This window comes from Typopeltis vanoorti, chromosome 3 (genome assembly GCF_054136105.1).
Source record: "Typopeltis vanoorti isolate ZY-2024b chromosome 3, IOZ_Tvanoo_1.0, whole genome shotgun sequence".
In the NCBI taxonomy this organism is placed as follows: Eukaryota; Metazoa; Arthropoda; class Arachnida; order Uropygi; family Thelyphonidae; genus Typopeltis; species Typopeltis vanoorti.
Window position 1 is genome coordinate 82983742 of NC_143551.1, and position 72089 is coordinate 83055830.

At 36.7% G+C, this 72089-nt stretch overlaps 1 protein-coding gene across 1 annotated transcript; it reads right to left on the reverse strand.

Annotated features, from left to right (window-relative positions):
* Positions 1 to 33568: 33568 nt before the first annotated feature.
* On the reverse strand, positions 33569 to 43650 carry LOC150108333 (uncharacterized). The gene is made up of 2 exons (XM_090390702.1): positions 37764 to 43650; positions 33569 to 33798 (listed from the first exon to the last, which is right to left on the reverse strand). Exon 1 carries the CDS (start codon positions 42978 to 42980, stop codon positions 39468 to 39470), a length of 3513 nt encoding a protein of 1170 aa, XP_090246828.1. The 5' UTR covers positions 42981 to 43650; the 3' UTR covers positions 33569 to 33798; positions 37764 to 39467.
* Between the last annotated feature and the right edge of the window lie 28439 nt (positions 43651 to 72089).

The following is a 72089-nucleotide window of genomic DNA, read 5'->3' on the forward strand; positions in this document are numbered from 1 at the left end:
TCCTGCATATTTGATAAGTTCCAAGTTTATATTGTCTTCTCCTGGGGCCTTTCCTGTTTTGCTTTAGGTTAATGCTTCTGTTAACTCTTCTAGAGTGATGATTTCCAAGTTGTCTGAGATGTTTACAAATGGTGGTATTCTGTTTTGAATGCTTTCATGGTACCACAAATCTTTTTAGTAATTTAGCCATGTTTCTATTTGAATGGTATTAATATCTGCTTTTTCTCTAGTTTCATTACTTAGATCTTTAAGGATTTTGTATGTTTTAGGTCTTTTAAGTGTAAAGTCTTTCTAATTTTGTTACAAAATTGTTCCATCTGTTTCTGTTTATTCTCCTGCATGCTGCTTTTGCTATTACTTTTTTTTTTCTATTGTATTCGATTTTTGATTCTATGTTTTCAGGTTGAGCCAGTTTTCATATGCTCTTTTCTTTTCTTCAATAATGCATTTAATTTCGTCATCCCTAAGGTCTCGTTTCTTTTCCACTGTTTCTTTGTTCCTAAACTTTCTTTTGCAGCTTTTGCCATTATGATTTTTATGTTTGACTATTCTTCTTCTATGTTCTGATTTTCTTTTATATTTATCATCCTGTTCTTTATTCTTTTGGTACAAATGAATCATATGCTACAATTCTCTAATACTATTGTCATATAGAAGTCTAATCTTGAAATGTTCAAAATTCCTATTTTCCTTATACTTTTTTCTTGTTTTTCATCTTGGTTCCGATTTTATTTTTCCAATTAAGAGGTAATGATTTGATTCTATTTCAAATCCTCTGTATACTCTTGTATCTATTATCATTTCTAACATTTTGATATTGCTGATTATGTAATCAATACTAAATTAACAATATTTAATACAAAACTATTAACTTAAAAATAATTAACTGCACACTACTGTCGAATTCTAGTGTGCACAAATATAGCATTAAAAAATAGAGTTATCAATATTTCAATTGATAACGCTATTTTTAAAAAACCCATACAACTTAGCTTTCGGAGCTCTCCAAACACAGTCATACCACAATACCTAGTACTACAATAATACATAGAACAACAACAACAAAAAAAAAATATATATATATATATATATACACACACAAACACACACACACATAAAATACTACAGTTTGACTTTAACCTGTAGTATTTATCTGTTCTTACTAGCTAATATCTGATACGCGTCATCGCCTCCAAGAGACGCTTAGAGCTTGACCCACCTTTCTCTCGCCCTGAGGTTGCACTACCTATAGGGTTACTTCATGATCTCGGGAAGAAATGAAAAACATCAAACATGAATTTTTTTTTTTTTTTTGAAGTATGTAAATAAATACATCTAGAAAAAAATAATCAAAATAAGCCATAAAAAAAAACGTAAATTATGAAATATATTATTCAATATGACCAATGTGCTTTCTATAAAAAAAGCGTGATGGTTACAAAATCTGAGATATACTCATATATTCTATTGCATTTCATTAAAGAACATATTGGTCGCGATCCTGCATGATAATAAGCAACTTTTATCATTTTAGTTTTATATCTTTAGAATTTTTTTATTTCTATAATGTTTAAATACCATTATGGTGTTACATATAAATAGGAGTTATATAAAATAATATACTTCTGAAAAAACATAGCAATTAATAAATAGGTTATAATTATTTTTTAAATATAGTTTAATTTTTGAAATTTCCTGAAAATATAAAAGAAGAGTTCAAACACCTTTTCTTGATATTTATATGTCATTATATCTATCGTATCGCTAGACTCGGGTGTCTGTCTAATAATCGCTTTAACTTCGCGATTTTGGAAGTTAAATGTCTGGAACGGGATTTTTCCAAGTCCTGTAAAATAACTTATTAAAAAAAAACAGAATAGCGTATAGCGTATGCCTTAAAAGTAAAAGTAATATTTCATTGAACAAGGATTCTTTTCTCTGTTCTGGATTCGCTGGTTGTTGTTCGCATCTCTTTTGGTAACTGAAATGTGAATATTCTTAAAAAGTAAAAAAATAAAAGTGAAACATTATGTTTAACACCAAATTGTAAATAATATATATTATTTACAATTTTTTTTCATTTTTTCAAATTTTCATTTAAATATATATTTAAATGAAATAATAAAATGGAATAAAAAAACATCAAGGTATTAAACTATCCTATAAGCCAGTATTTCAAACTTTTCTGCCCGTGATCCATAATAATAAGTGCATTTCACATCGCGACTATGTACATACACACGTTACGCCTAGATCTTCAGCCAAGAGACCAAACCCGGAAACTAGTGAGGTAGTACAATAACAGGCAACCTGTAATAACGATGGAGCGTGCTCCAAACACTTCGCACCCTTTAAAATACAGGTAACCCTCGTATAACGGGATGTTCTAGTTCCACAGAAATACAGCGTTATATAAATCGCGTTATGCGAGACTCAGGTAATTCATGTAGGTTAAGAAAATATAAACTATGAAACAAAATACATAGCACAAACTTATAAAAATACAAATTGTACGTAAACTTCACTGCCCATAATCCATAACTGTTTTAGTCAAAATAAAATAAAGTGCATAATTTAATCGTCACCACTGTCTTCAAAACTAAAAGAACGTAGATGTTCTTTGTTTACGAGTGGAAGGACGTCGTCATCACGTGAAATCTCTTGGACACCATACTGTATAATTCTCATTGCATACTCCGACTCGTTTAGTTATCAAGAAATCAGTCATAAGCAGTAAGACTTTGCTTACCGCTATACTGCATTTTTTTTTTTATTAAGTTCATAATATGGAGCTAAACAAATATCCAATTGTTTTATGAATTTTCCGGAGCGCTCCATTGAGGGATTATTTTCGGTAAAATAACTTTCTTGCCAAGTCCAATCCTTCTGCTAATTTCTTTAAACAGAATTCTTTAACGAATAATGGTCCGATCATCACAATCAGAATCTTCGGTAGAACTTTCCCAGCCATTTGGTTCGACGGCATCTATTAATCGTGTCAGCTCCTCCTAATTTAAATCTATTTCTCCATCAATTAATTCGCTCATTTCGTTTTCAACGATATCGCAAAAGCCCTCTACGTGGCCATTACTATAAAAATAAAATTTTTACATAAAAAAAAAAGCATTAAGTATTGTATGTAACTCACCAGACAATAAAGGGCTCAGCTTGAGATTAACACACTTATGATTTTTAATGCGCTTCCCTGGCGGAAAACGAAGACAACTTTCAACAATAAACACTTTATACGGTAACCAATTGACATACATATATGAAAAACATATATATATATATATATGTTTTTGAGGGGGGGGGGGAGGCTGTATCAGATCTGGTACTGAGAAGAAAATTTCGATCTTAGAAGAGCAAAATATAAAATCTAATAATATCGGTGTCCTAACAAATAATAAATTCATTTGGATTAAAATTGTTGAGCGGGAGTAAATGTAAGCTTAACATGTATCACTAGCATAGTATCCTATACAGCCCCACGTATATCAATCTATCAGGAATTTAACGATAGTGATTAATTTATTAAATATTAAATTCTCTAGAAAAAAATGCATTCGCTTAATTTTGACTTTTTTTTTTTTTTTTTTCAAGAAATTATATTTCGGTTTTGTTTTAATATCGTATTTAATTTCTTAAATGCTGTTTTATTTATTTATTTTCTTTATTTGAGTTAATTGAATATGTTTAAAAGTGAAATCCCTTCATGTTCTTCAAAATCTTGGCTGTAAAAGAGCAAATCCCTTTTACAGCCAAGTGTTTCTTATTCCTTCTTACCAGTAACAGTAAACGTTTTTACACACTTTTTCTTCCTTCACTCCATTTCGGTTTCTGTGATTTGTTTCATCATTTTGTAGCATTGTAGTTTGTCATGCAGCTCATATTCTTCATCCCGAGCATTCTCAGAAGCAAATTCAATATTTGTTTGTTTCGAGGAGGGTCAGAGAAGAGGAGCAAAGAGATGAAAGTTAATGTACTTTTAAGTTTTGAGTTTTATATTCTCACATAAAACTCGACGTATTATATAATGAATTTAACTTTTTTTTTCGCCTTCTTCCCCTTGGTTAAATGGAATAAATCGGTAACAAGATCATTTATAAAGCTTATAGTTTCGGTTATATATGGTGACTAAGTAAGATTGGATTATTAAACATCTATTTTATGAAATGGTTGCGGATTATTCTAACTTTACTTTTAGTAAGATACATTTCTTATTTTATTGACACTACAAGAAACACTTGCTCTCGAAATAATATTTTGCTACAGCAGCTGTTCTTTTTCGAAAGTTGTGTTTATTTCTTTACAATCCTGCTCTTTATATATACACAGTGTGCCCGTTAAATAATGAGACAACAATTATTATATCAAAACAAAGAAATCTATTTGGAATTGTCAAATACACAGATTCAAAATAATCTCCCTCCAACTCCATACAACGATTACTGTTCCTCTTCCAAGGCATCATCTTTGGGAAGAAGAAAAAGTCTTTTTCTTCTTCTTCAAAAAGAAAAAGATCGTTTTAACATCAGACTGCAGTCTGGAAAAGGGATGATAATGATCAATTATTTTCTGTATTGTGGTTTCGTTATATCCATTAAATGACAGAGTAAGTTTAATTTTATTTAATTCTTCTTCTAGAAGAAGCTCAGAAGGAAAAATTGTTGTGCTCGCTGCACTAGGCTTCTTGTTGACAATACCTGTTTTTTTTTTTTTTTTTTTTTTTGCGACGGATAGTGATGCGAATCTGAGTTGGTATATCTGCCTGCAAAGATGGCGATATGTAAACGAAATAGTCAATATTACCAGCAGAGGTGCGATGTATTAGAGTTACCAGAAAGGGAAGACACGTAAGGACTCATTTGTTTCATGTTTACATTAGTAATTCCATTTAATAACTTATCGTCTTCATGCTTCACAGTACATATGGCTGAGATCGATTTCTTCCCGATATCTCTGTCTTGTGCCACTAATTCTTCTCTCCATTTCTTCTAACCAGCCATATTCCTTTATTTTTTTTCTATCAATCGCTTTGTAGTTAATCCAGACTTTTCCCTTTTCCGTTCTTCTTCTGATATCCATGTCAAAGCAATTCTTGGATTCTCTCTGCTGTTCCATTCTCAGTGCATTCCCGATCCATATTCATCTGATTTTTTTTTTTTAAATTTCACTGGTGATGTTTCTTTTGCTCAGTCAGTTTATATAATTAATAATAATAATTTGTGAGTTCAACAAATCTTCATCATCGGCCTGTAGAGTAAGATAGGCTGAGAGTCAGCAGATAGTAGGAGAGGAAATAAAGATAGAGTGCATAGTGGTAGAGTAGGTGAAAGAGGCCTCAGTTGACCTGTTTTAGCTGTTTGCCCCCCAGGGGCGTTTCTAAAACGGTCGTTGATTTTTCACTTTACAAAAAAAGGAAAAATCCTAAAAAGGAAACATGTAACAAAACAAAAACGTACACAGAAAAGCAAAAATTGAAAGCTAAACTTAGAGGTGGAGGAAGGATCTGGCCCGAGTGATGCAGCTCACAAGGAACTGCACCGCCTCGCTGTAAGCCTTCGCCGCTCGGGTTCTCAGGTCCTCCCCCACCTGTGGGAGCTAAAAACCAGTGAAGCTGAGTACAGTAAACCCACAAAGTGGTTACTGTGTCTTTCTTTTGTTGTGGGCTGTTAATATTCTCTTGGCTACTTCACTTCCCTTGACCATGTCCAGTTTGCAGAGAGCTATAAAAAACGCCGAAACTGCCTCCTCATCTAAATCCATAGCTACCTCTACTTGATCAGGGCTGATTTTGCTGATGTCATCCACGAAAAGGTCACCCCATTTTGCACTGACAACATCAGGTCCATGCTTCCCTGTAAGGAGGAGTTCAGGTTCTCCTAATTTTGCCATCGCTTCTTTGAATTTATCCGCCACCCCAGGGATACCTCTAATAAGATGGCTTAGAGTCTCCCCTGCTTTTGCATGAGGAACTTCTGGGTGAGCGGTCTCAGCTACTTTTGCTGTTTTGGGCGTTACCAACTCTTCTTCCTGTGGGCTTAATGGCCGTTTGGAGGTGTTGATGTTCACCTCCATCTTTCCTTCTTCTGTATCTATTTCATCTGTATTAATATCTATATTGGTATTGATGGTTTCAATAGCCACTGTTTCTTCTTGTTGGATTTTACTGCTTGTGGAAGTTTTTTTCCCCTTTCGGTTTTTCTTAGAAGTGGAGGTATGGATTTCTGTTATATCAGGATCAGGAGCAGCCTCGAAAGGAGGAGAAGCTTCCTGTGGCGTGTCATTTCCATTGCTTGGTGGAGTTGCTGGCGTGATTGCACCACCCATCCTCTCAGCAAGGGTTCTGGATGGGCATGTGTCCACTTTGTGGTCAATTACCCCACATTTCAGGCAAGCTGACTCACAGTTGTCTTGGTTGTGGCCTGCTTTGAGGCAGTTTTTACATTTCACTCTAGGACAGTCTGCCCCAAGGTGAGTGAAAGCACCACATCTAAAACATTGTTTTTTAACACCAGGGTAATTTATCATTACTCTGGCGGATCCAATAAAAATGAAGTTGGGAACAGGCGTTTTCATCTCGAGGGAGATGTGGACTTCACCCGACTTCCATTTGGGGTTTTCTGCGTCATTTAGGACTTCCACCTTGTGTATAACGCCGAATTTCCCGAATATTTCGTGGATGATCTTTACATCCGTTTCAATATATTCTAAAGGGAATCTGGGGATTCTAAGTAATTTGGTAATACTCCCTACCAAAAATGGAACTATTATTTTTCCATTACATTCGAATCCTGCAAGTAGTTTGTCTCTTGTTTGCTCACTCCTTACTACTACTTGGAAGCGGCCACCACCAAAGGGAGTAAACCCAAAAATCTGCTCAGCACCGACGCTTTCGATGAGGGCTTTGGCCAAACATCGAGGTCGTACATCAGCTTTCACTTCGATTCCAAGGGTCCGCGTACGCGGCAAAGCCATGCTGGTGAGGCCTAAGCTATTCCCACCACCTAGTGTGTTATTGTTGCCCCAGTCTGGGGTTTATTCTGTATTTGCTGCTGTAGTTTATTATCAAGTGTCTCTATGAGACGCTTTGCCGATAATAACTGAGCTAACATATACTATAATTTGCGCTTAGCTAAACAATTTGCTAATCACTTATGGGGAAGTTCACAAAAATGAGCTAACCATACTACAGAAATGATCCTGTGAAGTATGATCTTCGTTCTTATTATAGAAGAGAACTCCCTCAGCGATCCATCGCTAATTCATCACTTGTTATACGTTGGGATGAAAATATTTTTAATATTCTATGCAAAGTTTTTTTGTTTAAAACCTATTTAATTTGGTTTCTGTTTTCTGTTCAATTTCCATGTCTCTGATCCATATAATTATACCGCCATAATATCGCTAGTCAAGATATTTCTTTCGTTTTACTGTGATATTCGGATGATTTTTATATATATTATTCAATTTTCTGAAAGCAGCATCTGCTTTTCTAAATGACTGCATTATTTCCATGTCAGTTCCACCTTCTGTATATTAATGTTAGCCCCCACGCGTGTGTAAACTTCTTAACTTCTTCTACTGCATGATAATCAAATTTAATTTCTTTGTGGCATTTTCTGTTCAGTTTAAGAGCATAATCAAATTCGATGATTATGTTAAACAATAAACCAAACATTACACATCCTGCCTTACACCCCATCTCATCTCAAACCATTGTGATGCGTTGGATGTATAATATTACAACGTTTACTTCTTTTATACATTTCTCGTAAATTATATGAATAAAGAAAGTAAAAAATCTATAAAATTTATGTGTAATGAGGTTATATGCTTTGTTCGGTGATGTTCGTGAAAGTTAAAATGTGATGTGTTGTATTCTATCCTTGCTAAAATCAACTCATTCATGCCTTAATATACATATATATTTTTATATTTAACTTTAAACTCTATTTATCAATATTTTACAGAAAAATTTTTCATTCACTTGGCAGTGGTTGATTTCTTTGGAATTATAATTATCATTTCTTCTTTCCACTGTTTAGGTATCTTTTCGTTCTCTACACATTGTTAAAGATCACCTGCAACTTATCTCCAACAATTTCTTTAGTTGTCTTAAGCATATCTATTGCTACGTTATCATTGCCATATGCTTGTCTGCTTATTTCATTATTTATTTAATAAGTTTTAGATATTGGTTCTAAAGTAATATTTAAATCTATGCTCATAGGCGATTCTTTTCCGTTAGTGACTTTCTTAACATGTCAATTATACTATTTTTTACACTTAATATCCCGTCTTCTAACAATCTTATCCTCTTCAGTAGGCAGTAAACCATTTTTATCCCTTATAGCATTTACTTGCTCCTTTTCTTCAGAGCATATTTTCCTTCTCTCTTCATACTTTTGGTGAAGAAGCCTTTGGTGCTTCTTCTGCCATACTGCCCACATAATTCCTTTTATCATATCATGCTGATCTTAAACTTACTTGTCTTCTTCTCTATAATTTTTCAAATGAATTTCTGTAATTCTCTGACATTTAGCATTTACAAACATAATTTTAATGTTTGTGCCTCTCTTCTATGAGTTTCTAAGTACTTGTCTGATAGCCAATGTTTTTTTCTTTTTTTTTTTTTAACTCGAATGCAAAATAAAATAAAAATAATAAAGTAAAAATTGTTTGAATCTTTATTTTTAAAACAAAAATATATTACTTTATGTTTTTTTTATTATTTTGCATTCTTTTATAATGACCAATATTATTAATGGACACTAGGTACAACATTAATGATATTCTTAGACAATGGACATTGCTTCGAAGCTCATCATTGTAAATTAAATATCTACTCCCGAATTAAATGCATTTTACTCTTCTTTTCTTTGCAACCTTTTGAAAATTGATCATAATCCCATCTTACAATAGATATTGATATTGAAATATGGCTTCTGATCCCTATTTCAATATCTTCAAACTCATCAAATAAAAAAAAAAAATCGTTAAACGCTTTAATTTGAAGAAAAATAATAAACTTCATAGATAAATAAACTTCACAGTCCTTAATACAGCAGTCCCTTTCTCCCTTATCCGCGGGGGATACATTTCAAGACATCCCGCAGATAGTACCGAACCCTATATACACTATGTTTTTTTCCTATACGCATACCTATGATAGAGTTTAATTTATAAATTAGACACAGTAAGAGATTAACGACAATAACTAATAATAAAAAATAAAACAATAAGAACATACTGAAATAAAAGTTATCTGAATGTGAATGGAATCTTAGCAACCTCAGCTCAAGTTATATATAATAGTTATCTGAAGCTTGATTTGCTTCCTCAGTCTTAAGAAAAAGCTGGTTATATTCCACTAATTCGAGCCCTACCCAAGAGCCTATGAGTTGTGGAAATACTTCCTGAAAATGAAAGCTGTGCCGAACAAAGCGGCCTTTTGCAGCTGCCCAATTTTTAATCCATCTAACTCGAGTCCTTCTAGATGTTTTTTCAATGTTTTAGGGATGGCGCCTAAAGCACCTATTATTATGGGAACAACTTTCGTTTTCTTTTGCCAGATTCGTTCAATTTCGATTTGCAAATAGCAATATTTTGTAATTTTTTCATTTTCTTTGTCGTCAATCCGACTATCTCCTGGTACTGATATTTCGATAAACTTAACACCCTTGTTTTCAATTTTTTCAACCACTCTGATATATATACACCACGGCAGTCGATCTGATAACCGAGAACTACTCAGAACAGAGCGCAATTCCAGATATCCCTGGTTTTTGAAAGAAAACATAGAGCGTGTTGCTTTCCCCACCGTTGCAACGAGTTGCCCTGATGTTGCACTACCTCTGGGATTAGCGGAACTAGCTATTACTAAAAGAAAGAGCCATACGGCTTCATTTCGGCGATGTAAAATTAAACAGTTAGAGTGGATATTAGATCCAACATTATTTCAAAGTCGAAGGTTTTCATAAACTATGAAAGTTTCGTAAATTGACCTGATACTTACCTGGCGCTGAATAATGAGATTTTCCTGGCGTTGAATAATTCCAGTCCAGCCCTGTATTTCCTGATTCCTAATATCAACAGACAGAAGATCCTGTTCGAGCCCTGCTGCATGATACCTGCAAGTCAACTTGGTAAGACCCTTATCTTGTTATTTTCCTGGTTTTTCTCTGGTAATTTTGATCTTGCCTGGTGCCTGTCTGTCAGTCTTCCGCCTGTTAGCAGGAGGTTTCTGCGAACGGGGAACGCTCGGCGTTTCTCTTTTTTTCCCCCCTAGAAGGCCCATTGGTTCCTTCCTTTTTTTTCTCGGGAAATTATAACAAGGATATTCTGAACCTCCGATATGACTTCCTTCTTACCTAGAGTGAAAACCCTCGGTTTCGAGGTAAAATCTAACATCGAAAAGCGGACATTCGCGAAAGCTTTAATAGATACGGTAGGGATTAATAATATATTCGGATTTACCCCGTACGGGGGAGGGAGGTTCCAGGTCGTTGTAAAGGACGAAGCAACGAGAGAAAAACTCTCTTTAGGAGTTCAATGCCAAGGACAAAAATACCTCCCTACTATAATAGGAAGTATGTTAAAAACGATCAGAATAGACAGGTTCCTAGTCGAATATTTAGAAAGCGGGGATGCTCCAATTAAGAACCTTTTTTCCAAATGGGGAACAGTAAAAGAAGTCAGAATAATGCAGGACAGTGACTTCCCAGAATGGAAGTTGGGGGTGGTATACGTTTCCATGGAGATGAAAACACCTGTTCCCAACTTCGTCTTTATCGGTTCAGCCAGGGTAATGATCAGTTACCCTTGTGTTAAGAAGCAGTGCTTCAGATGTGGATCCTTCGAACATATGGGGGAAGACTGCCCCAAAGGCAAATGCCAAAACTGTTTGACAGCAGGTCATGGCCTGGATAAATGCGATCAAGCATGTTTAAAATGCGGGGACACAAAACACAAAGTAAATGAATACCCGCGTAGAACAGCGGCGGAAATAACAGGAGGTAATATAACCCCTGACTCCGCAATACCTGCAGAAAACCCTGCGATGGCAGAACAAGAAGCGGCTCCATCCGCACAGCCACCACCTGACACGATGTTGACAGCAGATCCCAAAGTGTTTAAACAAACCACACCAAGAAAAACAGAAAAGAAGAAGCGCTCCGCAAGGGTAGAAACCCCTACCAGTAAAATAGAAACAAGAGAAGAAAAAATGGAAGCAAACAGTGCCGCAAAACGCACGAGAGACTCAGACACGGAAGAAAATAAAAGGACAAAAGCCAGCAGTCCAAATCCAGTAGAAAATAATAGTGAAACCACAAAACCAACAGGAAATAATAGTGAAACCCCAACACCAGTAGAGGAAAATTTAACAACAATGGAGGAACCAGGGGAACTGGAATCCCAGATCTCTAAGGAAGACGATTCTGATAATGATATGAAATTCTAGGATGGCAACATGGAGGATAGAAATACAACCCCCCCCCGCCCCAGAATTCAGAAAGTTCGTAAAAGAAGTAACACCTCTCCCCCAAAACTCTAAAATGAACCAAAGTCTAAAAATTGCAACATTAAACGTAAGCGGTCTGCGCAATCCTCAGGCGCAAAGCGCTGTCTGGAGACTGATGCTAATACATAATATCAACATTTTATCTTTACAAGAAACCCACTTTTACAAACACTGGGACGTGGAGAACTTTTCGAGAAGCTACCCGGTCACCAGCTACTGGTGTTTCGGGGAAGCTCACTCGCGAGCAGTGGGGATACTAATTCGCCCCACAATCGCGGGGGGGGGGGGTTCTTCAATGTCCAGAAAGACGCTAAGGGACGTCTATCCGTGGACTGGAAGTACGGTGGCCGTAACACCCGGTTTATGGCTGTCTACGCCCCGAATAGCCCCCACCGACGAAACGGTTTCTTTGCCGCACTGGAAAACTATTTTCTAGGTGCGCAACACCTAATCGTTGCGGGCGACTGGAACTGTATAGAAGATACACGATATGACAAAATAGGCGGAAACGCTAACACCGGAACTGGCGGGTTTGCAACACTGAAACGCTGCTGCGAAAACTTCGACCTTGTAGATATCTGGAGACGGCAGAATCCACTAAAAGTCGGAACAACGTGGTGCCGTGGCCAGATATCAACAAGGCTCGACAGATTCTATGCTATCCCAGTTTTTAGTACCACATGTTCTTGGGGTACGTCATATCGCTGTGAGAGGTCTGCTAACAGACCACCAAATGGTACTATTAAAAATAAGGATACCAGAAATAATAGAAACAGCCAGAGGTCCTTGGAGGCTCCCTCCCAATTTCCCCAGTCTTTTTAGCGATAAGCTACAGAACCTCTGTAACGAATGGAGAGACACTAACTGGGACTGGGAAACCTGGCTACAGTTCAAGTCGCAGGCAAGGGAATTCTTTCAGCGGTGTGGGCGTGAAAGGGCACACCAACAGAGACAACGTCTGAGAGATCTCTATAGGGAGCTCGGCTGGTACCGCACCAACGAGCGGAGAGGAATTCCATGTAACTATCTTATCAGACAGGTAGAAACCGAGCTACAGCAAGAACGGCAGCATAGAGTCGAGGACCTCGATTTTCGAGCGAGACTCTATCTCAGGTATTTGGAAACGCCTTCTGCCGCTTTTTATAATCAACAACGGGTGGCGGCAAATGACGAGCGAACGGTTTACCAGATCCAAGAGAATGGCCAACTGCTAAAATCAACCCCTAAAATACTTCGCTGTTTCCATCAACAGTACCTCGGAGCTTTTTCTGATCAGCAGAGCGCAGATGTTTTCAGTGAGTGGGACATCACACGTCTTCCCGTGCACCTTAGCGCTCTGCTTGACAGGCCGATAACTGCTGAGGAAATTAAAAAAGCCTGCAAAACAGTGAAGGCAAGGAAAACTCCAGGGTTAGATGGGTTAGGGATCGAATTCTACCGATCTATCTGGGACTACGTACTACCAGTTTTAGTAAAAATATTCAACGAATTCCTCACTTCGGGAAATATCCCCGAGGAATTCGTTAAAAGCCACACAATTTTTATCCCAAAGAAAGATCGGGATCGCACCTTGGCAGATAGCTGGCGACCGATCTCCCTAACTAATTCGGATTACAAAATATTTGCAAAAATTATCTGCAGCCGCATCAAATGCGGTATAGAAAAAATCATAACAAGCTCCCAGGTTTACGGAATACCGGGTAGATCGATGGAATTAAATCTCTTTTTCTTAAGAGATCTAATCCGTCTGGCCAAAAACAAAAATTATCCTTTGGCACTTCTCTCTACGGATCTGGAAAAGGCGTTCGACAGCGTCAGACACACGTACTTGCAGGACATCCTTCAGAAAATAGGTGTGGGGTGGAGGCTTCGGCAAGCAATCAAAAACATCTACGCAGAGGCCTCCACCCAAATAGCTATTAATGGGTTCCTCTCGGAACCCGTTCCTATTAAAAAGGGGGTGAGACAGGGCTGCCCACTAAGCCCTCTCCTCTTCTCACTCGCGCTAGAATCACTCATAAGAAAAATAGATAACGCCCCTGCAGTTTGAGGAATACCGTTACCCCTAGTCTCCAGACAGAGCAAAATTATAGCATATGCCGATGATGTAGTGGCGACACTCAGAGACTCTGAGTCCATCTACATTTATTTTGGCATTTTGCAAAAATTCAGCATGGCCAGTGGTCTTCGCGTTAATACTTCAAAGACAAAAATTAAAATTTTTCGAAATTTCCATAGAAATAACCTTCCCTATTATTATATATGGAAGTTTGCGAGACTATGGCTTAGTCTCGCAAACTCAGCCCTAACAGTACTAGGCGTCCGATTCACGGCGAACTCGGTACTGCCTGTTAAGAAACTGCGGGAAGAGTGCGAAAAGAAACTAAAACCATTCAAACCCAATTATTTCTCCTTCTACGGAAGAACGGTAATAAATAAAACAGTAATAATCCCCATGCTAATGCATACAATAAATATAACTAATTTAAAAAGAAACCCAAGAAGATCAACTTTACAAAATACTAATAGATTTTTTTTGGAACGGAAGAAAGCATGAAGTTAAAAAAGAATATCTAAATCTCAAAACCAATGAAGGGGGTTTCTCACTTCCGAAACTAAACTGCCTATTCTATGTAAACACTCTCAAAACCATAGGGAAGGCCTTAAAATCTAACCATATTTCAGGATCCCTAATTAAATACTTTCTAGGGCATTTTCTCCCCTACTTCGGGACCACGGGACATGTCGATCCCAGCGCAGAGGTTGTGCTAGAATGGTATAATCTATTATGCCAACAGCTTAAAAAATTTAAAACCGAAGGGAGGGAAATCCTAAAATTAAAGCCACAAGCAAGATATTGGGAGTTCTTTCAACGTTCCAGATGTGATAGGCCAAATATAGAAACTAACATAGAAATGCTTTTTCAAAATATCAGAAATAGCTGGGGACAGCCATTTCACCGCGACCTGGCATGGCGAATAGCCTATGGTCGGCTACCGGTGAAACTGGTCATGTCCCGATACAATTCAAGAACGTGCGACCCCTTCTGCGACGTCTGCCAGAGCGTTGAAACGGCGGGACATTTCTTTTACTGGTGTCCCCCCGCCCGACATGTCTGGCAGAGATTAAGCGCAGTACTGGGAATCCAGCCGCTTACACTAGAGGAGGTCTTGTACCTGCAATTTTCCCCACCAGTCAAGAAAATTCAGAAATTTACAATTTTCCTCATCAATGTAATCAAGTATCACATCTGGAAAGTGCGGAAAAAGTCCCAAATCAGCGATGAAAACATAATACAAGCCAGAATACTCAGTGGTATCTATTTCTATCTCCCTAGGTTTTTCGCACAAGAAAGGCATATACTACGGGACGGGAGATTTGTAAATAAATGGTGCAAACCTCCTGTCCTCTTTGTCCTGAGACAGGGCCTAATCATACCGTGTCTGTTCCTTAAAAAAAAAAAGTGTTTTTCCTTTTCTTTTCTTCACGGGTTCTTACAGTTCATATAGGAGGGGGCAGATCTGAGAACCCTGGCTGCGAAGGCTTACTGCGAGGCGGTGCTGCTCCTTTGGAGCGGCATCTCTCGGGCCAGATTCTTCCCCCAAATCTTGTTTTCCTTGTGGTGTAAGGTTGGCCAGTTTCTTTTTTACTGCTTTTTTTTTATATATATAATTAAAAAAAAAAAAACGTTCATAACTCTTTTATGCTTTCATTCCCGCAGTACTTTTATCTTTTGACTCTTTTATGCTTTCATTCCCGCAGTACTTTTATCTTTTGACTCCCGTAGTTAAGTGTTCTTTTTCTTTTATTTTTTTTTCGGGAAAAAAAAAATCAAAAATAAATAAATAAAATAAAAATTCCGGCTTAAGTTTTATACTAAAACAAGTGTTAGGAGAGGACCTCCATAGACACCTGGTTAGTTAAATTGTTAATGTTTTTTTTTTTACAGAATAGGTGCAAGGAGAAGATGTTCACAGACCTTTTAGCCACAACCTCTGGGTTATACAGCTAAACAGGTTGACTGAGGCCTCTATACTACCTCCTACTATCATACTCTACCTTTCGCTCTCATCCCCTATTACTACCAGCTGACTCTCAGCAATCATTATACTCCAAAGGCCGATGATGAAAGACATGAACTCCCATTCTTGAAAGAAAACACGGTTCGTGTAGCTTTCTCCACCGTTGCAACGAGTTGCCCTGGTGTTGCTCTACCTCTGGGATTAGCGGAACTAGCTATTACTAAAAGAAAGAGCCATACGGCTTCATTTCGGCGATGTAAAATTAAACAGTTAGAGTGGATATTAGATCCAACATTATTTCAAAGCCGAATGTTTTTATAAACTATGAAAGTTTCGTAAATTGACCTGATACTTACCTGGCGCTGAATAATGAGATTTTCCTGGCGTTGAATAATTCCAGTCCAGCCCTGTATTTCCTGATTCCTGATATCAACAGACAGAAGATCCTGTTCGAGCCCTGCTGCATGATACCTGCAAGTCAACTTGGTAAGACCCTTATCTTGTTATTTTCCTGGTTTTTCTCTGGTAATTTTGATCTTGCCTGGTGCCTGTCTGTCAGTCTTCCGCCTGTTAGCAGGAGGTTTCTGCGGACGGGGAACGCTCGGCGTTTCTCTTTTTTTTCCCCCCCCTAGAAGGCCCATTGGTTCCTTCCTTTTTTTTCTCGGGAAATTATAACAAGGATATTCTGAACCTCCGATATGACTTCCTTCTTACCTAGAGTGAAAACCCTCGGTTTCGAGGTAAAATCTAACATCGAAAAGCGGACATTCGCGAAAGCTTTAATAGATACGGTAGGGATTAATAATATATTCGGATTTACCCCGTACGGGGGAGGGAGATTCCAGGTCGTTGTAAAGGACGAAGCAACGAGAGAAAAACTCTCTTTAGGAGTTCAATGCCAAGGACAAAAATACCTCCCTACTATAATAGGAAGTATGTTAAAAACGATCAGAATAGACAGGTTCCCAGTCGAATATTTAGAAAGCGGGGATGCTCCAATTAAGAACCTTTTTTCCAAATGGGGAACAGTAAAAGAAGTCAGAATAATGCAGGACAGTGACTTCCCAGAATGGAAGTCGGGGGTGGTATACGTTTCCATGGAGATGAAAACACCTGTTCCCAACTTCGTCTTTATCGGTTCAGCCAGGGTAATGATCAGTTACCCTTGTGTTAAGAAGCAGTGCTTCAGATGTGGATCCTTCGAACATATGGGGGAAGACTGCCCCAAAGGCAAATGCCAAAACTGTTTGACAGCAGGTCATGGCCTGGATAAATGCGATCAAGCATGTTTAAAATGCGGGGACACAAAACACAAAGTAAATGAATACCCGCGTAGAACAGCGGCGGAAATAACAGGAGGTAATATAACCCCTGACTCCGCAATACCTGCAGAAAACCCTGCGATGGCAGAACAAGAAGCGGCTCCATCCGCACAGCCACCACCTGACACGATGTTGACAGCAGATCCCAAAGTGTTTAAACAAACCACACCAAGAAAAACAGAAAAGAAGAAGCGCTCCGCAAGGGTAGAAACCCCTACCAGTAAAATAGAAACAAGAGAAGAAAAAATGGAAGCAAACAGTGCCGCAAAACGCACGAGAGACTCAGACACGGAAGAAAATAAAAGGACAAAAGCCAGCAGTCCAAATCCAGTAGAAAATAATAGTGAAACCACAAAACCAACAGGAAATAATAGTGAAACCCCAACACCAGTAGAGGAAAATTTAACAACAATGGAGGAACCAGGGGAACTGGAATCCCAGATCTCTAAGGAAGACGATTCTGATAATGATATGAAATTCTAGGATGGCAACATGGAGGATAGAAATACAACCCCCCCCCCCCCGCCCCAGAATTCAGAAAGTTCGTAAAAGAAGTAACACCTCTCCCCCAAAACTCTAAAATGAACCAAAGTCTAAAAATTGCAACATTAAACGTAAGCGGTCTGCGCAATCCTCAGGCGCAAAGCGCTGTCTGGAGACTGATGCTAATACATAATATCAACATTTTATCTTTACAAGAAACCCACTTTTACAAACACTGGGACGTGGAGAACTTTTCGAGAAGCTACCCGGTCACCAGCTACTGGTGTTTCGGGGAAGCTCACTCGCGAGCAGTGGGGATACTAATTCGCCCCACAATCGCGGGGGGGGGGGGGTTCTTCAATGTCCAGAAAGACGCTAAGGGACGTCTATCCGTGGACTGGAAGTACGGTGGCCGTAACACCCGGTTTATGGCTGTCTACGCCCCGAATAGCCCCCACCGACGAAACGGTTTCTTTGCCGCACTGGAAAACTATTTTCTAGGTGCGCAACACCTAATCGTTGCGGGCGACTGGAACTGTATAGAAGATACACGATATGACAAAATAGGCGGAAACGCTAACACCGGAACTGGCGGGTTTGCAACACTGAAACGCTGCTGCGAAAACTTCGACCTTGTAGATATCTGGAGACGGCAGAATCCACTAAAAGTCGGAACAACGTGGTGCCGTGGCCAGATATCAACAAGGCTCGACAGATTCTATGCTATCCCAGTTTTTAGTACCACATGTTCTTGGGGTACGTCATATCGCTGTGAGAGGTCTGCTAACAGACCACCAAATGGTACTATTAAAAATAAGGATACCAGAAATAATAGAAACAGCCAGAGGTCCTTGGAGGCTCCCTCCCAATTTCCCCAGTCTTTTTAGCGATAAGCTACAGAACCTCTGTAACGAATGGAGAGACACTAACTGGGACTGGGAAACCTGGCTACAGTTCAAGTCGCAGGCAAGGGAATTCTTTCAGCGGTGTGGGCGTGAAAGGGCACACCAACAGAGACAACGTCTGAGAGATCTCTATAGGGAGCTCGGCTGGTACCGCACCAACGAGCGGAGAGGAATTCCATGTAACTATCTTATCAGACAGGTAGAAACCGAGCTACAGCAAGAACGGCAGCATAGAGTCGAGGACCTCGATTTTCGAGCGAGACTCTATCTCAGGTATTTGGAAACGCCTTCTGCCGCTTTTTATAATCAACAACGGGTGGCGGCAAATGACGAGCGAACGGTTTACCAGATCCAAGAGAATGGCCAACTGCTAAAATCAACCCCTAAAATACTTCGCTGTTTCCATCAACAGTACCTCGGAGCTTTTTCTGATCAGCAGAGCGCAGATGTTTTCAGTGAGTGGGACATCACACGTCTTCCCGTGCACCTTAGCGCTCTGCTTGACAGGCCGATAACTGCTGAGGAAATTAAAAAAGCCTGCAAAACAGTGAAGGCAAGGAAAACTCCAGGGTTAGATGGGTTAGGGATCGAATTCTACCGATCTATCTGGGACTACGTACTACCAGTTTTAGTAAAAATATTCAACGAATTCCTCACTTCGGGAAATATCCCCGAGGAATTCGTTAAAAGCCACACAATTTTTATCCCAAAGAAAGATCGGGATCGCACCTTGGCAGATAGCTGGCGACCGATCTCCCTAACTAATTCGGATTACAAAATATTTGCAAAAATTATCTGCAGCCGCATCAAATGCGGTATAGAAAAAATCATAACAAGCTCCCAGGTTTACGGAATACCGGGTAGATCGATGGAATTAAATCTCTTTTTCTTAAGAGATCTAATCCGTCTGGCCAAAAACAAAAATTATCCTTTGGCACTTCTCTCTACGGATCTGGAAAAGGCGTTCGACAGCGTCAGACACACGTACTTGCAGGACATCCTTCAGAAAATAGGTGTGGGGTGGAGGCTTCGGCAAGCAATCAAAAACATCTACGCAGAGGCCTCCACCCAAATAGCTATTAATGGGTTCCTCTCGGAACCCGTTCCTATTAAAAAGGGGGTGAGACAGGGCTGCCCACTAAGCCCTCTCCTCTTCTCACTCGCGCTAGAATCACTCATAAGAAAAATAGATAACGCCCCTGCAGTTTGAGGAATACCGTTACCCCTAGTCTCCAGACAGAGCAAAATTATAGCATATGCCGATGATGTAGTGGCGACACTCAGAGACTCTGATTCCATCTACATTTATTTTGGCATTTTGCAAAAATTCAGCATGACCAGTGGTCTTCGCGTTACTACTTCAAAGACAAAAATTAAAATTTTTCGAAATTTCCATAGAAATAACCTTCCCTATGGCTTAGTCCCGCAAACTCAGCCCCTAACAGTACTAGGCGTCCCATTCACGGCGAACCCGGTACTGCCTGTTAAGAAACTGCGAGAAGAGTGCGAAAAGAAAATAAAACCATTCAAACCCAATTATTTCTCCTTCTACGGAAGAACGGTAATAAATAAAACAGTAATAATCCCCATGCTAATGCCTACAATAAATATAACTAATATTAAAAAAACCCAAGAAGATCAACTTTACAAAATACTAATAGATTTTTTTTGGAACGGAAGAAAGCATGAGGTTAAAAAAGAATATCTAAATCTCAAAACCAATGAAGGGGGTTTCTCACTTCCGAAACTAAACTGCCTATTCTATGTAAACACTCTCAAAACCATAGGGAAGGCCTTAAAATCTAACCATATTTCAGGATCCCTAATTAAATACTTTCTAGGGCATTTTCTCCCCTACTTCGGGACCACGGGACATGCTGATCCCAGCGCAGAGGTTGTGCCAGAATGGTATAATCCATTATGCCAACAGCTTCAAAAATTTAAAACCGAAGGGAGGGAAATCCTAAAATTAAAGCCACAAGCAAGATATTGGGAGTTCTTTCAACTTTCCAGATGTGATAGGCCAAATATAGAAACTAACATAGAAATGCTTTTTCAAATTATCAGAAATAGCTGGGGACAGCCATTTCACCGCGACCTGGCATGGCGAATAGCCTATGGTCGGCTACCGGTGAAACTGGTCATGTCCCGATACAATTCAAGAACGTGCGACCCCTTCTGCGACGTCTGCCAGAGCGTTGAAACGGCGGGACATTTCTTTTACTGGTGTCCCCCCGCCCGACATGTCTGGCAGAGATTAAGCGCAGTACTGGGAATCCAGCCGCTTACACTAGAGGAGGTCTTGTACCTGCAATTTGCCCCACTAGTCAAGAAAATTCAGAAATTTACAATTTTCCTCATCAATGTAATCAAGTATCACATCTGGAAAGTGCGGGAAAAGTCCCAAATCAGCGATGAAAACATAATACAAGCCAAAATACTCAGCGGGATCTATTTCTATCTCCCTAGGTTTTTCGCACAAGAAAGGCATATACTACGGGACGGGAGATTTGTAAATAAATGGTGCAAACCTCCTGTCCTCTGTGTCCTGAGACAGGGCCTAATCATACCGTGTCTGTTCCTTTAAAAAAAAAAATGTGTTTTTTCTTTTCTTTTCTTCACGGGTTCTTACAGTTCATATAGGAGGGGGCAGATCTGAGAACCCGGGCTGCGAAGGCTTACTGCGAGGCGGTGCTGCTCCTTTGGAGCGGCATCTCTCGGGCCAGATTCTTCCCCCAAATCTTGTTTTCCTTGTGGTGTAAGGTTGGCCAGTTTCTTTTTTACTGCTTTTTTTTATATATAATTAAAAAAAAAACGTTCATAACTCTTTTATGCTTTCATTCCCGTAGTACTTTTATTTTTTGACTCCCGTAGTTAAGTGTTCTTTTTCTTTTATTTTTTTTTTTCGGGAAAAAAAAATCAAAAATAAATAAATAAAATAAAAATTCCGGCTTAAGTATTATACTAAAACAAGTGTTAGGAGAGGACCTCCATAGACACCTGGTTAGTTAAATTGTTAATGTTTTTTTTTACAGAATAGGTGCAAGGAGAAGATGTTCACAGACCTTTTAGCCACAACCTCTGGGTTATACAGCTAAACAGGTTGACTGAGGCCTCTTTACTACCTCCTACTATCATACTCTACCTTTCGCTCTCATCCCCTATTACTACCAGCCGACTCTCAGCAATCTTTATACTCCAAAGGCCGATGATGAAAGACATGAACTCCCATTCTTGAAAGAAAACACGACTCGAGTAGCTTTCTCCATCGTTGCAACGAGTTGCCCTGGTGTTGCTCTACCTCTGGGATTAGCGGAACTGTCTATTACTAAAAGAAAGAGCCATACGGCTTCATTTCGGCGATGTAAAATTAAACAGTGAAAGCGGATATTAGATCCAACATTATTTCAAAGCCAAAGGTTTTTAGAAACTATGAAATTTTCGTAAGTTGACCTTAGTCTTACGAGAATATGGTCATCGACATTACCAAGTTGCACTACCTACATAACTTAACACTCGGGAGGTCGCATCTGATTTGACAGATAGATGCTAATTGCTATAGTTCGCCCACCGATTTGAGGTCCCTCGATACTTCTGCGCATGTCAGAAAAAGGAGAATCCATTCCGATAATAGGGTAATCAGTCTGTCTTCTGGGATGTAATAATAAACAAACTGAGTTTGTTTATTATTACATTTTCCGACCTGTAATAATAAACAAACTGAGTTTGTTTATTATTACAGGTCGGAAAATTTAGCTTTTCTTTTACGAACATCGCTGTTTTTAAACTGTAACTATTTTGCTTGTATAACAGTTAGAAAAATGTACGTAGAGTGTTAATACGTGCAAATACTGCGTTCTACATAAAACAATGGCACTTCGCTCCATGATAAGTTTCCTTTTATTCTGGGACTTTTTAAAACAAAATCCGATTTCATGAAGTATTTTCCTTAAAGTTTCTCTTTTCCAAGGAAAATTAATTTTTTCTTTAAGCACAGGAATCAATTTCGGAACAGTTGGCACTCTTTTCTCGACCACGTAAAATTCGTGAATAGTTCTTCTTATAACGTCTACATCAAAATCATTCAAAGCTACGGTTTCGATGGTTTTCTTTCTCTGGCGCTTTTTTTTAGGAGATTTAAATTTTGGCTTACCTTCACCTTTTGATTCCCTACGAATTCTTTTAACAGTCGACCACGATACGCTCGCAATTGCACTTCCACGTTTTATGACTTGAGAAAGGGGAACAAGAAGACGGCCTTCTGACGATTCTTTTTCGCAGAATGTCAGCACATTATTCAATATTCTTTTGCAAGAGCTACTGAAACGTGTAACAATAGAACTTGTTGACTGTACTGGATCCATCATACAAATTAATAATAAAAAAATAATGCAAAAAGAGAACAACAAAAATCAAGCTAGTACTAGTACAGCGACAGACAAGAAAGCACGTGATTTCGCATGTTGGCGACCAATTCGTACATCCTTCATTTCTTTCTCCCCTTCAGCATGAATCGACCATTCTTGGCACCAAGCCAAGAAGGGATCTAGAAATGGTGGGTGAACTATAACATGAATATTCTTTTAAAAACGTTTACTTTTCTTGACCAAAAAGCTCTGGAAAGACTTTTAATGGGATTATATTGATCAAGTGCATATAATAAATAACTAAGTTATACCAACTAGTTTCACCTACTAAGGCTATTGGCATCTTCAGGGTACATAACTGATGTAAGGCACTAAAAAGTTCATAGTTTGTAACAGTTTTTTACTTTTTAGTGCCTTACATCAGTTATGTACCCTTACATCAGTTATGTACCCTGAAGATGCCAACAGCCTTAGTTGGTGAAACTAGTTGGTATAACTTAGTTGTCTATTATATGCACTTGATCAATATAATCCCATTAAAAGTCTTTCTATGAATATTCTTTAATCTATTTATTGTATAGGTTGAAGATCATGAGTAGCTGTGCATTCATATGTTACGAGATATTCCGCACTTTTTTTTTTTTTTTGCTGTCAGTTTGGTTGAACACATGTTATGTAAAGGTTTACGATGTTTGACAGTAAATGTTATCTGAGAGATACCGCGACCTCCGATGTCAGTATAGTTTAATTGTTTTTTTTTTAAATTCTTTGTTTAATAATTTCTAGATTGTAACTGAAAATAAATAAACCATCATGTATTACTGAAATAGACAGCCAAAGGCTTATTTTTATCATACATATCATACATATCCTCTAGGAGATGTGCTTTACATTAATGGCAAATACTGAGGATAGTCTTCTGTAGCTTGCCCCACCTTTGCAACGAGTTGCCCAATATGGCACTACTTATGCTTGCGTCCGCCGAACTTTTAGTTTCTATATTTTCGGTACGAAACTCTTGAAATAATGTTGGATTCAATATTATCATACATATCCTCTGGGAGATGTGCTTTTATTTATGGAAAATACTAAGGAAAGTGGTCTGTAGTTTGCGCCACTTTGCAAAGAATTGCCCAACGTTGAACTACTTCTGCATGTGTCCGCCGAAGTTTTAGTTTCCATATTTTCGGCACGAACTCTTGAAATAATATTAAATTCAATATTTGTCATACATATTTCTATGATACATATCCTCTAGGAGATGTGCTTTACATTTATGGAAAATACTAAGGAAAGAGTCTGTAGCTTGCTCCACCTTTGCTACGAGTTGTCCAACGTTGCACTACTTTGCTTGTTCCGCCGAAACTTTTAGTTTCTATATATATATATATTCGGCATGAAACTCTTGTAGTTTCTATATTGGGCTATGAAATAATGTTGGATTGAATATTCACTTAATTTGTACCGTTATGAATTATATTTGCAGTGTCTATTCTTTATTTTTTTTGCATTTTAGCAAATTCTAGTAATGAATGTATCGCACAGATATACCGCTTCCTACCAAAATTATCACCGCGACCTTCCGAGTGTTAAAGCAGAGGTCGGCAACGCAGTGTCCGCAGGCGCCATGGCGCCCGCTGTGAATTTTTAGGATGGAAAGATATCGGCTACCAAAAGAGCAAACAATGCTTTCTGGCTCAATGAAGTACATTATATATTACTCTAATCTAACCTAATTTTTTTTTTTTAATTAATATTTCACAGGACTTGCAAAAATCCCGTTCCAGAGACTTATATTTACTTCCGAAATCGCGAAGTTAAAGCGATTATTAGACAAACAATAATCCTAGTGGTAGGAAAGATATAATAATATATAAATATCAAATAAAAGGTGTATGAATTCTTCTTTTAAAATATTCAAGAAATTTTAAAAATTGAATTATATTTAAAAAAAATTATATTATATATATAGATTACTATGTTTTTTCTAAAAGATATTATTTTATTTAACCCTTATTTATATGTTATACCATAATGATTTTTAAACATTATACTAATAATAAAATTTGTAAAAATATAAAAGTAAAATGATGAAAATTGCTTATAATCATGAAGGATCCCGACCAATATGTTCTTTGCGATTTTCCGACCCTGGAGGAAACTGCCAATACCGAAACTATAATGGAAACTCCAACTGAAATCAAAGATACCAATGCACACTCAGATCCAGAGAACATAGAAGAAAATTAAGCAGAGGAGATGGAGACAAACTCCAACTCTACCAAAAGGCCTCTAAGCCCACAGGAAGAAAAGCTAACCAAGACAGAAACAGCCAAAGCCTCGGAGCCCATCGACCAAGAACTCCCACAAGCAGTAGCAGAGGAAACCCAACAGAAAACAGCGAAGCCACCAATGCTAACCCAGTTACAGCCACTCCGACACTGGAGGAAACTGACAATTTTGTGGCAACTCCAACAGGGAAAAGCAAAGCCACCAATGCTAACTTAGAAGTAGAGGAGATGGGGGCGAACTTCAGCACTTCCGGACGGTCATTGAGGCCGTGGGTACAGGAGGTGACAATGCCCAAGACAGTCAAAGAACGTGAGTTCGGATTACCACCAGTATGTAAAAAGTACATACCGAAAGAAAAAAATTACACCACCCCCACTATAAAAGGGATTCCTAACATCATCATCATCATCAAATTCCTGCCATGTACCCTCAAGGGGTGTACAGGATATGACAGTACTACATGAAAAAATTACATCATTACTAATACTAATACTAATACTAATACTATTACGGAGATTCAGGGGACCCATCGCAGCTGCGGAAAACTTCTTAATAATGCACTACTCTGAAATAATGCCAGAGTTCTTCATTACCGACGAACAAATCGGTATGGAGTGGCAGGACCTCTATATAGAAGACATCTCCGAAGCCACGGTGGAGCAGTTTCAGGGTAACCTGAATGAGCTCACAACAGAGGATAAAAAGGCGTTATGCAAAACTCTGAAACATTTAAAGAAAGCAGATATTTTGTATATTATTCCTGGGAAAACTCCCATGTTACGCCTCTTAACAAACTATTATAATTACGGCTATTTAGCCTGCTTCAGTTTAGGAGTGCCCCTTTTTAAATGCTATTGGCTATTTACTCATGGATTCTTAGGGCATTGTAGATGTATATTTACCAATAAATATATGTAGCATAAGAAATAGAAATTTAGATTTAAATTTACACATACCTTTTTCTGGGTGTTGCGGCTTTTCCTCTTTCTGCGATGTTGAAAAACTACTGAGTGTGTGTGTGTGGGGGGGGATAGGCAATTTGAGAGAATTAAGTTAGAAAAACCCGGGTTTTTTTTCGTAATATATATAGAAACATATATATTATATTATATAGGGTGGGGGAAAAGGTGAAAGGGTTGATTTTTTAAAATAGGGAGGGAGAAGGGGAAAGGTGGTTTGTTATAAGACACAAGTAAATTATGTATATTATTTCTGGGAAAACTCCCATGTTACTCCTCTTAATAAACTATTATAATTACGGCTATTTAGCCTGCTTCAGTTTAGGAGTGCCCCTGTTTAAATGTCATTGACTATTTACTAGTTAGTTACTGATTTTTTAAAATAGGGAGGGGGAAGGAGAAAGGAACCACCTTTCCCCCTCCCCCCTCCCTATTTTAAAAAATCAACCCTTTCACCTTTTCCCCCACCCTATATAATATAATATATATGTTTCTATATATATTACGAAAAAAAACCCGGGTTTTTCTAACTTAATTCTCTCAAATTGCCTACCCCCCCACACACACACTCAGTAGTTTTTCAACATCGCAGAAAGAGGAAAAGCCGCAACACCCAGAAAAAGGTATGTGTAAATTTAAATTTAAATTTCTATTTCTTATGCTACATATACTTTTTGGTAAATTTACACCTACAATGCCCTAAGAATCCATGAATAAATAGCTAATGACATTTAAACAGGGACACTCCTAAACTTAAGCAGGCTAAATAGCCGTAATTATAATAACAGATATTTTGGACTCAGCTGAATAGATGTACAGGAAATTCGGCAAAAGACTGTTCAATTTCTAAGTGAGAAGTTGACCTCTCACTTGCACATGGTATTTTAAAGTCAATCCAATTGTTTGTCAGTCCACACAGGAGGGGCAGACCCGAGAACCCGAGCGGCGAAGGCTTACAGCGAGGCGGTGCAGCTCCTTGTGGGCTGCATCACTCGGGCCAGGCTCTCTCCCTTCCTTCTCAGTTCCAAATTTGTAATACCTTTCCAGATATCTTCTAAGAACATGAAGTGCTCTCTCTGCACTTCATGTTCTTAGTACATGTTTCCTTTTTAGGATTTTTTCTTTCCTTTAAAGTGAAAAATCGACGACCGTTTTAGAATCGCTCCTGGGGGGGGGGGGGCAAACAGATAAAACAGGTCAAGTTTTACCTACTCTACCACTATGCACTCTATCTTTATTTCTTCTCCTACTATCTGCTGACTCTCAGCCTATCTTACTCTACAGGCCAATGATGAAATTTGTTGAACTCACAAGTTATTATTTGTTGTTGTCGAGTCCACTGAAGAGGTCCAAGGTCATATCTAGAAGAGCTTCTAGATATGACCTTGGGCCTGTAGAACTGTTTTGGCAATCTCTTGAACTTTGATGGAGTAGAGCTTTTCTGTATAACCCTACATTTGTCAATTTTATTGTCAATTTTCTGTAGAGCAGCGGCAATTGCTGGACAAGAATAGATATGGGCAGGTGTCAGTTCGACCCCCCTGGACAGTTCTTGCATGTTTCATAACTTCTAGTACCGTCCGGATGAATTTTCATTCCTTTAAAGCAGAGGTCGGTAACGCAGTTCCCGCGGGCGCCTTTTTTTAGTGCGCCCTCAGAGAAATAATTGTAAACTGCTTTGGAGTTCGCAGCGGTAATTTTGCATTTTCTATATACTGTATTTAGAAATTTATGTACATTTAATCATACAAATACAACATTTATTTTAGAAATCATATTCTATCTTTTTCAATTTAGCTACTTGAATACATATTCTACCCTGCGGTTCTTCATGAACTGGTCAATAACATCGTCATAAAAAGTTGGTTGTAACTTACTCAATTTTCTCAAGCAACACGCACTTGTAAAGGCTGGATGAAGCTCACTGGCTAGAGCTGCGTATGGCCTTGTGTTTAAGATGACGTGAAGGGAGCGGAAATGGTTATGCCTACAAAAATAAAAGCCTAAATGGCATGCTTATAAATGCATGCATTTATTAACAAATGGGTAACTCGTAGTAAAGATGGAGTAAGCTCCAGAGTATTTTCCAGTATTTAGTATTTTCCATAAATGTAAAGCACATCTTGCAGAGGTTAGCAACCTTTTTAATATGAAGAGCGCAATATAAAATTTGAAAATTACGGACGGCTCATGACACGCATTTTTCTCTCATTTCAGGCTTAGAAATTCTATGATTAGTTGTTTTTAAGAAAAATGAAATTTCAAATTTTAACATTATTTTATTTTACAACATATTTTTGTCACATATGAATGAATATAAAATACCATAAAAATAAAAATAAAAAAATGAATACAAAATTAATATTCATTTTAACAATAGCATGTATTTGTCAGATCAGATGCGAGCGCCTTGCTTTATCAATCATAATGGCAAATATATTTGTTTATTATGCAATAATAGTGGCTATTTCTAAAAAAAGTAATATAGAAAGACATTTCAAAACCATTCATGGCAATTGTAATTTTAAGTTTAATTATTTAAATCAGGAGGAGTCGGCAACGCAGCGCCCGCGAGCGTCATGGCGCCCGCAGTATTGCGCTCTTCATATTAAAAAGGTTGCCGACCACTGCTTTAAAATGCTCCGTCCTTAGCCTGGTGATGATTGTAGTTATTTCTCTATTTTGATTTATTTCGCTGATTTCATTCTTCTGCTGATAGTTTGTTTTACCAGTCTTATTTTTGCGATAGGGTTTGCATCAATTAGTGATAGTGGGTGTCATTTGTGAGGTAATTATCTTGCTTCTTTGGCTAGTTTGTCTGCTCTCTCATTGCCTTCAATATTTACATGAGCTGGTGTCCATTGCATTGTACAGTTCTTATTTTTCAAATTTAAAGTTGTTAGTTGTTCGTGAATTTCCTGTGTGTTTTGTTTTTCCATTTTTTATGCTTCAAGTGCAGAGTTTGAGTCTCTATAGATGGTTATTCCTTCTGTAGTATTTATTACTGGATTAGAGAGAACACGAGAGTTGCTTGTATGGCTGTTAATTCACAAGTGAAGTTTGAAGCTATTTTGTCAGCGGTGGTTTTGATTTGCAAATGAAATGCAATAGAATATATGAGTGTATCTCAGATTTTGCAACCATCACGCTATGTTTTATAGAAAGCACATTGGTCATATTAATTAATATATTTCGTAATTTCTGTTTTTTATTGTTTATTTATTATTTTTTTCTGGATGTTGTATGTTTTTTTCTGGATGTTACATATTAAAAAAAATACATGTTTGATGTTTTTCAGTTCTTCCCGAGATAATGAAGTAACCCAAAAGGTAGTGCAACACAAGGGCAACTCGTGAGAAAGGTGGATCAAGCTCTAAGCATTTTGCCACCTTCCAGAAATTAGCCGTTTATCACTTGGAAGCGATGACGCGTATCAGATATTAGCTAGTATGAACAGATACTATACTTTTTACCTCTCTGCGTTTAGGCTAAATTTAAACTGTACTATTTTATGCGTGTGTGTGTGTGTGTGTGTGTGTGTGTGTGTGTGTGTGTGTGTGTGTGTGTTTACCCAAGTTCACGTTTTTTTATAAATCTCTTTTTTCTTCTATGTATTATTGTCGTACTAGGTACCGTGTTATGACTGTGTTTGGAGAGCTCCGAAAGGTAGGTTATATAGTTTTTTTAAAAATAGCGTTATCAATTTAAAAAATTGAAAACGCTATATTTTTGCACACTAGAATTAGACTGTAGTGTGCAGTTAATTAGTTTTCAGTTAATTTAAATATTGTTAATTTAGTCTTTTGCACGGTAAGTTATGTAGCGTAGCACATGGCACCGATGTGAAGCAGAACAAATGCGTACAAGACATTATTATTATTATTATTATTATTATTATTATTATTATTATTATTATTATTATTATTATTATGTGACACCAGGGACGAATTCTCCATGCTTACTATGCAAGCTCAATAATTGAGAAAGAAGTAATATTTATTTATTAATAAATGCATGCATTTATAAGCTTTTATTTTATTTATTTATTTTGTTTTATTTTATTATAAGCATTTAGGCTTTTATTTTTGTAGATAGAAGGCGCCTTAAGCTTGCGCGGCAAAATTGAGCTTTGCGTTGTGTATCGAAAGCCAATGCTTGCTCGTCTAGTCAAAAGCTACCTTGGCTTGCTCAGTTGTAGGAGCTTCCAGGTCCTCGCAGCAGCACTGTGATTTCATGCGCGCATAGACATTTCACGTCGTCTCACTCTGTTGCTTAAACGCAGTCAACGTATCTCTAGCCAGTGAGCTTCAGCCAGCCTTTACAAGTATGTGTGTTGCTTGGGAAAATTAAGTTACAACCAACTTTTTTATGACGATGTTATTGACCAGTTCATAAAGAAGAACCGTAGGGTAGAATTTGTATTCCAGTAGCTAAATTGAAAAAGATAGAATATCATTTGTAAAATAAATGTTGTATTTGTATGATTAAATGTACATAAATTTCTCGATATATAGTTTTAAATGGTCAGTAATTCATTATTCCACTAATCAGACTTCAATCACACCTCTCACTCCCTGAATGATAACAAGAGCAAGCATGAATTTCAAGACCAGCATTTGCCCCTGTGTGACACCTCCAGGGAATCCAAAGACTCATCGAGAGAGAGTGTGCGAACAGCATGTTTAAAGAATTCAAACAAAGGGACTTCGTGTAGTGCAATGTCTGCTGAATGTACGTATTACGGAAAGGAAATGGAATTTGGTTTGAAAGTGATAGTGGTGGGAAAGCGTGTCGAAAATGTTATGAGGGCGAGGATCAAAAGTGTGTCACAGGTCGCGAGATTAAAGTATTATTATTATTATTATTATTATTATTCGTGACACCTCTAAGGAGTTTGAAGGACACCTACTATACAACTGTTTCCACCACTACACCTGAACCTCTACCAATCATCTCCATCAACGCCATCTACCGCCCACCACCACTACAACTAGTATTTTTTGTCAGTAAATTGCGTCTGTTCTGAAGGGCAGATTTGTCTGTAGGCGGGATGAAAAATCCGAGTTTCTGGAGAAAAAAACCCTGCTACCTCCGATTGAGATCGGCTAACTCATCTTCGATTGAAAAAGTCCACATAAAGATTCCTCCGGTCGCGACGAGAATCGAACTTAGGCATATTCCAATCGAAGGATGCAATGTACCGTCGTTCTTCTAATTGCGCCTCTGTAGCGCAATTGGAAGAATATTAGATGGAACTCAGAATACGCTTGAAAATGTGCATGATGTAACGGCAGATCGAATTGAAAGAGAGATTTAATGTGACACGACTGAGAGAGAGAGAGAGAGAGAGTAAAAGTGTTAAACGAAAAAAGAGTATGACTGCTAATGCAAAGAATGATGAGTTGGCTGTAATGAGGAAATTAGCTCTGTTATGCAGAGTGATATACAGGGAGAAGCAGAAGCTGGAGCGCATGCAGAAACGTCTGCCGAGTAGGTCAGCTGATAACAGAAAGAAAGAAGTCCGAGATAAGGGTTATGAGGGCTTGACCAAGAGAGAAATAAATATTAAAGAGCGAGTCTTGTATGGCGATTCAATCATAAAAGGTGTGATCGACGAGATTTTGACAAAATCGTGCTTTCCAGATGAGAAAATTAATTTTGGTTGTAAGCAGTGGTGGCCGGTGAAAATTTTAAGTGGCGGTACTGCATATACAAAATAAAAAAAATAAAATAAAAATTAAAAAAAAAATTTTTCCCTAATCAGTAACCAATTTATTAATAAATAAATTTACATATTAAAAAATGCTTTATTAAAAATATTTCACCCTCACCACAAACAAACGCCAATAATAAAAGTTTCATATCTCACAGAAATAACGCGCGCAAGCATACGATACACTGCCCAACCAAGCAGTTGTAAAATCTCGCGAGAAATTATATTTTAAGAGATTTTTCGCTAAGGATTTTCTAATTTTTTTGTCTAAAATTATAAGAAAAAAATTTGCTTAGTAAGATGTAGAAATATAAAGAATAAATTACTGTTAGAATGCACCAGCACTTTAGACTTGTTTGTAAAAGCTTAATAGGAGTTAAGCCGGATTAGCGCAGAATACCACCAAAATCGTAATGTCAAGAGACCAGCGATGACGTCATTTCTTCCATTGCTTCTGGCTAATATGGGAATACTCTTACTTAAGAACAAAGGAAGAGAAATGGAATAAAAGGCAATGTAGCACGTGGTTTTGAGGTTTTTGGTCCTTGGTCTCTTGCTTGGTTCTTCACATACCAGGGCTCCTTCCCTAGCTCCAGGATGATTATTCTTCCCACCGCCGATGCCGGATGTTTCTCTGCCGGCAGCTCGCTCTAGGTTCCCGGAAGCTACAGCAGAACCCTAGTGCTTCCGAAGAGGGAAAACTCTCGAGGATTGACAGGACGAAAGTCTCTATGTGTGATACGGAATACATCGGAGTTTCCTCTCGAATTTGTTAGCAAGTAAGCCATTATTTTGTTTGTAGTATGTTATATGATTGTAACTCGAAATCGTAAAGAACTGAGAGAGGTTACTTGTTAACTGGCGGTTATATTGAATTTAAAATAAGGGAAGAACTTGTATGTGATCCTTCCTGGAATATTTATGCATGCTTGTAAGCCAAGTTGTGTCATAAAAAGACACCTTTATATCAGGGATCGGCAACCTTTTCAAACTCGCGGACCACTTTCAACTTTTATTTTTAATAATCAGGCCGCAGAGTAGTAGGGGGGTCACTTCTGACAAGATCAAGATCAAGATAAGATAAGGAATCGTGACGTGATTGGTTGATGACGTCATTGTGTGCATGGCTTCATGAGTGTGTAATGTTTGGAATTTCCGTGTGGGCAAGTGTGTCACTGGCTTCTGTTGTTGTGTTTTGGTTCGCGTATGGGATTATGGGTGATGGTAGAGATAAGGATTCGTGTTGTGATTGGTGGTGCAGTTCTGACAAGATGAAGATCAAGATAAGATAAGGAATGGTGAGGTGGGTGTGTGTTGTTTTCAGATGTAGATAAGTGACGTCATTTTTTATTTGTAAATAAATGTCGTCATTTGTTATTTGTAAATAAGTGACGTTGTTGTTTTGAATGGAAAGGATGATATTAGTGGATAAGAACTCGTGTCGTGATTGGTATTTTCCCAGGGTGACACACATCCGTCATTGTCGTCTATGGGAATTCTTAGCGTATGTCGTGATGGTGGATGTGATTAGATTTTTCTGAATAATTAATTATATACTAGTGTCACTCAAACATACGGTTTTTTTTTATTTTTTTTTATTCTTATTTTATTTTATATAGATGGTTGTACTAATTTTCCAATACATTTGCGGTATTTGTTTCCTGTTAAAGGGTGGGAATTCTTAGAGTAAGTCGTGATGGCGGCAGTCTTTCGAGCTTTTCTGAATAATTAATTATATACTGATGTCACTCAAACACACATACCTTTTTTTTTTTTTCTTCTATATACATGTTCTAATCAAGTTCATATTTTATTCATAATTCATCCGAATATTTTGATTTGTCTAAAATTAAGATCTTAAATTCAATAAATAAATAAATAAACAAATCGTGTGTGTATTCACGGTTATTGCAAAAGTGTTCTCTTAAACATACATAACACATCAAAGACACTGTTTGTTCTTTTAAGTTTACATATTTATTTCACAGATATTATTTACAATGCAATATGCAGAAATAGGAATTTACATATATCACCAATGCAAATGGTGTTTTTCTTGGCGTAACATTTCTTTGATGAGGCAAGTTTGGTTGCCTGCTTTTGATACTACTTCCCAAATGATTATGGCTATTTCTCCGGTTATTAATGTTAGCAGTACTGCTATAAAAGCAAGTAACTGCCACTTTTGCGATGTTTCTTGATTTTCACCTGCAAAGAAAAAAAAAACCATTGATAGTAATGGAAAAGTTAGCAGATTACTATAATCCTAATACAGTAGTTAGTTTTGGAAGTATCAAAGCTTTACAGAAACATACAAATTTGTCACATGAAACCGTGAAAAGTTGGTTAGCAACACAACCTACTTATGTGAGACATAAACCCATTAGAAGAAAGTTTAAACGCAATCAAATCAAAGTCCCGACACTTTTACATACTTTTCAATGTGATTTGGCAGATATGTCATCCCTTGCAAAAGAGAATGGGGGTGTGTGTTTCCTTCTTGTATGCATTGATTGTTTTTCCCGATTTGCGTGGGTTCGAACACTGAAGAAGAAATCAGCAGACGATGTTGTTAAGGCTTTCGAGTCTATTTTTAAAGAGGAAAGGCCATGTTACATAAACACTGATCAAGGAAAAGAGTTTTGCAACAAGAAAGTTCGTGCATTGTTTAAGAACCATAATATTCATTTCTACACAACCAGGAGTGAAATGAAAGCACCCATTGCAGAAAGATTTATCAGAACATTGAAAACAAAGATCTACAAATGGATGACGTATACTAAAAGTAAAAGTTATACGAAAGTTTTGCCGACCCTTGTACATACTTATAACCTCACACCACACCGCACTATCGGTATGGCTCCTTCGCAAGTTAACCTTCACAACGAGGATCGTGTTTGGAAATATTTGTACGGAACCCAAGAGGAGACTACCAAACCAAAATTTCAAGTAGGTGATAGTGTGGTTTTAAGCGATGATACCCACAAATTTAGAAAAGGGTATTGGGGTAACTGGACACGAGAATTGTTCACTATTGCTCAGGTTATTAATAGAAACCCTGTAGTATATAGAGTTCGCAGTAGGGACGGAGAGATAGTGGAGGGAACTTTCTATGAACCTCAACTGCAAAAGGCTAATATACCCAATGAACTTCCGGAAGACGTGTATCTAATCGAACAAGTACTTAAGCAACGCAAACAGAAAGGAAAGCTTCAGTATTTTGTTAAGTGGCTCGGTTATCCCTCATCGTATAATTCTTGGGTTCGTAGCGAAGATGTTTTACTTAACCCTTCCCAGTAATGCCAGTATGAAAATGTTTCCTACAAACACGCAAACGAAATTTCAAGTGGAATTACCACATGAGATCAGACTTAAAGGTAAATGGGAAGTTGCTCTTGCTGAAATTCATCTTCCGGGAGAATTTAATAACATTGATTCCGGTTATGATGAGTTTCATATGATACGTGCAATTGGGGGAGGTGTCAACAATATCGAGAACAACAACATCGCAGGAAATAAAGTTTTCGAAAAGTCTAAAGAAGGATTTTACAAAGTGTACAAGATTCCCCAAGGCAGTTACAATTCACCCTCTGAACTTCTTCAAGCAATGTTTGATGTGAGTTCTGTGATTACTGGAAAAAAGAATCCAAATAACACTATTTCTCTGACAGTCCCAAAAGATTACAACCTGTTGTTTCCCAACGAGGCCTCGGGTTTGGGGCTTCTACTGGGTTTTAATCAGATTGGTGTTAAACTGAAAGGTACAATCACAGGGAAATATCCAGTTGATATAAAGAGGGGTGTAGCCGCATATTTTGTTTATTCTGATTTAATACAAGAACAGATAGTTGGTGATACATGTGCACCATTGTTACGAGTTGTTCAGTGCAGCACTAAGTGCTCCTTCGTTTTTGCTCAACCTGATTATTATCCGTTACGAAAACAAACATTTCAGTCAATTAGCATTGAAATTCGTTCTGACAGCGGCGAATTGTTCCACTTTCGTGGTGGCAAGACAATAGTTAAATTACAGTTCCGACAAGTGAAGGATGACTGATTATCTCAGATATTACACATTGCAGGCAGGTGGGGCTCAAATGTTTACGGGCCCCCCAATACAGCGGGGGTACGGATTAGGTAGCATTTTCAGAAGTGCCTTCTCCTTTCTAAGTCCACTTTTAAAACCTGCAGCTCAATTTGTCGGTCGTCAAGCCTTAAAAGCCGGTCAGCATATGATAGGAGATGTCTTGGAAGGGGTACCTGTACGTCGAGCCTTTATAAACAGAGCATCAGAAGCTGGGAAAACCATTGCTGAAAAGGCTCAGAGTCGATTACTTCAGAGAGGTCAAGGAAGCAAGAAGAAAAAAACGAATACTAAAAAACGCAAGCGAGATGACATCTTTTGCTGAGGATATGATGTCAGAGTTAGATCTTTTTTCCCACCCTCGTGTCAACATGTGTGTGGAAAGAAGTTCTTATGTTACCTACCAACCAATATCCAGTACTGACAGTGGAGGTCCTGTGGAATTTTGCATACCAGGTACATCTGAAGAATACTTGGATTTGGGAAACTCATACCTACGTGTTCGTGTGCGCATCACCGACAATGATAATAAACCTATCGAAGATTCTTCAGTTGGTGTTGTGAATAATTTTTTCCATTCCCTGTTCAGTCAAATTGACGTTTTTCTCCAAGATAAACTAGTGAATGTGGCATCAGACACGTATCCTTATAGGGCTTATATTGAAAACCTACTAAATTATGACAGAGATGCTAAAAACAGTCAACTCACAAATGAACTATTTGTTAAAGATGATGTGGCTAATGTTAGTGATATGTTTACCAAAAGTGAATGTGGGATGCGTAGACGACAAGCTCGAATTAACCAATCAAAAAGTGTCGAGATGCTTGGGCGAATACACGCTGACATCATGCATCAAGACCGGTACTTGATCAATAACGTTACTGTTCGTGTTCGTATGGTTCGCAGTTCTCCCGAATTTTGTTTACTGACTGCAAATGCTGATTCTAAGGCTAAAGTGCAAATTGAAGAGGCTACACTTTTTGTCCGCAAAGTCAAAATAAATTCAAAGATTCAACTGGCTCACCTGTCTGTGTTAGACAAGTCAAACATGATATACCCCATCAATCGTGTGCAAGTGTCTTATTTTTCAATTCCCAAGGGTATGTCAGATGCCACACGAGACAATCTGTATCTAGGTGAAATACCATCTAGATTAATTATTGGACTGGTCGCTAGTGATGGATTTAATGGCACTTTCAACAGAAATCCATTTAATTTTCATCATTTCAATCTGAATTTTCTTGTAGTGACCGCTGACGGTATTCAGTATCCCTCACAACCTTTGACTCCGAACTTCAAAGAAAGGCATTACAGCAGATGTTACATGTCACTGTTCACATCACTAGGTAAATGGAACAGAGACTGTGGTAATGACATTTCTTATGAAGAATACGTAAAGGGAAACGTTCTCTATGGATTTGACTTATCGCCAGATCAAAATGCCGTTGCCCCCCATGTCAGCCTGTTAAGAAGAGGAAGTGTGCGACTCGAGGTTAAATTTGCTCAACCTCTTCCTGAAAACATCACAGTGGTTCTTTATGCAGAATTTGAGTGTACGTTATCCGTAACAAAGGATCGTTCTGTGTTACTGGACTATGAACACTGAACAATTAGTAAGCATACTAGAGTTAGAACCCACGACGAGAAAAGTGGGTTTAGGAGTTTGTGCTCGTGATGAATTGCCACTATATCCGATCAGAAAACAACAGTCGATGTTCGTCGTGAACACAGATCCGACCTGGTTGCCAGGACAACATTGGCAAGCTATCTATATTAAAGACAAACACGGTGATTTTTTCGATAGCTTCGGTCGTCCACCCGAAAACGATATTGTTAACTTTCTGAATATTAATACTAATAAATGGTATTATAATTCTGTAATTGTACAAGCTAAGGAATCTGTCGCTTGTGGTTTGCATTGTGTGTATTTTTTAATATTGAGATGTCGTGGTCTTTCTATGCAAAATATTATTAACAAATGTTATTCTAAGGATTTATGGTTAAATGATATTGTAGTAACTAATGCTGTTACAGATCATTTACTGAAAATAAAAAATAATTAAAAAAAAAAAATTGTTTTTCACTTACCATTTTTTCCAAACCAGTTTCTTATTCCCACGCAGCTTTCGGGGAGATAGAGAGATGAATTTGGTACTCCTTCTTCGAGCTCTCTTGCGGGGAGGGATTGGTGTGGAAGCATTTTCTTCACTGGGAGTGGCTGATGTTGATGGTTGATGGGAATGGTTCTGGGTATTTGGTTTGTTCAGTAAAGGTTCTGGACGTGGTATTCTATGTTCCTGTTGCTCTCCTTCTGTGAGAGCCAATTGGTTTTTCAACCCTAAATACTTTTGCAGAACATTTAAATATGCTTTTACTTTTTCATCTGCATGTTTATTTCTTATTTTTAAAATAGCACTCATTTCATCATCAAGTGCATACAATTCACGCTCCTCTGGTGATTGGAGAAGCGTAAATTTTTTAAACATATTCATTTTCTAATAAGTGAAGTCAATAAAGGAACAATGATACTGCCTAATAATGGGAACAGTGCTCCTCCGTGCTGTAAAACCAATTTTCTTCTGGTTATGAAGGGAAGCGATTTGTTACTTAGTGCTCTTATAATTTTTTTTTTCCTTCGTAGGCGTGACTTTTGCTTGTTTTTTAGTGGAATATTTCCACATAATACATTTTTGCAAATTTCACAGAGTGTAGTGATTTGGCTGGAGGTGCAATGTTTTAAAGCATCATTTGCTTGTTTGGGAGAGGAATGAGATAAGTACTTGATGAGATATTCATAGCGTTTGAGTCTATCAGCCATTCAGGGATAAATACTGTATTGGGTTCTTCTCCTGGCAAAATCCGTGACCTCAAGCGTAAAATATCAGGTGTTTCCTGTCTAAAGTCTAAAACTAAATATGAGTGGGGTTCCCGTGTTGCATCTTTATAAATCTGAACTAACACGTTCGTTTGTCCTGGAAATACTTGGGAAGCTAAATGAGAAAACTGCAAAGAGTCTCGGGGATTTTTAAAAGCAATAACATAATGACTATTGAGAGAAATTGTACGAAAATGTGTACCTTTACAGAATAAATTTTGTGTCAGTAGAATGACACTAAGGTTACGGTGATGTGAACCTTTTATGAAAACATCAGCTATTTCCGTGCTGTCCTTAGCCTGGTGAACCAAATCATCGATTATGAGTAAATTTCTCACATTAGAATCAAATTCAGGTAACTTCAAACCATTCACGAACTCTATATTGGTAAATTTTTTAAATTTATCTTGATTTTCACTGTAACAGTAAACGATTCGTTCCGGTGGTGGTTTGATTAGTTGATTACAATGTTCTATGAGAGACAACACGAATGTTGTTTTTCCTGACTGAGTAGCTCCCGAAATTATACATGTAAATGGATGTATGAACATATTGAAAATGATAACATAATAAGACTGTGATTGTTTTATATAATCAGAGATCATGTAAAAACAAATAGATAATTGTTTTAATATCAAAAAAAATCTCCTTGTCAACATTTTTTTTTTTTAATCACAGTCACCATGTAATCATGCCAAGACGAATTTTCTTTTTTAATTCTAAGAAAAAAAAAAAAAAGCTATTGTGGAATAATAGTAACAATAACATTGATGTTAAAAATGTACAAGAGAAGGGCGACACTGCAAATCATCGTGTTGGGAAACAATCATGGATTTTTACCAACCAGGTAGAATGTTGTTTAGTTTTCTGTCCCATAGATGGCATCTTTTGCTTATGGGGTATATGAGTGTAAGGAATTATCCTTTAAAATACCCATAGGGAAAAGTGCATGTGTCTGTTGACACTATGCGCTTCGCAAAAGTGTATCCAAATCTTTTTGTTACTGAGGTCGTTTTGAGTTGACAGCTCCATTTGTCTCTGTGGACAGAAAATGGTACAGGAATTTGGATATTTTGTGGCTCACCCCTTACTGCTGCAATCATAGATTCCAGATTAATCTCAGTGGCCGCGCGAGAATTTAAAGTAATGCCTTTGCATTTGGTCACAATCTTACCCCTCCGCGTTCTGTAGGAATAAGATTTGGGGCCTGTGGTAACAAACTCAACAATAAAGTCACCGTCGAGTTCGTCACCTAGCTCCCCAAGGTAGTGACCAATGGACGGTGAGTAATCGCCCGGTTTTTCAATGAAAATCACAGAATCAGTATCTGTGTATAAAAGCCGTCTTTGCAAAGGTTCCATGACCTCGTATAACTTTATCCTACCGTAGGCAGCTACAAATGAGGAGATGACAGCATTCCCTTTCCTATTTTCAGGCTCAGTGCCTTCAACAGGCGAGTAGGCAACCATCATCTGCTCTTCTGAAACTAACCTGGCATCTTGGATAACTTTACTGTTATCTAAAAAAAGTTCTACGAGGTCTTCATAAGAGGAAATCACCTGGGTGTGAGTTCTTAACATTCTCATGCCAAGCCTTCCCCATAGAGAATTCAAACAAAGCTTAGCAAGTGAACGTTTACCAGGGTTTTTACTAATGTGCTCACTATTTAACATAACACCTTCCCTTAGCAAAAACTCGTCCAGATAAGCCTGTCGGTTTTGACCTTCAGGCCATCCAGATGCTTCCTGTTTCAGCTTCAGAAAGGTATCAATATAGTGAGCAAAGAAGTTTTCTTCCCCTTCAAATTTTTGAGAAAAATGCCACACCTCGTAAAATTCAATAACTTTATAACCGCGAGAACGTGCTAAATCTAACTCTGGACTGCACCAATAACCTGTAAATGATCGGTCCGTATGAGAGCATAATGGGGCCATTTCGGAAGCACACTTTCCACACAGGGGGAAGATTAATTTTTCGTTAACTGTGATGGGCAAAACCGGTAAAAAGAGATCTGTAGGTGCTTCCACTTTTGCATGGCAAATACCAAAGTATACCCCAGGAGAATAGTCGAAATTATCGATAATAACTTCGGGATGCCCCATAGGAAATACCTGGTATTTCATTACCCATGGATAAAGGCTATTGAAGTCCAAATACCGAATAACTTCCCCTTCTGACTGAATTTTGTGATACATTTTGTAGCAGTCGGTTCTGCCACCATGTAGAGCACTACGAGGTAATATGGGATCTGGAATATTAAGAGCAGCAATAAAGGATTTCAAGGCTGGGTTTTCAGAAATTTCTGCATTAAACTGACATTCCCAAATTGAGATAACGTCGAATCCTTGGCTACGAAAGTAGTTTTCGCGATCCTTCGTTTGCTCAAAAAGGGAAATCATGTCAGTGTTTCTGTATGGTTGGAATGTACTTGGTTTATAACAAAAAATACAACCATGGAAGAAGCACCCGTAATATTCAAAAATTAAGCTTCCACATTTCCCATCGACAAAATAAGGTCCGATGCGGACTTCTCCCCCCACAGATCGTGCATGTTGTATGGTTATGTTGTTCTGTTGTTCTTGCCATTTGAGCCAAGCCAAAGCCTTTCGACTTTGCACGTTTGCCCCTATGTAACCCCGAGCAGGAAGTATGGCCAATGTGTTAGGTTTCAAAAAGTTTTGGAGAAATACTCTCAAACATACTCCTGCAATTGTAATGTCATGGAGAAAGGGATCAATCTGGGTGAGCTGTATGAAGAGAGTGCGAAAAGTGTTGCAACTGTCTCGCAAAACACGCACGTCATCTTTCGTATAAGCTAAAAGTTCCGCTTTCAGACAGTATTCAGTGTCTAGCCGATTTTCGTACCAAGTCTCGAACTCTGTACGAGTTTCTTTATTCATAAATTCCGGCTGGAAATATGCTTTTTCGGGGATGACACCACGATAATCCAGAGAATCGGATGTGTGAAACTTATGAGGAAAGAAACCCTTACGAACTTCTGGGAGATCAAACATAGCAGGCAGTTTCCGAAGAGCGACACTTATGTAGGAAAAACTGTCAAGAAATATGATGTTTAAAGGGTCATAATAGATAGCAAGTATCTTCGATCCGTCAAACACTACACGGGGTTGGAAATTTTTTGAAAAAAGATATTCCAAAATAAAATACCCGTCAAAACCACGAAAATTGTGTGCAATTACACGAATATTTTCGTATTTTGGTTTGACAGTCCGAAGGATTTTACCATCTCGATCTCTTTTCATAATATTCTTGACAGAAAACAGCTCGTCTAGGAATTGACCCACACAGTTTTCACCCCAAAACTCGCGTTCGTGACTACCGAAATCAGCTATACATAATACTGGTACATGACGATGATTTTTAGCTATAGTTTCTGTGTCAAAAAAAACCATAGAAACTTGTTCATTTGAGACCTCAGATTTTTGCACAAAGCATTTCTGTTTTGGGTGAACTGATTTGCAGCGGGTGCAGAAATTTTCAGGTGGACAGACGTGGCTTTTATCTGTAGAGAAAGTAGCCAAACACTGTCCGCAACGATGGATTTTTGAACAAATATTATTTTGTATGTGCAAATTCAGACATTCGTTGCCGTAGAAAAATCTATTGCACGACTTGCACAAAAGGAGGTCCCGCACACTATGACTGGCGTTTGTGCGACATCGGATGCATATATTTTTGCATCTATGCATTTGCAATTTGATAGAGTCTTTGAATGTTCGAAAGCATGTGGGGCAATAATAGATTCCCCCAAACAGAGCTGGCATGCTACGCACTAAATCATAATGAGAGTTGCGGTATAAAAGACAGATTTGTTTACATGCATTTGGGCCCCGAAATACCACAGAAAAATCAGCATCTGCTGAAAAAATTACGATTTGGTATTCCGGAGTCAAATGTTTTTGAAAGAGATCTGCTTCTGGAATACCGCAAGAAATGAGCGGAACCCCTGCAATTTTGTGCAGAGTTAAAGCCCTCTTTGTTTGTAACTTTTTACAATCTAAACGCACTTGTCTGTATGTTGCAACATCATCAGTGTGTGAAGAAACACCCAGAACAAGTGCTCGGGCCATGCAAAGATTGTCTTTGTTGTTAATTTCCACAATAGCTTTTTTTATTTTCACAAATTCATCCAGGCTAAGCAGCGTTCTTCTTTTAACATTGCTTCTTCCACCACCATTGTTACTGATATTAATAAGTACGACATCGATCACAAGATCATTTGCTAAAAGAAACTCACGTTTCGATTGGGAGACAGCATAAAAAGCATCAACTATCCTATGGATAGTTAGTTCAGAAAGCAACATAAATGGTAAGTTTATGTTGCTTTCTAAACTGGATGCACTAACACCCAACCGAACGTGAGAAAAAGTTCCAGAACCCGATAAACGCTGAATGATCTCATTAAGCATATCTCGAAAAATATCAAAAAAACACTCTGGTGAAAAGAGTTCCAGATCACGAAATCGAACTTGATACTCTAATTGTCGAGTTTGATACTTTATAGATTTACGTGATCGGGCCACCGAAACAGTATAAAAGTCCCTGTAGAGTGAGGGTTCGATAGTAGTAGACGTAGAGAGTTTAGTTTCACATCCAGTAACTGAATGTGAATCATATAAATTTTGGGGAGGGTCGCGACTTCCTCCAGCCACACCAGCGATTGTTATATTAGAATTAATACCACGTCCTGTGATTTCCTCATTTTCACCAGTCAAATCTACCTCTACAATGGTAGGTTGATGGTTGAATATATTCCCATTACCATCAACGAACCGAATAACAGATGATCGCTATTAAAAAAAAAAAAATAAAATAAATAAAATTACTTTCTAGATTTCAGAAATATCTTTTAGAAATAAAAACTCAAGGTGATTTTAGCAATTTCAATACTACATAAGAGTTTCACTAACACACTTTTACTAAATATAACCCCTCAAAAATTTTACCCAAAAAATCCTAATAACCAAAAAATAAAACTAAATGTTACTCATCATAATGTTTTTAGCAATTTCGATACTACACAATGGTTTCACTATAACACAATATTACTAAATAACCACACTTAATATCTTTTCCCAATCAAAAAAAAAAAAAAAAAAAAAAAATATATATATATATATATATATATATATATATATATATGACTTATGGGATTTCACTTAACACAAAACAGAATCAATATCATGAACATGATTTTATTTTTCCATTGCAAAAACCACCTTATAACTTTATAGACAAAAATCGCTAATGTAGTCACTAAAATTCATATGACATTGCTAAAAAATGACAAAATTAACTTACTTTTTCTCCAGAAAAACTCATTTTGAAACTATAATAATCTTCTGAATGCATACAACTGTTACAAATACTACTAGAAAGTTACTACTAGAAACTCAAATGGAACCACACACCCACCCCATTAGTCTATTTATAAAAAATCAGAACCAATGGAAAACCAATAATCACAACATGTGACAATGAATAATTTAGTTCACAACGATCACTCAAGGTCAAATTACGAACCTTTGCTACCCATCAGTAGGGTATCACCTCGAAAACACTTAGTCACAACATTAAGCTGGAGTGCAATATGTGTAGGATAAGATGTGATGCGAACAAGTTAGGTCTCAAAGATCACATGAGGTCATTTACAAATCTTTGCTACCTAACACTATTGTAAACATTACTCACATGAAAGCTTGACTAATACACTACCCTGGAAATATTTTACCTTTGAAGTAAGCGCTATATACGGCTATGAAAAGAACGATGACTGACTGACCGGAAATGAGTCACTCAGTTATCTACAAACTAGCTTAATGAAAATTAACAGTGTGGGAAAGTAATTCACACACAATTTATTTATTTTACTCAGTTATTCTGGTTATAATATGTAGTTAACTGAATTTTAAAAGTAAAACCTATAATGAAAACGTCAAATGGATTTCAGATTTGTGTTTGAGTTCTGTGCTGTGAATATATGTTAAAAATCAACAATTTGGAATATTCAGAAAACCTATTTAGTACCAATATGTTCTCATTCTGGAAAGAAATGTAAGTGAATTTTAACTTAAACATAACAATTGATAATTGTAATACAATAATCAGTGGTCGTATGTTTTTAGTAAACGTAATTCTAAAACTGAACGTTTTTTTTTTTTGTTTTTTGTTTTCATAAGAATAATCACAGGGTATATTAGAGTACCAACATGGACACATTAGCGACTTTTCATGTCTAAAGTGTATGTGAAAGAAAAACACCATTTGCATTGGTGATATATGTAAATTCCTATTTCTGCATATTGCATTGTAAATAATATCTGTGAAATAAATATGTAAACTTAAAAGAACAAACAGTGTCTTTGATGTGTTATGTATGTTTAAGAGAACACTTTTGCAATAACCGTGAATACACACACGATTTGTTTATTTATTTATTTATTGAATTTAAGATCTTAATTTTAGACAAATCAAAATATTCGGATGAATTATGAATAAAATATGAACTTGATTAGAACATGTATATAGAAGAAAAAAAAAAAAAGGTATGTGTGTTTGAGTGACATCAGTATATAATTAATTATTCAGAAAAGCTCGAAAGACTGCCGCCATCACGACTTACTCTAAGAATTCCCACCCTTTAACAGGAAACAAATACCGCAAATGTATTGGAAAATTAGTACAACCATCTATATAAAATAAAATAAGAATAAAAAAAAAAAAAAAACCGTATGTTTGAGTGACACTAGTATATAATTAATTATTCAGAAAAATCTAATCACACCCACCATCACGACATACGCTAAGAATTCCCATAGACGACAATGACGGATGTGTGTCACCCTGGGAAAATTCAAAGATATCTTATCTCAAAACATAGCCCACAATTCCATAGCCAAACCAAAATACCGCACAAAGACATAACGTCACGATTCTTATCTCTAAATATCACCCATCACACCACGTGATATTTCTGACAGAAGGGGCCCAGAGAAATTCCAAACTCAATAACAACAAACATTTGCGTCACGATTCCTTATCTTATCTTGATCTTGATCTTGTCAGAAGTGTCCACCAATGACAACACGATTACTTATACACACATATATTTCCCTTTCCATTCAAAACAATAACGTCACTTATTTACAACTAACAAATGACGTCACTTATCTACATCTGAAAACAACACACACCCACGACACGATTCCTTATCTTATCTTGATCTTGATCTTGTCAGAAGTGTCCCACCAATCACGACACGAGTTCTTATCCACTAATATCATCCTTTCCATTCAAAACAACAACGTCACTTATTTACAAATAACAAATGACGACATTTATTTACAAATAAAAAATGACGTCACTTATCTACATCTGAAAACAACACACACCCACCTCACCATTCCTTATCTTATCTTGATCTTCATCTTGTCAGAACTGCACCACCAATCACAACACGAATCCTTATCTCTACCATCACCCATAATCCCATACGCGAACCAAAACACAACAACAGAAGCCAGTGACACACTTGCCCACACGGAAATTCCAAACATTACACACCCATGAAGCCATGCACACAATGACGTCATCAACCAATCACGTCACGATTCCTTATCTTATCTTGATCTTGATCTTGTCAGAAGTGACCCCCCTACTACTCCGCAGGCGTTTAATTAAGAGAAAATAGTTAGTGAAAAAATACTTAAGTTATACATTTTTATTATATCAATTTTAAAAAACAAATATTTAAAGTACGAGATATGAAACAAGCATGAAAATGAAACTCAATGAAAAATTATTATCACATAAAAACAAAGTAATATAGTTTATGCATCACAATATGTGTGTCTCCTTGCTTAATGTGAACTTTTGTGATTGTTTTCTCTGAGCCAAATTATCTATATCCACTTTACAACCTGAGGTGCAAATTCGAATCGAAGCATAAAAATGTTCATCAGTCAGTCGAGAACAAAATTTATTTTTTCTAAAACTCACGGCATAAAATGCTTATTCACAAATGTAGGTGCTTCCAAATGCGACTATCATCTTCTTTGCGAAAGTGATTAATACTTCAAATTTTTTTGGTAAGCATCGATAAAATTTTTGGAAATTTTCTAACGTAAATGCATTCTTTAATGTTTCATTGTGCTGAAATTCCAAAACTTCCATCTGTAGTTGGTTTGGTACGTCATCAATGTCGACATTAAAAGGGTTTAAAAATAATCGCATTTCGATGCTATTTTTATGAAAACCAAGTTGCATGGGCGATATCACAAAGTATAGGTATAAAATTCGTTTTAATTTATTATTCATATTATGAAATGTATTATTTAAATAATTCAACATACGGGCTACATGCCATGTAAGTATGGCAACGTTTTATAGGCCGCCAAAATGCACTTTTGGGCCGCATGAGGGCTGCTTTATATCAAGGCACAATAGGTTTTTCTGATAGTGAAAGCAGTATACTTTCGGTTGCTCAGCAAGTAATTTTGTGTGTTAAAGTGCCTTGATTAAGTTAATCTTTAATCAACTTTTATATGCCTGTATCATATCTTTTAGTTTGATAATAAACATGTTTTTGTTTTGTAATTACCTGGTTCTCATTCCTTAGCCAATGCACTATCCCGAAAATATTAATGAGCCTGGGAATAGAGAAACGTTACGAGCCACGACCTGCATATAAAGATATTGTATAGAAGTATTAACTTATTTTATTTTATTTTATTATTTTTTTTTGTTATCTTCTCACCCTGACTTTCAAATTTAAAAGGATCAATTAAGTGGCGCAGTCGTTAAGATCAAATAAATTTCTTAATTGATATTGTGCAATTGCTCAGGGACTGTTATGTTAGATAGACTTATTACACGAGGTCTACCTAAAAGCCGAAAAAGGGGAGAGCAAGAAATATTTAAGTAAGGAAGTAGATAGTCAGGTAGATAGAATAGAAAAGGGGAAAAGTAAAAAAAAAGTAAATATTTTACACAGTGTCGGAATGACCTTGTAACGTGCAATCACAAGCGCAAACGAATATCGGCGAGTTTCTGCTGCATTTCGCCAAACGCAATAATTCTGATACTGCGTTAGATCGCAGTGTATTTGTTTCGTATAACGATAATTGAAAATATATAATTCTTTTCATATTTTCAACAGTGACACTCGTCATAATTCGGCCTTGTATCTATAATAAATAAATAATTATATGTTATTTTAACAAAATAAAATAAGATTAATAAAAAAATAGTTCACCCTCACCACGAACACACACGCCAATAATAAAAGTTTCGTATCTCACAGAAATAACGCGCGCGAGCATACGATACACTGCCCAACCAAGCAGTGTCGGAATCACTTGCAACGTGCAATCACAAGCGCAAACGAATATCGGCGAGTCTAGATGCAATTGGCAGAACGTGATAATTCCGACACTGCATTTGTTTCGTAATCTAATGCGTTAATCGAACAATTCCAATTATTAACTATTCAATCAATGTCGAAACACAAGCTGTAACCGTTAACATGTTGTATCGCATTTACATAATGTTGTAAGCATTGTTATTATTTATAAACACAAACAAAATTTAAACTTTTCATTTTTTCCTTGGGGGTACTGCAGTGTCACAGTGCTTATATACGGGCTGCCACTGGTTGTAAGGGTGTTAGAGCAGCGCTTCCCAAATTGTGGGCCGTGGCCCCTTTGGGGGCCATAGGTTTTGTTGAGGGGGGGGCCGTGAAATAATGAAAACAAATTTAAAATGTTTTAAGACTACGTATATTTTTTTATTTTAAAAGAAACGTATTTAAATTTTATTATTTATTATTTCTTTTTTGTTATTTTTTATATTTTAATGGAAAAATTCACAGATTAGTGCTGGTTCACAGACTTTGCTTCCTGAGTATTTCGACGCTTAATGAATATTAGTAAATATTGCTTATTCATGTTTCATTTCAAAGCAGTGGTTAATTGTATTTACTTCGAATGCTCTCCAGGGAAGCTCCAAATCTTCCTGTTCCTTTCATCATGCGTTCGTAATCAGGGACTGTTGATATTGACTTTATATACATATCAAAACTCGTTTTATATTATCATTGTCATCCGAGCTAGTTTTCTGTTACCAATAAAAGTTTCGCATATACTTCACACATGAAAAAAAGCTTAAACAAGTTCATGTGGGGAGATAGTAACTCAGTTGCAGTGGTAAACAACACGCCCTCCCTAACAGCCTGCATACTGCAGAGGCAATAAAAACAAGTACTTTTATTATGCCAGTGAATAAGGTATGAGCAGTCTGTGTAATATATTTCTCATCAAATAGTGCAATTAGAGACAACTGGGATAAAAACACACTAATTAATATGAATCACATGTCCCCTCATCCAGAAACTATGCTGTATAGACTGAAACAAAACCATATGTTGCATGGGCAAACACAGTACCTAACTAAAAACCATTGTTATTAATTAGATGTGTGTGAGTTCGATTTCCCAAGGCAGCAATTCAACCGAACGTGTTAAAATTCGTAAAAGTGTTAAAACTAAGTAATATATATATAATGAATGTTATGGCAGTTTCACATATGGAATTCGGTTGAAGAGAGTTAGCATTTCAACTCAATTGTCAGCTATGCTTTTATCCTTCGGTTGCGCGATCTTTTGTTAATACCGCACCAATCATATGCACGTTTTAATAACCTACCTTTGCTGTCTGTTTCGTGTTAGGCTTAATTACGTTAAAGGGAGAAAAGTCACAAAAGAGAAAAATGTTCCTGGTCCGGGGGGGGGGGATTCCCTTGTTCAGGTAATATTCACTAATTTCATGTTATCAGTCTGTGGTGTGCCAGTATCGGTAAGTGGTGATATTATTTGATCTATTCTACGTTAAAAAATTTAACCCTGAGATGGATAAGTGGCTGATAAAAAATAAAAAAAAATCCCGCGAACAATCAGAAAAAACAGAAACAGACTCAAAAAAAGGACAGTATTTCATATGTTACCAGAACAGCCGCATCGTCTTCAAAACCAAACGGTAAGAGGCAAAAAATGTAATATATGCATTTGATTTTTGCAATATTCGCTGTGTATGTTTTGTATTGAATATAAATACAATAAATATTATAATAATATATCTCTCTATTACGATTTTTTTCGACGGGGGGCCGTGAAATATTTTAATTTTTGCAAAGGGGGCCCTGACATCCAGAAGTTTCGGAAGCACTGTGTTAGAGCACAAAAGGGTAGAGTGAAAGAAATTATTGTATTGGCTGGAACAAATAATTTGAAAAGAGAAAAGTATGGCATGAAAGAGGACATGAAAGAATTACTAGAAGTAACAAAAGAAATAATGGTGAGTCTGCTGCTGCTGTATGAAAGAGTAGAGTTGAGAAGGAAGCCCATAATAGCGAATGACTCGATGCGTAGGTTATGCAGGAGGAGTGGTGTGGAGTTTGGGGAACGAGTTTGACGGACGAAAGTACTTTTACAAGAAGGACGGTTTGCATCTGAATGGATTTGGTGCTCGGAGACTGTAAAAAAAAAAGTTGCTGAATGAAGTGAAAGTGAATGTGCAGAATTAAAGAAACTACAGCGTTTATGGGCGGGAAGTTGTTGTGTAGATATTCAGACATCAGCGAGGCAGAAATGGCGTTATCAATTAAAAAAAAATTTATAACGCCAAATTCCAAAAACACAAAAAACAAATTCCTTTTGCCTTCAGTAATACGTACATTCCGCAGACATTGCACTTCACGAAGTCCCTTTGTTTGAATTCTTTAAACATGCTGTTCACACACTCTCCCTCGATGAGTCTTTGGATTCCCTGGAGGTGTCACATAATAATAATTTTTTTTTTTTCAATTAAAATTTTTAATAATACTTTTTTGCCTTTATATTATGTATTTACAGCACATGTTCTTCTAATATTAACAATGAAGATTATACAGAATTTTTGAATACAGAATAATAATAATAATTTTTATTGTTCTTTCAAATATTTACATATGTACAATGATCATCTATTCAGTATATTATTTTACAAGGTTCATCACTTTGTGCTACATATAATGAGATTTAAATAGTAATGATGATAACAGATTTTTTTTAAATAACAATCACAATAATACTTTACAATTATATTGTTCAGAGTTACATAAATAGTATTATATTACATGTTGAAGTTTACTATTTTTTTTTTTCAAGTTTGAAAAGGTGTGATTATACAACAGTATTTACACATATGCATTCTAAATATTATGTTTCCTTATTCTCACAAACATACAGTGTGAACTCATGATTTAATATGATACATTACTTACATTTGTTTTCATGTGATACGTACATTACATGCATTTGGTTACATATGATACATCTTGTATGAGAACTAATTTCTTTGTTTTCATCCTCAAAGCTTATACGTAAGCTTATCTGAGAATGACACCAGTTGGTTATTATGTATTGGTTTTTTTTGCTGTGTTGGAAAGCTGTGAAATCTATGATTGAGAAATTCGCGCGCGCGCACGCACACACGCTCGCACGCACACACGCACGCACACACACACACACACACACACACACACACACACACACACACACACACACACACACACACACACACACACACACACACACACACACACACAAATAACTTGAAATGTATTGATGCGTCGCTGAACTGGAAACCTGAACGAGTATATTGTGTTTCATTAAGTTTGTATGGTATTTTGGGTGCGTGTTTCTTGTTCATAATATGTCCTTAGAGCTCTTTTCAGGCTATTGTAATAATAATAATAATAATAATAATAATAATAATAATAATAAGAAGAAGAAGAAGAAGAAGAAGAAGAAGAAGAAGAAGAAGAAGAAGAATGACGTCTTGTGTAAGAATGTGTATAATATGCGTAAGTTAGTACAACTGGTAACAAATCAGAATGGGACAGTTAGGATAAAGCGTCAGGATAGTGGTGGGCTTAAGGGGTTTTTGCACTTTTTGTACACTAATGCGACGAGCATTCGGAACAAGCACGAGGAATTTTTGGAATTGGTTACTTGATCCTGGATAAAGATTATTGGCATTAGTGAGACTTGGCTGACAGGAGATGATATAGTTATTGGGATAGAATGTAAAGGGTATAGTGTGTTTAGGGAAGATAGAGAGAAAAGAATGAGGGGAGGTGTGTTATAGATCAAAGCCCAAGGACCAGTAAAATGCCTAAAACAATTCTAAGGACCACTAAGTTACTTAATTTTTTTAAAAATCTATGTAGGGAAAAACGGTGTTATTTGTAACATAATAAATCTAAAAGCATATTGTGAATACATTTGGAAACCTAGTTAATTTAACTGGAAAGTAAACGATTAAAAGTATATCATCATTGAACAAAGTTTTAATTTTTATTAAACAAATAAATAATATCTATTATGTTGCAACTTACTTTTAACGCGATGGTTGAGCTTCTCGGCCCTTGCAGAGTTGCTGGATATCTGACTCAATATTGGTCAAATTCGGTCGAAGATCGGCACACACACGAAGACGATTTCTGTATTTTGTTTTTATTTGAAGGTGCGATGAAAATCCTTTCTCACAAAGCAGGGAACTGTATGACGATTTTCAATGCTTGTTCAGATAATTCGGGAAATTCATTTCTCACTGAAGGCGAGATCCACTATCGATCCAAACCAAGATCACGGAATTGCATTTTAAGCCCACTGTCACTTGAAAGCTCAATTAACTGTTCTTTTTTCGATAAAAAAGTCGTTCTCGTCACTGCAAGCCTGAAATTGATCGCAAACCCACAGAAATTGCTTATAAAAGTTATTCGGAAAATATGTTTCCAAATTCTGTTTCAGAGTTTTGAGGTGGCCACAAACCCTTTCCAGAAACTCAGAATCAACAAAAAGATCATTTTCCACTAAAAAGAATTCCAATGTTGGAAAAGGTGCAAATTGTCTGTCTTTTACATAATTAATCCATAAAACCAGTTTTTTCTCGAATGCCTTTATTTTGTCGTAGGCATCAAGAACAGTAAAGAATTTCCTTGAAGAGAGAGATTTAGTTCATTTAATTTCGAAAAAATGTCTGAAAGATAGGATAGTGTTGATAACCATGCTTCGTCAACAAGGAGTGATGCAAAATCAGAATTACGTTTATTTACAACAATAAAACTTTGTGCCTTAATTGAAATAACCTTGTTAATACTTTGCCCCTGGCAAGCCAGCCAGCCAGCCATTTCATTGCAGAGTACTGAAAATACCTCTTATTTAACTGTCGAGCTTTAATAAAATTAACTAGCTTTACAGCGTTGTATAGCACAATTTTAAATTCTGCTGGCATTCCTTTGGAGGCTGACGCTTTTCTATATATGAAACAATATACCCAATTCATATCCAAAGTTACTTCCTTGACCATAGAAACAGCCCCACTTGGCCTTCCTGTAATATCTTACGTAGCATATTAACTGCGCATCATTTGTAACATCAGTATCGTCTATTTCTAACGCATAATAAGGGCTCTTTTTAACTCTTTCGATCAACTGAGATTCTCCGTAACCTGCCATATCATTAATTCTTCGACCGACAGTGTCATTTGAAAGAGGAGTCAAATCAACATCTTTTAGTAACTTGTTGCCAAACATAGTTTTACCATATCTTTTATAGCTGGAAGTAGCAAATTTTCCCCGATAGGATAAGGTTTACCTGTTTTTGCTGTAAATGCAAAACAGGTAAACTGAAAACGATACTTTCAGTGCCTTGCTATTAATCGAACCCATGCCCGAAACATTATCTTTCCATGATTTAATGTCCTTAAGTGTCGCAGAAAAAACTCAGTTGTCTTATTTTTCCCATCCCAATGTTTAGTTTCTAAATGTCGCCGGAATTTCGCAGGTTTCATGCACTCGTTCGACAACACTTCATAATACAAAACATATTGAGGTTTCTGTTCACTTTCATCTCCACATCAAGTAAACCCGAATTCCAAATATGAACTGTTATATTTCCTACTGTACTTTTTTTTATTTCAATTGCTTGTTTCTTCTACTTTAATGGTATCAGATTTACTCGCCGTTACAATACCTGTATCACAATTAGGGTTAGCATCACCTGTTTCATTTGCTTTGCTTTTCAAAGTCCTAGTTCTAAGCCACTTTTCCATCACTAAAAAACGTTTCCGAAATATAGATAAATATTTGGATTAACTCAAGATTCACTTTGTCCAAGTATCACTTAGCACTTCTGAAGATATACTGAGCCTTGGTTGAAGGAGGAAAACGTTCAATAATAAAAATCAGTAAACAACAAGCAGTTGGTTGAAATGTGGATAAGACATGTTTACTTCAAATCTGACAAAACAGCAAGGGAAGGCGGAACCCATAAAACCATACTGCTGTTCACTTCACTTCACCCCTCTTTTATTACTCGTCATTCTGTCGCGATTTGTTGGTTTTTTTAAGTATCCATTTTATTTCAATAATTTTTACTTACTTATTCAAATTTAATTTGTTTTGTTATATATACTGTATATATATTTAACTCTGCCTGAGGACCACCTGTCCCATCGTCGCGGACCACAGGTTGAGAAACACTGTTATAGATGATAGTCGATGAACTGCAACCAAAAAGAGTAGAAATTCAACAGAAGGAGTGGAAATAGCACAGTTGAAGCTATCTGGTGAAAGATAGAGGTCAGCAGAACAAAATGTACATTTAGATGCTGCAATAGACCAGGGGATGGAAAAGATGGAGATCATATTTATTGGCAAATAGACTCAATGAGTGAAGAACAGGTAATTATTATTATGGAGATTTCAACTATGGGAACATAGATGGAAAGAGGAGAGGACACATGGGAGGAAGGAAATGGAATTTATGCAGTTACTAAGGAATAATTACCTAAGACAGCATGCGATGAAATATACTAGGGGTTCGAGAGTTTTTGATTTAGTAATTTCATCTGAGAATTTGTCTATAACGAATATGATCACGTTGCCACCAATTAGTGAGAGTGATCATATGGTCTTGACCTGGGAGGAGGCTGAATGTGTGGAATTTTCAATTAAGACGGGGTATATGTGAAATTACAGGGCTGTTAAGTATGACAAGCTTAGTAGACTGCTTGGATCGGTGCCATGGCATGTAAAACTGCAAGAGCTGGATATTGATAGTTCATGGGAAGTGGTAAAGGAGCATTTGAGGGAGGTAATGGCTGACTGCATACCTAGAGTCAGGAAAGTAAAGCAAGTGGGAGTTAAATGGATGAATATCATCATTAAGCTGAAGATTAAAAAAAAAGGAGGGAATTTAAGGAGAAAGGTGATCAGCAGGCACATGAATAGTACAAGGCACAGGCCAGAAGGAAAACCAGTGTGATGAGAAAGGCAAACGCAGAGTTTGAAAGGAAGTTAACAATGCAAGCGAAAGAGAATCCCATGCAGTTCTTTCAATACGCTGCAAGTAAAAGAAAGAATGTGTATGGCAGAATGATTTTAATTAATAGTGGTGGTAGGGAGATAACTGAATCACTTGAAATAGTAGAATTACAAAGTAAACATTTTGCAAGAGTATATCATCCAGATTGTGATATTACAGGAATGAGAGAGAGAGAGAGAGAGAGAGAGAGAGAGAGAGCCAAAGACTTATACGGGAACTGAAGGGTTGGTCATGCCTCAGTAGCTTGATCATGTTTTATAATGCAGTTGATAAAGGAAACGGATTTACAGGGACTGCTGTACTTTGCTAAGGCTTTTGACAGGATATCACATGGAATTCTAATCAGTAAACCGCAGCACATGGATTTAGGGCTGGTGAGGTAGATAGGAGAGTGGTTGATGGAAAGATATCAGAGAGTAGTTTATTCAGGAGTAGAGTCCAAAAGAAGGCCTGTGACTAGTGGTGTGCCACAGGGTTCGGTTTTAGGATCGCAACTGTTTAATTTGTACACTAACGATATAGGAAAGGATCTGAGAGGAACTGTTCAGTTATTTGCCGATGATGCAAAGTTGGGTAGAGCAATAGTTAATACACATGATGTCAAAAATTTGCAGGATGATTTGGATAGATTTGCAGACTGGTCAAAGGAGATGGATGTCAGTTTAATGTGGCAAAGTGTAAGTTATGCATTTTGGGGTGAAAAGGTTACCAGCTTTATACCACTTTTACTCCACGAAATTGAAGAAGCCAGAGATTTGGGAGTGTTAATGTACAGAGAGTTAACGTTTAGGGGGCACATAGCAAAAGTGGCTAAAGCAGCTCATCAGATTATTTGGTTACTGAAGAATACGTTGGCGAGGAGAGACAAGCAAGTTATTGTTTCTCTTTATCGAGCCTTGATGAGTCCCCATCTTGACTGCTCTGTGCAGATCTGGACGCCAGGGTTTCTTGGTGATGAGGAGGAGTTGAAGGGGATCCAGAGGCGAGTGACCAAGATGTTACCAGGTCTATGGAATGAACCTTACGAGAACTAGTTGAAGATTTGTGGGTTGCAGAAATGGTTGATCGGTGGAAAAGGGGTGATAGGATTGAGACACAAAGTACTGAGGGGTTTTACCATATTAATTCACAGGATATTTTTCAGGACAGGTCTGGTATTCGGAGAACTAGGGCCCGTCCATGGAACCTGAGCAAGAATGTAGTTAGCAGGGGTGTTAGAACCAAGTTTTTTCGCTTGAAGAGTGATGAATGAGTGGAATAGGTTGCCAGAGTCTGTTGTGGGTGCAATGACTGTAAATGAATTCAAAGCAAAGTATGATAAATACTGAGTAAATGTTAGATAGTACTTGACATGATGTTTAAGGCCTCCCTCGGTGAGTCTAAGGACTCCTTGGAGTATCCCGCAATAGTAATAGTACAATAATAATAATAATAATTATGCACCCAGTGAAGTGTTCTATAAAGACGAACTAGTAGTGCCTTTGGAAATAAATTAGTTATTTTCTATTTTAACATTCGGCTATATAGTCATATAAGTATTTTCTTTTAAAGATGTACAGCAGCCGTGAAACCTAATCTATAAATATTTTAAGCATATTCAATCCACTTCCATTATTTGCATTTTTTTTACCATAATGCAATGCCGAGAAACAAATTACTGGCTTTCACCAAAAATTAAAAAATAAATAAATGAAAGAGCATTTAAGAAATTAAATACGATATTAAAATATAACAGAAATTATAATACTGTATATTGAAAACAAATCTAAAAATTTAACGAATATTTTCTAGAGAATTTAATATTTAATATATCATCATCATCATCATCAAATTCCTGACATGTACCCTCAACGGGTGTACAGGATATGATAGTACTACCTGAAAAACTTACAACATTACTAACTTCCTGTCTACAATTTTCCTCCAAATCAGTCTGTTACTTGTCAAGACTCCAACATTATCAGATCTTATATTTCTATCGTCTAAGGCACTTTATACCGTATCACTTTATACGGTACCAGGTTGGCAGAGAACACTTGTTTTGCTGATCTTTCTTCGCCCATTCTGTTTAAGTGACCATACCACCTGAGATTAGCTCTGCTAACGCATTCCTGGATGCTGACAATGTCTAGTTCTTTCCTAATATCCTCGTTTTTAATATGATATCGCCATAGATGCCATCTGTTCACGCCTCTAATCTTTCTCAGAACTCTCATATCTGCGGTCTCTAGCCTTTGATCAAGTATTTTACTTCTGACCCAGCTCTCAGATCCATAAGTTAAAACTGGTTTGAACACTGTCTTGTATACAGCTAATTTAGTGTTCCGACTAATTTCTCTCTTATTCCATATGAATTTATTCAATTGACTTCCCACCATACCAGCTTTGCTGATTCTGTTGTCTATTTCTATATTTAATTTACCATCTTCAGTAAAAATCGTGCCTAAATGGCTGAAATGTTTTACTTGTTCCACAGGTTCTCCATTCACAACACAGTTGACATTTTCAACGATTCTATCTATTTTCATTGTCTTTGTCTTTTTATTGCTGACCTTCATGCCATATCTATTACAACAGTTATTCAATTTAGTCAGCGAATCTTGCAAACTTGTATTGGATTTATTTAGAAGTATAACATCGTCCGCATAAAGCAAAGAGCTGACATTAACATCTCCAATTCTGATATTATGTTTAATACCACTTTCCTTCATAATGTGATCCATATAGATAATGAATAACAGAGGGGATAATGTATATCCTTGTCTCACACCAGATTTAACATTAAACCATCTTCCTGTACTTCCTTCAATTCTAACTGCTGACTCACAACTCAAATAAAGACTAAGTATTGCTTGATATAATGCCCCATTGACACCATATAACTGCAGCGTATTGAATAGCTTCTCTCTTGGCACCTTGTCATATGCCTTTTCGAGATCGACAATACTTAAATACAGATCTTTGTTATATTCCCATGCTTTCTCGACTATTTGTCGTAAAGTGAAGATCTGATCCTGACAGCCTCTATTTGGCCTGAATCCAGCTTGTTCTTCACCAAGCTTTTCTTCCACAATTCTTCTCTACCGTTTTTCAAGTATACTGGCATAAATCTTGCCAGGAACACTCAGTAGGGAAATACCTCTGTAATTCTCACATTCAGTTTTATTTCCCATATATAAACTCGAATCTACTCCAATCATCGGGAATTCGTCCCTCTGTCCAGACCTTCTGAACTATGCAGTGCAGCCACTGTAAGACTTTTATACCACCATACTTCAGCATTTCTTGTCGAATATCATCTACTCCTGCTGCCTTTCCACATTTCACGCCTTTGATGCCTTTTTCTACCTCAAGTATGGATATGTATTCATGATTGTATGCCTGTTGAGTGTTTTTTTACCACTGTGCTATTACTACTTGTTTCATTTAGCTTTTCAAAGTAATTACTCTACACTTCAAGGATATCTTTTTCTCCCGTTTTCATGTCACCTTTATCATCTCTAACTCCTTTTACAGCACTCTTTCCTCCATTTATAAGCCAAGAACCTCCAGAATATCTTACCACCTTCTTAATATTTATTTTCTATGTTCTTGCTAAAGTCCTCCCATGACTTTTGTTTAGCTAGTTTTATACAATGTTTAGCTTTCTTGCATTTGTCTTTGTATTCTATAAGAGCACAAGTTGACTTATTTGCTAGGAACTTTTGATATGCTTTCTTCTTTTCCTTCACTGCTTATTTAACTTCCTGTGTCCACCAAGTAGTTCTGTGAATTAATCAGCGTTTACTTCAAGGTTTGGTTTCTGTTCTCAAACCGTTTCATTTTTTCTTCAATAACCTTTGTGTATTTTAGTCTACAGTTCACATCTGAGAGCTGCTCAACTTTTATTCGCTTTAAAACTTTCTTACATGTTATTATTTTTAATATGAAATTCAATTTTATCCTACTCAAGACTAAATAGTGATCACTTCCAATTTCAAATCCTTTGTACACTCTGGTGTCCTGCACCAGGGAGAAAATATCACTATCGACAATAACATAGTCGATGAGACTTTTCTTATTCCTTGCGTCTTCTCTCCATGTGAATTTGTGCACATTTTTATGTTGGAACATGGTGTTAGTAATAACCAGTCCATGTCCTGAGCAGAAATCCAACAAGTATTTGCCATAATTATTAGCTTTGCTTTGCTATTTTCTCAAAATTTTTCCAAAATATTTTTGTATGTCTGACAATCATTTCCTACTCTGCTATTTAGATCCCCAAAAAGGACTAACTTTTCATTTTTCATTGTGTCAGTTGCGTTTTCTAAAGCATTAAAAAATTTCTCCACTTCTACCTAAGCAGAACCTACCTTCTGTGGGACCAATTAAGTCTCATTGTCCAATTCCCCATTCTGATATTTGACCACATCACTCTACTTGAGACCGCCTGCCATTTTAGAAGATTAGCCTCGTATTTAGTGTTGAATACTATGGCTACTCCTTCTTTTACTTGATTGTCATTGCCCGAATATAACATTTTGTATTTATTGCTCATAAAGATCTCACCAGTTTTTGTCTTTTTGTTTCAGTCACCCCAGTGGCAGACCTAGAACTTTTGCCGCCCGGGGCGGTCTCCAATTTGCCGCCCTTTCTAATTCAAAGAAATGGTGGTTTTTATAAATTAATAAACATAAATAAATAATTGTAATTGAGACAAACTATAGGTGGGGGCTTTTTTACCATTGGATGCCATATTTAAATTAGACAGTAATAAAGGAGGCCGCATAAGCTGATATACCTATAAATGCAACTTTTATAAAAATACAAGATACTTTTTTAAAGGCCACAAGAAACTTACGGAGGCCGCAGGTTCCCCACCTATGAGACAAAACATATACCTAATTTACAAAAAAAAAATTACCATTAAATATTTTTTATTTTATATTTATAAATAAATAATTTCATTTCTTTTGGATAAACAAACAAATTGTACACATATGTGTATGTAAACATATTTATATATTTGCTCTTCTAACTTTCATAGTAGAAAAATCGTGTATAATGCTCTCAAAATTTATATTATTTGTAATTTCTTGTTCTATGGACAATATTGCAAGATTTTGTAGTCTTAAATCACTCATTGTGGAACGAAGATAATTTTTTATCAACTTCAATTTGCAGAAGCTCCTTTCGCAACTAGCGACACTGATAGCAATTGTTAAAAAAATTCTTAGCAAAATTACAATGTTGGATACAGAAATTTCCAATCTATACTGTTGAATAAATTTTAGTAGATCAAGAGGACCCCCCCGTTTTTCCAACGTTTTGCCTCTTCTTGTAGTGTAGGTACAGCCATAAAAACCTGGATCCTTTTTCTTTCAATATGGAACTGTCCTTTATCAATGTCAATAAAATCATTTATTTGACATTCAAATTCTTCATTTAGTAGGTTACATGGTATTATACACGAATATTTTCTTGCAAGGACATGCAACTGATCAAAGCGTTCTTTTATTTCCTTTATAATTCTATCCATAGATAAAAACATTTCTCTTCGTACTTCTTGTTCTAAGGATAGCCCCACGTCTCGTGAATTTTCCCCACTCATATTTTTTCTCCTTCTAACTCGACGCTCAGTCGTTATCTCCAACTCTTTACAAATTGTTTTATCTGCTATAACAGCGTTTTGTATTAGTGCATCTTTTTGTTCCATGAAATGGGTTTGCAAAGAATTTAGTTTTATATGGCATTGACGGATATTTAACCCTTTTATTTGCAGGTATTTTTGCGCGTCATTAATTTCCAAAAGGACGGGTTCCCATAAATTGAGATAACATAGAAAAGAAAAAGATTGCATTGAATTGAGTAATATTCCAGCATCTGATCTCGTTTTACTATTTTCTTCTTCAGATGTCAATTTTTCTAAAGCGTTTAAAATTTAAAAAAATTAGTTTTTTACTATAGTTACCGCTTCTGCTCTAGCGCTCCAGCGAGTTTCTACACTGCGTTTAACACCTTGACCAGTGACAGAAAGTAAAACATCCCATCGATGAGTGGAAGAAGAAAACAACGAAAACAACTGTTCGATAGCTCCAAAAAAATCATATAGTAATTCATAATTGTGGAAATCGAATAGTAAACTTATGAAGTGAACAAGTTGTTTTTTACAACTATAACTAAATATAAAAAATGCCGCCCCCAAATATGTGCCGCCCGGTGCGGACCGCACCCACCGCCCCTCCCTAGGTACGCCACTGAGTCACCCCTATTATGTCGATCTGGTACTTATCTAATTCCTCAGCTAGCTCCATTTCTTTTCCATTCAGGCTTCTTATGTTGATAGTACAGATCTTTAACTCTGGTGACATTGAGTTGGGGTGTGCTTTCAGATTTGTTCCAGGAACTGACTTTTCACTGTTCGCCCTGGTTCCCTGGCGAAAACAACGGGGACCTTGTTTAACACTTTCATTGCCAAGCTGAAAATTGGAATTTCGTGTGGTGGCCAAATTTTTTTTTTATTATTTTTTTTTATTTAGTTAACGACGTACACGCGATAACGCGTGATCGGCCTGTTTGGTGAGAACTCGCATCGCGCGATATCGCGTGATTGGCAATGAACGTGTTAAACGGGCGACGCCCCAGCCGGCATGAAATTTTGTCATGTTGTACCATCATTTTGTATATTGGTTTAAGCCAATAAGAATACAATTTGGTCGGCTAAATCCCAAATTGCCAGCCCATCCTCGTTCGTTCAGTATCCAGGTAAATACTCAACAGGGTGCACCACGAGAAGGTGAGGATTGGACATTAGGTCAGAAGCCCTGGTCGGTTCTCCTCATTCCTTTAAAGCTATGTGGTGGTCTCCTCTCAGTTATACAGCTATATTAATTACTATAATTAAATTCCTGATATAAATATATAGGTGTACCTCGGTTAACGTTACCTCTGGTAATGAAGCCTCAATATAACGTAGTCTGCAATTTCAAGCCCGATTTCACGTAAAAAATTTTAAAGTTTTAAGGTCAACGCCCCGTAATCATCCGATTGGCGAACGACGGCGGCTCGTTACTTACTCCCAGTGGGTGCGTCTGTTTTAACAGTTTCGCGCGTCATCAGCGTTAATTTAGTCGTTGCTTACGCTTCGTAGGGTGTGGTTCAGTGTGGTGCATTGCAATAAATGACTTATGTTCTCTGGTAGCATTATTGCAGATTTTGTAAATATTAATTGATATTTTGTTTTTCTATCCATTTAGTTTCCTTGATTCTGACATTAAAATGTCAGAATCAAGGAAACTAAAATCAGTTTCTTTAGAAACTAAATTAAATATCATACAATGTGTTCAAAGTGGTGAAAGAAAATCCGATGTGGCACATTCTTTAGGATTAGTGCAGTAAACTTTATCAACCATACTTAGTCAATCAGAAAAAATAAACCAGTCTGCTCAGAATTGTACAGATGTTACAGCAGCAAAATTAACTCGCTTAAGGAGTCCAATTTTAGAAAAAAATTGAGAAAATGTTAAGTTTTTGGATATGACATGTCACCACGTCATATGCCTTTAACTCAAATGGCGATTCAAGAAAAATCATTATTTTTGTTTAATCTCCTGAAATCTAAACAAACTGAAGAAATTGGGGAAAATTTTGCGTCTTCTCCTGGTTTGTTTGAGAAATTTAAAAAACGGGCCAGAATTCATGGTGTAAAATTATCAGGAGAAGCTTCAAGTACAAATGCTGAAGCTGCGAATACGTTTCCAGGAAAACTTAAGGAAATAATTGAACGTGAAAAATTTTCACCAAATTTAGTGTTTAATGTTGACAAAAGCAGTTTGTTCTGGAAACGGCTACCATGAAAAAGCTTCATTTCTATTGAAGAAAAATCAGCAACTGTGTTCAAAGCAGTCAAAGACCGTTTAACGTTACTCTTTGGATCAAATTCCTCTGGGGATTTTAAATTTAAATTGTTATCAGTTTACCATTCGGAAAATCCGAAGGTATTAAAAGGTAACATAAAAACGAATTTAACTGTAATATGGAAAGCTAATAGAAAAGCGTGGATTATCAAGGAGTTATTTACTGATTGGTTTGTTAATCATTTTTGTCCAGAAGTGAAACAGTATTGCCAAAGAAATAATTTTGAAGAAAAAGCTGTTTTATTGTTGGACAACGCTCCGGGACATCCTACAGATCTCAATACGTTAGACACATGCATTCCTATCAAAATTGGCTTTCTTCCAGCAAACATAACTTCCTTGATCCCACCAATGGATCAGGGAGTAATAGCAACATTTAAAGCTTATTATCTGGGTGGTACATTAAGCAATTTAATTGAACTAGAAGATAAAGAGCAAATGTCAATTAAAACTTTTTGGAAAAACTACGCCATTAAAGACGCAATTGAAAACATTAAAGCTCTTGGAAAGAAGTCACTCAGAAATGTTTGAATGAAGTTTGGCGCAAATTATGGCCAGAAGTTGTACTAAAAGAAGAAAATAATTCAAGTTAGTAGAAATGATGTCATCCAGATGGCTCAATCAATAGGTTTCGAAAATGTCGACGAAGAGGGTGTAAGAAATTTATTTAATGCAGAAGATTATAGTTTTTCAGTGGAAGATTTAGAAACACTTGTTAGCAACGAAGCCAACAAGTGTTTAAGAAGAAGTTCCTACCGAAAAAGTGTTAGCAACGAAAGATTTAAAAAGTTGCTTGAATGACATTGAAAAGGTTTTAAATTTTTTCAGTGAAAATGATCCCAATTTAGGAAGAAGTGTTATCGTTAAGCGATCAGTGTTAAATGCAGTAAATCCGTATAGGCAATTGTTAAATGAAAGTGAAAAAAACATAAATAATCAACTTTAGATTCGTATTTTAAAATGTCGCGATTTTATCTTTTTTAGGTTGTAATACAGTTTTGACTTTTTACTTAAAGCTTTCCTTTTGTCAAAAAAAAGTCATTCATTTTCTTTACGTACGAACGTATTCCTATTATGGCCAAAGTATTTTTATCTCCGAGAACGAAGTTTCGCTTAATAAAATAATTTCGTGGAACGCATCCTCTTCGTTAATCGAAGTATACTGTGTGTGTGTATATATATATATATATATATATATATATATCAACAATTTTAAATAAAAATAACTTATTATTTTGTTTAAAAATCGAGACGTAAGGGGAAGAATTCATCATAAATATTATTACCAGAATCACGTACGTTTAATTTTAATGTCTTTATTTATAAAAGTTTCTGCTAAGTTTCATAGCCATATAGGAAAACACACACACACACAAATTCAATTGACATCACGTGATATTATGTGCACTATCGGTTGCTGTAGAATAGCTCCATCTGCATTATAGATATTCAAAAAAATTTTAATACATTAATTTAGTTAATAAATTATTTTTAAATGTAAACAAAGATTTAATCACAAATTAAGCAACACATGAATGATGAGTATTGGTCGATATAACTTTCCAAAATTGAGAAAGTTTTCGGCAATCGCTTTTGTTCTGGCTTGGATTGTGAATGTGTACTTTACAGCTTTCTTTGTAGAGTCTTTCCAGAAGAAAGTAACTTTTGTGTAACATTTTGGTTTTATTCAACTGAATTCTGTGTTTTGTAGATAAAGCGTGGTTTGCTAAACCACATTTGTTGGATTCGTTAAGAGAATTTATTCCTGATATTCTTCCGGATGAATTTGTTCAGATCGACCAGTTTGTCCAAAATAACCAGTGACGGCTCGTGGCATGAAATCGTGGGGGTGCTGCAACTTTCGAAATATACATACACACTGCAAGTACAGTGTATACGTGTTTGGATAAAATATCAAAATTATGGTAAAAATTTAAAAAAAAAAATAAACATGAAAAAATATTGTTTATTATCGATAAAATTATACAGTTTGGTATAATTCAAAATTACTTAAAAATGAAATCCATTCCTTTAATTGTAATTAAAGGAATGGATTTAGAATTTTTGCTATTTTAATTACAATTAAATCCTTTAATTGTAATTAAAAGAATGGATTTATTCGGACATTACAATTAACCTTGATAATTACTGGCGCAAACTGCATATAAACAACAGTGGAACTGCGCGACGGACAGTGTCCCATTACGCTAATAGCTCGCATCTCACTATGACGTGCATATGCTTGCGCGCGTAGCAATATGACACTGTGGTAAACTTAATGCTGCTAGCGTCCTTCGCCCTCCTAAGTGCTACAAGATGGATTTTTACTATTTTCTATACAAAATAAGAGAATCGTATAGGATCGTTGATGATAAAATTAAATATTATAAGCAAATATAAATAAATTAACAAATATATTTATATACTGTATATCAAGAGAAATTGGGGCTGCTGTAGTTCGGCAGCGCCTATGCACGAGCTGCCCGTGATAATAACATAAGCCACAAGAGAAGGGGATTCTGTAAACTCCAGGATAAGATAGAAGAGGAGGATATTTGTCTTTAGGTGATATAAGGAAGGCATGAAGTTTGCAAAATGGACGAAAAACGACTTGTATGTTAACCTGTCAAAATAATCTTGCTATTTTTTTTTCTGAAAGTCCTTTAGCATACGGAATACAAATTCTAATAATTTCTGCTTGAGGCGGATTACTGCCATTATTATTGATTACACAATCCAACACAATTTTTGCTGACTTTTATGAGACTTGTTTTTTACTAATTTGGGTGCGTTGATTTCAAATATCAAACCCATTTTTCTCTATCACGTCAGGTTTTTCCTCTATGGCATTTTCTTTTTGCTAATTTGTAAGTTTTTGATAGTTTTAAGGAGGCAGTACTATTTAGAGGATCAAAAAATCGATTTTTTAATATTATTTTCTGAAAGTATGTACTTTTAAAAATGTGTTCCTAACTTTTTATCAAGAAATTCGAAAAATTCCCGAAGATATAGCCTATTATTCAAAGCGGTGCGCAGATCAGAATCTGAGCGCTCACCGCTTCCGCTTGTTAGTAAACGAATAAATGCGTAAGAACCTGCAACGGCACGTACTGGTGCTTTGAATGCGAGAGAGGCCGATAATTAGATACATAACTACTTAACAATATTCATTACAAATTACAAGAATATTTATAAAAAAATAACAATTTTACTTACACATGAGTTTCAGGGAATAAATTTTTGTTTGTAGCAATTTCTGCTGTGTGTTCTGTTTTGGGAATCCCTTTGAATACTCCAACAGTAGTCGGCCATCATGTGAGAATTCCATCTTCCTTGGTACCGATCTTCCATAGTTTTTAAGTCTTGATCAAATCTTTCGCCTTGTTCATCGCTTACAGCACCTAAATTCTCGGGAAATCTATCAAGATGACTGTATAGGAAATGAAGCTTTATGCTCATGTTGCAACCTAGGCGTTGGAAATTTTCAAGCATTGTTTCCACTAGATCTTTGTAATTGCACACTTTTTTGTTTCCAAGAAAATTATTCGCAACCATCGTAAATGAAGTCCAGGCCTCTTTCTCAATTTCGTTCATAGAGTTGATGAAATTTGGGTCTCTCATTAAAGTTCTAATTTGAGATCCATCAAATACACCGGCTTTAATTTTTTCATAACTAAGTCGTGGAAATTTTTCACATATGTATTGGAAACAGTCACCTTGTAAACCTTTAGCTTTAACATACTGCTTCATAAGACCTAGTTTGATATGTAGAGGTGGAAAAATGATTTTTTCTCTGTAGATTAAAGGTTGATTTATAACATTCTGTTCTCCAACATTTAAGGATATTCTAAGAGGCCAATATTTCTGACTCCAGTGTTGGTTTCTAGCTCGACTATCCCAGAAGCATAGAAAACACGGAAACTTTGTATATCCTCTTTGAAAGCCAAGTAAAAAGTTCACCATTTTAAGATCCACACAGATGATCCAGTTTTGGTCTGTATATTTTAATAACTTCAGAACCTTTTTAATGTCCTCATATGTTTCCTTTAAGTGGACTGAATAGCCAATAGGAATTGAGCCATATACATTCCCATTGTGTAGTAAGACACACTTGAGACTTCTGCTTGAACTGTCGATAAATAAACGCCACTCATTTGGATGATATTGTACAACACTCATTTCAGTTAGTAAACCTGACACATTGTTAAAGTAAACAAACCCACACTCGTGTTTAAAATATTATACAAGAATACTTTCCCTGCTACGATAAAAAGTTATCTTCGTATCTTGCTCCAGTAAGATTTTTTTCATTTAATCTTGAAGCTAACAATTCCGATGATTCCTTTGATAGGTCCAAATCTCTTACTAAGTCATTCAATTCCGCTTGAGTAAAACGTTGCGGTCCAGAACTAGAAATTAAATTTTCATTGTCTAAATCAACATCCGGGTCTTGCTCCTCAAGAACATCTGGCATATCCCGATCATGCTCGTTCTCAAGTAAAGGAAGTCCTTTATAAATTGGCATGGCTATTTCAATGGAATGAGCAACTGGTCGAATTGCTGAGTCGAGATTTGGATGCACAATTTTTTTCTTATTCTTCTTATTATAACCAGAAGTTTGAACTAAGATATAGCCTATTATTCAAGGCGGTGCGTAGACCGCTTTGAAAAATCACCTAGACAATTGCTATTTTAACAAAAATAGCAATTGTCTACGTGATTTTTCGGTTCACGCCAAATCATTGGAATGCCAAAAGCTAATTTTTGGTGTTTTCCCTTGCTCCACTGTTGTAAATTTTCTACACATGACTTATACACTTTATTTGGGGCCCATGACTTGTCCTGATCTGCAATTTTTACGTCAAACTATGCAAAGTACACTTTCTTAACGAAATCAGTGATATTTGTCCTTTGACTGGGAACAGTAAAGCTCCCACAAATGTAGCAGAAGGAATCTACACTATTGACACAATTTCGTGTAGTAGACAGGATGTATTTTCTTCACTGCCGACTAACATGCAATTAACAAGACAAAGAAAAACCAGAGACTTTATTGAAACGTTATAAGCGCTCATCATACTTTTACGATCGATTAACGATTGACTGATTTCGATCGTTCTTTGTCCGCTATGACGCATATAGCATTCATTTGTTTTAGGCAGTTGTCATCGCCTACTTTTCATCACTTAAATGTATTAGGTCGGTTATCGGACTCTCCTGCATTTAAAGCGCCAGTACGTGCCGTTGCAGGTTCTAACGCATTTATTCGTTTACTAACAAGCGAGAGCGGTGAGCGCTCCGATTCTGATCTGCGCACCGCTTTGAATAATAGGCTATATCTTCGGGAATTTTTCGAATTTCTTGATAAAAAGTTAGGAACAGATTTTTAAAAGTACATATTTTTAGAAAATAACATTAAAAAATCGATTTTTTTTTGATTCTCTAAATAGTACTGCCTCCTTAAAACTATCAAAAACTTACAAATTAGCAAAAAGAAAAGCAAGCCATAGAGGAAAAATCTGACGTGATAGAAAAAAATGAGTTTGATATTTGAAACCAGCGCACCCTAATTAGTAAAAAACAAGTGTCAGATCATGATCAACACAAAAAAAAAAATTTTTGTTGGCCAGTGTTATTTTTTCGATAGTTTTTGCATTTGCTTCCTTACTCTTAAGACGTGAGACCTTGCTTTTGTTGTCTCCAAAGTCTCACGTCTTAAGAAATGATGTATGTATTGATTCAGCTACCTGCTTGTAGCTGAATCAATACAGACATCAATACTGCCTGTAACTTTTACTACACTGATGATTCTCTGTACTACACAACGTGCAGCTATTTATCAGTAAACATTGACGTCATATTAGTGTTCTGTTCCAATCATTGTCAGTTGTTACAACCGATGTTCTCAAAATCTAATCTTTTGACTCAATTTTGATTACTCTAAGAGATGTTTGTATCCATTTGTTAAAATTATAATTTGAAAAAAAAAATAAATAAATAAAAGGAAAATAGATAACCTACTAACTCAAATTCATGGAAACTTTTCTTTATTGGGAATTGGAACAGGTGATAGGCTTAATATGTGGTGGTGTTGGAGGTGGGCGGTAGATGGCGTTGATGGAGATGATTCGTAGTAGAGGTTAGGTGTAGAGACAGTTGTAGGTGTCCTCCCGTGTCTTCGGACTCCTTGGAGGTATCAGGAATAATAATAATAATAATTGCCCGAGTGAATAGTGAACCTGATCTCCAACTATCTGGCTGCTGGCTCGAACTCCTCCTCCTCCTCCTCAAAAAAAAAAAAAAAAAAAAAAAAAAAAAGAGAAAAGAAGAAAAGAAAAGTAAGCAGATAATACATAAACAATTGTACTCGTTCTCTGACCAAGGCTGCAGGTTCGAATCCTACTGTGGGCATAAATAATATTTAGGAATCTCTTTAGATGCGATGAATATGTAAGACCACCACCCAGCTTAGCGGAAGTCTGAAGTGAATGAAAAAGTTATACAGCAGGGTTTTCGGATTATCTTTAACTAATAGCTGATCCACAGTGCTAAGACAAATGTATACTCCAGGCTAACTGGTTATCATTGGTAAGATTCACGTATAAAAATGATAAATACTCCCGTCTAGGATTTTCCGTGCCATAGACATACAGTATAATAATATCACAACCACATGCTTTCTTTCTTTCTCTCTCTCTCTCTCTCAGCAGTGAATGTCGAAGATAACCATTTTCTAGGCCTAATGTCTAGCTAGCAGAGACTTACCAAATCTCTAGAACGGTATAGTAGACAAACGAGCAGCCAGACAGGAGCATTCCTAATCGGAGTGGGGTCAGTTGGGAAGTAAACGTATTATTAATCATTCATGAAATTTAATATGTGCACTAACAAAATTAATGTGTATATTAACGTAGATTACCTTATTGGTTAATTTACAACGTGATGCTGAATGCAATTAGTTGATCTCCTCTCGTATGAGATTTTGTGCCACAGTTTCATGTTTTGAAACTAGACCAGAATATACAGCATTTTAATATGATTATACTATCTTCAATATTACCATTTTGATACTAATTAAATATTTCAAGTTGAAATGCAGGATAGAATAATACCGTAGTCCCCCCTTATCCGCGGGTTCGTTTTCTGCGATCAACTCCAGTCCGAAGATATTAAATGGAAAATTCCAGAAATAAATAATTTCTAATTACATGGGCAAAGCGGATATTAGATCCAGCATTATTTCAAAGCCGAATGTTTGTAAAAACTAGGAAAGTTTCGTAAGTTGACCTGAGATCTTACAAGAATACAGTCATTGGCATTCTCGAGTTGCCTTAAAAAGGAAAAAAATAAAAGTGAAGCATTATTTTTAACACCAAAATTGCATTCTAAGAGCTATGAAACGCATACCACTGAACTGTCATCTGGGAAAGAAATAAACTAAGGATGGAAATAATTCTTTTTCCACTCTAATATATATTTAAATGAAATAATAATAAAATGGAATAAAAGAACATCAAGGTATTAAACTATCCTATAAGTCAGTAATAATAATAATAATCAGTGTATTTCACATCGCGACCCTCTACACACGTGCACCTTGATCTTCAGCCAAGAAGTAGCACAATAACAGGCAACTCGTAGCAAAGGTGAGCATGGTCCAAAGACCTCGCCGCCTTTAAGCCGCACCTTGAGGCAGGCTGCACCCTGTCGACAGTACTGACCACTATAAATCTATATTTTTTACAAGCAATAAATTCATAGAAATAAAATTGATTCATAAAAAAAGGCAAGAGATATTCAGTGAGACGTTAATTATTATTAGTTTTTCTTTCTGAAATAACAAATGATATTCTACTTGTTATTCTAAGTAAATTTATATAATAAATTTAGTTTAATCCTTTATCCAAGTGTGAGCAAACAAAGTTTGCGCCTGAAAGTATCTTCAGGACTGGGGTAAGTTGGTACAAAACCAGGCAACTCGTTGCAAAGGTGGAGCAAGCTACCAACACTCCTATCTCAGTATCTCCCACAATGCAAAACACATCTCCTTGCGGATATGTCTAATGTTATGCATTGGATTGGGTTGTGGCCCTTCCCTTAATGCATAACATTAGACATATCTGCAAGGAGATGTGTTTTGCATTATGGGAGATACTGAGATAGGAGTGTTGGTAGCTTGCTCCACCTTTGCAAGGAGTGCCCTAGTGTTGTACCACCTTACCCCAGTCCTGAAGATACTTTCAGGCGCAAACTTTGTTTGCTCATTGTTAAATTAAAAAGTATTTATTCAATTTTTTATGTTTTACTCAAGCACCAATATATTATATCAATGACCTGTGTTGAATATGTAGATATGAAAAGTGTCTTTTATCTGAAAAACAATGAATTGTCTGCTTTCAGTTTTGAAGATGCTTTCAGTTTTGAAGAAAAGAAGACGAGGAAGCGAAGATTTTGATGAGAACGGACGTGTTATTTCAGACTGAGCCTGATTACATTGCATACAAGGTTTCTCAGTAATCTCACATTGCACTGGTAGGAATCACACTAACACAGTGTGACAGTGTGATTCCTACTATCTCCCCCTTTGCACGAAATGTGCAAGAGGTCAAATGGCCGGCAGGCCCCGCCCGCAATGAGGACCAGTGGTGGAATTAAGGTTTTATAGCGAGGTAGGTTTCTAAATTGTGGCCAAGTGAGATATTGATACTCCTTTTCCCCAATAGTAGGTTCTAACAATTTTGCTAGTAGACCAACCCAGTCTCTAGGATTCTTGCTGGCAGGCTTCAAGCCCTGCGGGATTATACACTGCTAGTAGTCCGTCTAGGTCTACAAGATACTTTGCTGGCAGGCCTCTGGCCCTGCGGGATTATTTATACTGCTATTAACCAATTTCTGCTGGCAGGAAATCGCCAATTTGACATGGAAAACATCAAAGAACAGATCCATATCCTCAATAAGAAGCAGTCCGTAGAGGTACTCAAACTCATAATAGGAAAGTTAGAATCTGACTGGCCAGGATTTATAAAACAATATATTCACTCTAATGATCAGGATGGAGAGGAGGAGGAGGAGAATGAGATCTCACAAGATGAACTCATTGCTGCTCTGTCACCAAAATCCCCCTGTCAAAACATCTCTCAAGAGGAGCACTCCAACAAAAGAAGAACTATAGAAGACCAGATGGATGAAGACACACCAAC

Bases quoted from the DNA above. Each gene is read 5' to 3' on its own strand.
- LOC150108333 (XM_090390702.1), bottom strand. From the start codon at position 42,980: ATGCTTAATGAGATCATTCAGCGTTTATCGGGTTCTGGAACTTTTTCT.